The 72,089-nt window shown below is 39.9% G+C and overlaps 2 protein-coding genes, 1 long non-coding RNA gene and 3 pseudogenes across 3 annotated transcripts; all 6 read left to right on the top strand.

Moving 5' to 3' along the window:
* Positions 1-3,232, top strand: part of LOC129354571 (protein unc-13 homolog B-like) — a 4,928-nt pseudogene extending 1,696 nt beyond the window's left edge.
* A 3,503-nt stretch (positions 3,233-6,735) lies between these two features.
* LOC129354570 (NACHT, LRR and PYD domains-containing protein 3-like) lies at positions 6,736-10,862 on the top strand. The gene is made up of 7 exons (XM_055024034.1): positions 6,736-6,810; positions 7,472-7,603; positions 7,739-7,858; positions 8,157-8,235; positions 8,395-8,620; positions 8,785-9,140; positions 10,857-10,862. Exons 2-7 carry the CDS (start codon positions 7,515-7,517, stop codon positions 10,860-10,862), a joined length of 876 nt encoding a protein of 291 aa, XP_054880009.1. The 5' UTR covers positions 6,736-6,810; positions 7,472-7,514.
* A 23,735-nt stretch (positions 10,863-34,597) lies between these two features.
* LOC129354569 (protein unc-13 homolog B-like) lies at positions 34,598-35,589 on the top strand. Its single transcript, XM_055024033.1, has 5 exons — positions 34,598-34,646; positions 34,717-34,794; positions 34,955-35,102; positions 35,229-35,285; positions 35,432-35,589. Exons 2-5 carry the CDS (start codon positions 34,723-34,725, stop codon positions 35,587-35,589), a joined length of 435 nt encoding a protein of 144 aa, XP_054880008.1. The 5' UTR covers positions 34,598-34,646; positions 34,717-34,722.
* Positions 35,590-35,627: 38 nt separating this feature from the next.
* Positions 35,628-37,187, top strand: LOC129354581 (protein unc-13 homolog B-like; annotated as a pseudogene).
* A 3,759-nt stretch (positions 37,188-40,946) lies between these two features.
* On the top strand, positions 40,947-42,077 carry LOC129354594 (uncharacterized). Its single transcript, XR_008605166.1, has 3 exons — positions 40,947-41,039; positions 41,712-41,843; positions 41,978-42,077. It is a non-coding gene; the product is annotated as an uncharacterized LOC129354594 (long non-coding RNA).
* Positions 42,078-43,282: 1,205 nt separating this feature from the next.
* On the top strand, positions 43,283-59,078 carry LOC129354556 (NLR family CARD domain-containing protein 3-like; annotated as a pseudogene).
* The last annotated feature ends 13,011 nt before the right edge of the window (positions 59,079-72,089 follow it).

The following is a 72,089-nucleotide window of genomic DNA, read 5'->3' as shown; positions in this document are numbered from 1 at the left end:
TTTTGAAATGTTGTCAAAAAGTGTGAATTACATAACAAAAACACAACCTTACCAAATATTTTTGATCTAGTTGTCAGTGAAACTATCGTAGAAGCTTATTTTAAGTCAATAATTTCTTAATATTGCTGATCAAATTTGATTATTTCACCTAAATCAAAATATTTTTGCAATATTACAAGGGACATAATAACCAGACTAAAATCTCATTTTATTTCAATAATTTTGTGCAAAATAAATGTAATGAACTTATTTTGTGTAGGACAGATTATTTCACTTATAACAAATCATTTTCCCTTAAATTAAATAATCTGCCAACTACTTTTTTTTATATCAATATTAAGGAATTATCAACTTAAAACAAGCTTCTTCTTCTGATAAGTTACTATTAAGTTATTTTTGTCTTATTTAAAATGTGCTGAGATATTTTAAATTCAAATTCAAACATACTTTATTGATCCCAAAAGAAAAGTTAAATGTTGTAATTCACATTCGTCAAATTTGCACTAGAAACTAGAGCAAAAATACTTGGTAAGAGTTTATGGTTTTGCAGTGTAATTTACATTTTCTTTTATACATTATTATAAAAATTTGTTCAAAATTTGAATCACAGCTGGATGGAAACATGGCTGCCATTTTGAAATGGATCAACTCGTAATTGTGTCAGATGATGAGATGTAAACATTTTGACAGACGTGACCAAACACAAAAAATATTTTTATCCATTATGTTTAAAATGATGACTGTGGCATATTCAGTTTAATTATTAGTCAACAAACTGAACATCATCCAATCACATATAGAGTAGATAAATAACTCACTTTATGTATGAACATGAGTTGTATCGATGCTTTTTTTCCATCCCATCAAACTTTACTAATATGATCATTAAAATTGAAACAAGGCTTCTGAAAACTAAAAGAATCATTCATTTTTCTGTTTTTCCTGAAGGGAGCACAGATCCTTTCTGCTGCTAAAGAACTGGGACACCTTTCCAAACTGAAGGTATCAGGTTGCCTTTGAGTTTGCTTTCTCCTGTGAATTGGTCTAGTCAAAGTCTTGGTTTGGGTTGTTTAGGATCACATGGCAGGAGACGCTAAAAGCCTGACGCCAGGCAGTGTGCCGTCATGGATGTGGCTCTGGATACCATCAAGGTGAGAGCGAAACGTTGACCTCTGGTCAAACAGAAAGTACAATTCATTCACATTTAAGAGTCTTTAGTTGATTAACTAAAAGTCTGATTAACTCCACTTTAAGTTTAATCATTCAGGTTGTAGAACGCTGATTCCTCTCGTTTTGTTTCCTACGCAGCAATACTTTCAGCGGGCGGGAACGGCTTGAAGAAGACTTTCCTGGAGAAGAGCGCTGAGCTTTCGTCGCTCCGCCACGCTCTGTCGCTCTACACCCAGACCACCGACACGCTCATCAAAACCTTCGTGACCACGCAGCATTCACAGGGTAGATCCAAAACGCCTCAAAGGAGATTAAATACGGGAGAGTTTCAGATTCCTCGCTGCTTTTATCTCCTGGATTTGGTTGTTTAAGTTGCTGTCTTGTTTTTATCTCCTGCTGCCTCTGTGCCAGTGCACAATGGGAAGGGTATTAGGTTAACCCCTAATGAGAAAATCCAGCCCAGCAGGGGTAGGTCTCCATGAAATCATCATCAGCCCAACTTCCCTTCATCGTTTTCTCTCTTCTGTTTTGTGAAACCTGCGTTTCCGTCGCATGACTCTATAAAACGTGGTTTTCTTTGCCTGCATTGGACCAAATGTTGTTTGTGTTAAACCAGGCTCAGCTGTGGACAAACCCATCGGAGAGGTTTCCCTGCAGATTGAGCTGTACACTCATCCCAAGAGCGGAGAGCGGAAAGTTACTCTCAAAGGTCCGTTTGGGCTCATTTTGAACCAATGAAATCAAAGCTGGAGCATTTTAGTGTCATTTCTGTTTAAATGTTTTGTGTCATTGATGCAGTGATTGCAGCCAGTGATTTGAAGTGGCAGACGTCTGGGATGTTCAGACCCTTCGTGGAAGTCACGATGATCGGGCCGCACCTCAGCGACAAGAAGCGCCGATTTCAGACCAAATCCAAGAACAACAGCTGGTCTCCCAAATACAACGAGACCTTTCACTTGTAAGTTCAAAACCAAACGTCGTGACACATTTAGGATTTGAAGCTCTTTTAATTCTGACTTCATAAACTGTTGGTTACACAAAACAAAGTCCTTGTGAAATTACTGGACAATGTCAGCTAATGCGCTAGCAGCAGAGCTAATTGTTCATTTAGTGTTTCTGCTAAACATTTAGTGAACTTCCTCAAATTTAACTTTTCCAAATAAAATCTGGATTTATTTTAAGAAATTAATTGTGTGGCAATAGTTTTAAAAGTTATTTAAAAAAGCTAAAATTAGCTCTACTATTAGCACATTAGCAGCTAATGGAAGTCCCTTCTACAGCAGATGTCAAACTTTATTCAACTGAAAGTGTAGAAAACTGAAAAGTACATTAGTGCTTTAGAATTTAACTTGAAAACTGATTTAGGGGAATCAAAATGTGTTGCACAACAAATTTGCTTGCTATTAGCAGATTAGCAGATTAGCAATAGTGTAATCTACCACTGCAGATGTGGACCTCAAATCAAAGTAAAATGTTTTGATTTAAAATGGAAAATTAGATCATCAAAAGCTAGGTGTACGAATGTTTTTAAAGTTTCAGAAAAAGCACAAAATCAGGAATTAGCTCTGCAATTAGCGCCCTAGCCCATGTGCTCCCACTCCTGTGTTTGCTCTCGCTCTGCAGCGTTCTGGGTGTTCAGGACGGGTTCGAGTGCTACGAGGTTCAAGCCTGCGTCAAGGACTACTGCTTCGGCCGCGCCGACCGGGTGGTGGGCCTGGCCGTGGTGCAGCTGAGGGACATCATGGAGAGGGGCAACTGCGCCTGCTGGTGCCCCTGGGGCAGCGCATCTCCATGGACGACACGGGCCTGACCGCCATGCGGATCCTCTCCCAGCGCTCCAACGACGACGTCGCCAAGGAGTTCGTCCGGCTCAAGTCCGAGACCCGATCAGCAGAGGAGGGAAGATGAGGCTCTGCTTGATGCAGTGGCACTGCTTTGACCTCTGACCTGTCTTGGCTGCTGTGTAAAACCTCACCAGCTTCCAGTGTTCTTCAACTTCACATTTTTTTAAGTCTCGTCCGCCTCTACTGAGGAGACAGAACCCATCCAGAACCTGTCAAAGGGCCGAATAGAACCCACCCGCCCCGAGTGTTCTTGTGCAATAAATCCAACCCACCCCTCCCAAAGTGTGGCCAAGTGGTTCAAGCCTTACACTCTGCAAGCTGTGAATGTGTGTTCATGTAAAAAGGAAAGAAATCCCTGTTTTTAATGAACACAAGTCAAATATTTCACTTCACTTAGCAAAGAAAACTACAAATCACAATTTGTTTTCTAACAGTTTGAGCAGGAAAATGCCTTGTCATGCAGAAACGATGCTAATCCTCGTTTTCACATGAAAAATATTTGAATTTAACTCATCGCTTCATTTCATCCTCTATTGGGAGTAATTTTTATTTCTCTCTGTTTTCTGCATGCCATGGCCATTTTATTTATATTTTTGTATATTTATTTCCCTTTTAAAGATTTGATCTGATTTCTGCTCCATTTTTTGACATTTTTGAGTTTTTTGGGGTTTTGTTACAAACTGAGTTGCACAGCAGGACTTGAGTTGGAATAATTACAAGTTTACATTCTCTCCTTTTTTGTTTTTTATTCTGCTCTTCATACGAGTGGCCTTAATTATAAAAATGTTTTTTTAATTTTTTTTTTTTAAATCTCTTTACCTTGTAATCGTTATAATTTGCATCTTGTTTCTCCAGATGATGTCCTTAACATTTTGTATTTTCATTTTAGTGATTTTATGTAAGCTGTAATCTGTCATGCTGAGTATCAATCCCATGTTTTTTTATTTACCATTTCTTTGTATTTTCTGTAGACAGCGATTTATTTTGAACTCTTTTTGTTTCAGCAGCTTTTTAATGGATGAAATTAAACTACAGATCCAGCCTCTTACCTTCCCTCAGTAATTCAATGTTTCTGTTGATGGAGCAAATATTTCCTTGTGCCAAGTTAAGTTTTCACTTTAGGTTTTTTTAATTATTAAACATTTTGTAACTTTTGACCATAAAATCACTGCATTTATCTGGAGTTTTCATTGGACTGTCACGTCTCTTTAAATCTGTCTCACTGTGTATGATTTCCACTCAATATTTTGTATAAAGTATTTAAGACTTGGATGGAAATGTCTTTTATTTCTTACACTACAGACTAAAAACGTAATTTTCACAGTGAAATCAGTGTTTTATACTGGGCAAATTTATAATAGATCTTATTGCACTTTGTGAGGAAAAAGGCACAATTCAAACTGGAAGTCTCTTCTAACCCCACCTGCATCATCCAACCGTTGCTTCCTGTTCATCACCATTGATTAATCAACGCTGGTCCAAGACGCGTCACGTCCAATCACTGTCCAAGTCCCAGCTGATAAATGGCACACCGTCCATGGCGTCTTCTGCTTTCCAGCAGAGCTCAACCCTCCTCCACCCCTTCACCTCCACTCGCTCGGCTCTCCGGCTGCATCCTTTCTTCACCTCCATCACCAATGTCTGTCTCGGGGATGACGTTCCTTTCAGCATATGGAATGCTCATCCAAGCTCATCGCAAAGATTGTGATGATCCATGTCCTCAGCCGGGGCCCAAGCGCCAAAGACTTAAATTTTGTATGTCAATAAACTCTTCTAATGGTTTCCATTTTCTCCGTCTAAGTCTCTCCAGATTGAATTAATGTTCAGATGAAATCAACTCAGATTTTTCCATTGTGAACTAACCATAAAAGTTTATCTTGATATGTGTGAAGTGCACAATTCTAGTCCAAGTTCAGGGAGCAAAAACAATCTTTAATACATCTGCAGACAGAGGGAAAAATATACTCTGCATTAGGCGAAAATCTAAATCTGCTCTAACAAACTCAGAGTTACATAGTTGCTTTATTCACCTCTCAGCTAACAGAGGAGAAGATTAAGTTCCCAGACGACCCGCCTGGGAAACTTCAGCAGACGCATCTTGTTCAGTTAGTTTGTACACCCTCTGCAGCTGCACCGAAAAACATCTTGACTATGATACAATTACATTTATGTGATACATAAAAGAAGACTGTATGATGCAAATAAAACATTTTCTCTTTAAAGCAAATCTACTTCACATATGTTGGAATGTCATTGTTCCAGAAATGGTGAATTTCATATGTGCATCTTTTATTTCACCAGTTTTTCTTTCCACTCCACTTTTTATTAAAATGTAATACTGTCCTCTGGGAAAAGCCATCTTGTTCAAGAATAAATTTTTGTGGCAGATATTCACCATGATTGATTACTCCATAATGTGGCAATAGTTACCTTTTTTATTGGTTTTGTGTAACCATGCAATTTATTATCTTACAGAATAAAATTTGTCCAATTAGCAAACTGAAAAGTGAGTTAAAACTTCTTTTAGTGTTGTAGTTCAGTCTCCATCCAGCAGAGCGTCCCACTGGTCATTCTGAGGAGCCATTGATACGAGTTTGCAGTGGTATCTCTGAAGAGGAATGAGGTCAAAACCATAAATATGGTCCAGTTTGGGTCTCCATTTGTGGATTGTTTGGAAAATTGAGTTAATCAATTTACTGGATTGAACTGGAGATTGATAAAACAAGTGGAGTTGCATTTTTTTTCCATAAAAGTGATTGGAAATTCAAACGTGCAAAGAGTTTGACTGGAAGTAAAACCAGATTTATAGAACACACTGTGTCAAATAAAGTGTTACCTTTCAAAATGTTCATTTCCAGGATTCCGACCACAGATGGATGTTGGAGGAATGTGTTGAATGGTCGGTCATCACACACGTCTTCTGGTTCTGACCACAAATAAAGACTTTCTGGGAGGAAATGAAACAGGAGACTGAGGACATTCTGAGGACAGATCTCCCCATGGAGCCTCTTCTGTTTCTGCTGGACATAAACACCAAGGATTTACTCACTAAACATCAATGTTACATATTGTTGCACCTTCTGCTGCTGGTAGCAAGAAAGACAATTAGACTAAACTGGATTAAACCCAGTTCACCAACTGTTGCTGAATGGAGGAAAAACTGAAACATGACAACATGATGGAGCGTCTGACTGAACAACTAGACATGAAAAAGATAAATATGTAGTTTGGAAAATAAATACTGAATTTGAAAATTCAATGTTTAGTTTGTAAATAAATATTTATTTTGAAACCAAATATTTAGCTAAAGTTTTATTTCCCAAAATTTTGTTTTCAATCCAAGTAAATATTTAGATTGTGAATTAAATATTTAGTTTATAATGAACGTTTGGATGACATGATGAAAATATTGTTTGAAAAATGCATTTTCACAACTTTTCTTTATGACATGATGAATAAACTAAAATACTGTTAGTATTTTCTGTTACTATCAATCATCACTACAGTAATGATCAAAAGTAAGTACACCTTCATTTTATCAGAACTTCTCTTCTTCCTCATGAAGATTTTATCAACCTGCCTCTGATTTCACCTCAGAGCTTCTACTTCCTGGTTCTGCTGCTCTGAAGAAAAAACTACAAGTCAGGTGAGCTGTGACGTCATCAGTTATACAACATCCGTCACATTTACTTTCAGTTTGAATTTACCTGTTCAGGTGTGGCTCCAGTCAGTTTGTAGAGTCTCAGTTTGTTGTTTAAATTTTCTTCTTTAACTCTTTGGATATTTTGAACAAACTGTAAGTTTGATTTGTTTATTCTTGAACTTTTTCATCACTTTAACTTTTTCCTGATTGTTTCTATTCTCTGATGTTTGGAGAAAAGTTTCACTTCTGATTTCAGCTCAAACTTTAATATCTGCAGTTTGAAGGCTAATCTACAGGATTATTAGATTATTGATGAACTGGAATCAATCAACATGATGAACAGCTGATGTTTCACTGTTTTCCTCTCCAAACTGATTCATGTTTTTATTTCCTGGTACTGAACTCTGGTCTCCACCATTAATGTCAGCAACAGTTTCCTGTTGCTTCCTTTCAAAATAAAATATTATTAAAATATTATTATTGATTCAGTCAAATTATTAAATACTTAACATTTAATGGAGCAAATAATCCACTTGTATTAATTACTAATTGTGAACTATAAGACTTGTTCAGGTTGAATCAGTGAATGTAAATGTTGCTCCATGTCGCATTCTAGTGGACTGATAGTAGAAGTGCAGCAGCTGATGGCAGCTTCCTCTGCCTCTCTGCTGTCTGACTGCATTCACCTGACACTGATATGAAGCAGAGAAGAAGAGCCAATCAGAGGAGGAGCAGCTGATCTTTTTCCAGCACTAATGATGTAAAGGATGATCAGAGTTGATGTGCAGATGAATGATGTGTGTTTCCTCTGCAGGTGAAGCTAGAAAGTGTGTGTGAGCTGATGTGGATTCAGCAGCATGGATCAGTGTGAGGACAGAGAGGAGGGAGTCCCTCCCTCTAAAACCACTCTGTGTGGGGAAGATGAGAGCCAGGGCAAAGGTCAGAGGTGAGGTCACCATCTCTAACTGTCCACAGCCCTTTTCACACAGCGTTCACTATATCAGGCCAGAACAGACGTGGTGATGAAGCTGCTGCTGCTCTCTCTTTGCTGATTAAGTTTTAATCATCATGTTTCTGTCAGGATCCATCAGAAACTCAAACCAGAACCAGAACCAGAACCCAGCTGTGTGTCCTTTAAGAGCGACAGGTCAAAGGATGAGTTGATTTTCTTTAAATCTCCTGGATCTCCACCATCAGAGAGGTGAGCTGTTTCTAACTGCTGTAACTGTGGAAACTGAACCAGTATGAATATCCCAGTTTTTATTTATTCTGCTAACAGTGTGGAGTGTTTAAAGTGCATTATCAACTTTTTACATAATCTGAGTGATTCTAGTGTTACTGTGATCCATTTTCCTTTTCTTACTCCTTTTTATTGTGCTGATGTCATGCTCTGTTTTTCTGATTCAAGTATTTTTAGTGTGAACTCCTGGTGATTTCCTCTGTGAATACTACTGGATGAATATTTCCTGACTTCCTAATTGTTCCTGGTTCCTCCACAGAGTGGACCAGCAGAGCTCAGAGGTTCCCAGTGGTCCATCTGTCCACCAGCATCAAACACAGCTGGACTCCATATTTATGGTCTGTAAATATACAACTACTTTTCTGTGGGTTCTGTTCACATTTATCTCCATGCTGCAATTTGTAGTCCAAAGGACTGTCAGTCTGTCCAACATCCATCTGGTGTTTGGCTCCATGATTTAAACTCTGATGTTTCCTTCATCTATTATTCTGTTCCAGTTGCTGGAGGACAACATTGTCACTTTTGTGAAGGAAGAACTGAAGAAGATCCAGAAAGTTCTGAGTGCAGATGATCCAGAATGGTCTGAGAGTCAGAGAGATGATGAGGTGTTGGAAGGTGATGATGAAGAGCAGAGGAGGAGCAGCAGAGAGGCAGTGATGAAGATCACACTGAACTTCCTGAGGATGATGAAGCAGGAAAAGCTAGCTGACCATCTGCAGAGCAGTAAGAGGATTTTTTACAAAGATTTAACCTGATAGATAAATCATAAATTTATTGATGTCTGAAAAGATGGAATAACATTCATCACACTGGATAACCACATGACCTGGACTCCAGTCATCTCCATCTTTGTTTCATTATTGATTTTACTTTTTGTGTTAATTTAGAACATGTTGCTACAGTTTGTCAACATCAACTTAAATCTGGTCTGAAGAAGAAGTTCCAGTCTGTGTTTGAGGGGATTGCTAAAGCAGGAAGTCCAACCCTTCTGAACCAGATCTACACAGAGCTCTACATCACAGAGGGAGGGACTGGAGAGGTCAATGATGAACATGAGGTCAGACAGATTGAAATAGCATCCAGGAAACCACACAGACCAGAAACAACAGTCAGACAAGAAGACATCTTTAAAGTCCCACCTGGAAGAGATCAACCAATCAGAACAGTGATGACAAAGGGAGTGGCTGGCATTGGGAAAACAGTCCTAACACAGAAGTTCACTCTGGACTGGGCTGAAGACAAAGCCCACCAGAACATCCAGTTCATTTTCCATTCACCTTCAGAGAGCTAAATGTGCTGAAAGAGAAAAAGTTCAGCTTGGTGAACTTGTTCATCATTTCTTTAGTGAAACCAAAGAAATCTGCAGCTTTGAACACTTCCAGGTTCTGTTCATCTTTGATGGCTTGGATGAGAGTCGACTTCCACTGGACTTCCACAACAAGGAGATCCTGACTGATGCTACAGAGTCCACCTCAGTGGATGTTCTGCTGACAAACCTCATCAGGGGGAAACTGCTTCCCTCTGCTCTCCTCTGGATAACCACACGACCTGCAGCAGCCAATCAGATCCCTCCTCAGTGTGTTGGCATGGTGACAGAGGTCAGAGGGTTCAATGACCCTCAGAAGGAGGAGTACTTCAGGAAGAGATTCAGAGATGAGGAGCAGGCCAGCAGGATCATCTCCCACATGAAGACATCACGAAGCCTCCACATCATGTGCCCACATCCCAGTCTTCTGCTGGATCACTGCTACAGTTCTGGAGGATGTGTTGGAGACCAGAGAGGAGGAGAGCTGCCCAGAACCCTGACTGAGATGTACATCCACTTCCTGGTGGTTCAGACCAAAGTGAAGAAGGTCAAGTATGATGGAGGAGCTGAAACAGATCCACACTGGAGTCCAGAGAGCAGGAAGATGATCAAGTCTCTGGGAAAACTGGCTTTTGATCAGCTGCAGAAAGGAAACCTGATCTTCTATGAATCAGACCTGACAGAGAGTGGCATCGATATCAGAGCAGCCTCAGTGTACTCAGGAGTGTTCACACAGATCTTTAAAGAGGAGAGAGGTCTGTACCAGGACAAGGTGTTCTGCTTCGTCCATCTGAGTGTTCAGGAGTTTCTGGCTGCTCTTCATGTTCATCTGACCTTCATCAAATCTGGTGTAAACCTGATGAAAGAAACATCAACATCTAAGAAATCTTCACTATTTAATAAACGTAAAATAATTTCTCTCCACCAGAGAGCTGTTGACCAGGCCTTACAGAGTCCAAATGGACACCTGGACTTGTTCCTTCGCTTCCTCCTGGGACTTTCACTGCAGACCAATCAGAGACTCCTACAAGGTCTGGTGACACAGATAGGACGTAGCTCACATACCAATCAGGAAACAGTTCAGTACATCAAGAAGAAGATCAGTGAGAATGTGTCTGCAGAGAATAGCATCAATCTGTTCCACTGTCTGAATGAACTGAATGATCGTTCTCTAGTGGAGGAGATCCAACAGTCTCTGAGTTCAGGAAGTCTCTCCACAGATAAACTGTCTCCTGCTCAGTGGTCAGCTCTGATCTTCATCTTAGTGTCATCAGGAAAAGATCTGGATGTGTTTGACCTGAAGAAATACTCTGCTTCAGAGGAGGTTCTTCTGAGGCTGCTGCCAGTGGTTAAAGCCTCCAACAAAGCTCTGTAAGGACACACATTGTTAATACAGTTATCTTTGATAGAAATATACTAATGATGAGGTAAACATATATGTTAATTTTCAGCTTATATATTGTTGCATTGTCTCCTCAAAGTTTCTCACTGGGGGTGATGTGTGAAGGAGACACAGACTCCCTTCAGCAGCTGACATAGTGATACATATTAAAGCAGCAAAACTCGTCCTCTTTATGTTAAAATTTAAATTGTATTAATTTTGTTAATTGTGGAGTTTTATCATTCTCTTTCCAGACTTCTTGTTTCCTGTAGTTATAAACTTTAAGGATGGAGGACTAACTATAAAATGAACCATTTCGCAACAAAAGGCATCATAAACATGTGTAAAATAAGATTGATCCTTCTCTGTCCAAGAAAAACCTTGAAAAATATAAATTTTTGTAGAATTGTATAATAACATATTTTCCTCCCTGTCTCCTCAGACTGAGTGGCTGTAACCTCTCAGAGAGAAGCTGTGAAGCTCTGTCCTCAGTTCTCAGCTCCCAGTCCTCCAGTCTCAGAGAACTGGACCTAAATAACAACAAGCTGCAGGATTCAGGAGTGAAGCTTCTCTCTGCTGGACTGAAGAGTCCAAACTGCAACCTGGAAACTCTCAGGTAACTCTGGGCCATCCGTCCATCCATCAGTTCAGATCTTGGTCTCTACCTCCATCTTCTCATTTTCTCATCATGTGATGAATTGTGTGTCTGCAGCTTATCAGGCTGTTTGGTCTCAGAGGAAGGCTGTGCTTCTCTGGCCTCAGCTCTGACCTCCAACCTCTCCCATCTGAAAGAGTTGGACCTGAGCTACAATCATCCAGGAGACTCAGGAGTGAAGCTGCTGTCGGCTGGACTGAAGGATCCACACTGGAGACTGGAAGCTCTCAGGTATGGAGGAACCTGCTGCAGGAGCAGAGAAGGTCTGATAAAGGAGGAAGAGGGAGAAATGTCTTTAGTCAGTCTGCTGGGAAACATTTAGTTTGAAGCTGAATAGTTAACTTGTTGCTCAAAGGAACAGTTTTTGTCAGTCACTGCTCAGTTTTCCATCTCTGAATCCAACCAGTTAAAAATGAAAAGATATAATCTGAGATTCTCTCTGCTTTTGTTGAAGCTGGTGTTTTCCCTCAAACCAGCTCTGATGCTGATATTCAGACTAGATTTTCAATGGACTCTTTCTGTTAAAACTGACACTGGATTAATGTAGTAATATTTCTCTTGCCAGCCTCCTTATTGCCTGTAGTTCAGTTCTTCAAGGTCAGAGTCCCATCTATAGAATAAAATTTTGAAAAATATGACCTATTCTTCAATAAGTCCAAGAATATTGTTGACTGGAAAGTAACACAAACAATTGATGATTTCTTAAACATTAGGGTTTTTGTAAAAAAGAAACGACTTCCTTCTGCATGGATATAAACTATAAAATTAAACAGTTCATAACAAATGGAAATATCATGTAAAATAAAATTGTTCTTTCAAATCAACAAAAAACATTGTTGACTGGAAACAGAAGGCTTGTATGAATAACATATTTTCCTCCCTGTCTCCTCAGACTGAGTGGCTGTAACCTCTCAGAGAGAAGCTGTGAAGCTCTGTCCTCAGTTCTCAGCTCCCAGTCCTCCAGTCTCAGAGAACTGGACCTGAGTAACAACAACCTGCAGGATTCAGGAGTGAAGCTTCTCTCTGCTGGACTGAAGAGTCCAAACTGCAACCTGGAAACTCTCAGGTAACTCTGGGCCATCCGTCCGTCCGTCCGTCCGTCCGTCCGTCCGTCCGTCCATCCATCCATCCATCCATCCATCCATCCATCCATCCATCCATTCAGACCTTGGTTTCTACCTCAATGTTCTCATTTTCTCATCATGTGATGAATTGTGTGTCTGCAGCTTATCAGGCTGTTTGGTCTCAGAGGAAGGTTGTGCTTCTCTGGCCTCAGCTCTGACCTCCAACCCCTCCCATCTGAAAGAGTTGGACCTGAGCTACAATCATCCAGGAGACTCAGGAGTGAAGCTGCTGTCGGCTGGACTGAAGGATCCACACTGGAGACTGGAAGCTCTCAGGTATGGAGGAACCTGCTGCAGGAGCAGAGAAGGTCTGATAGAGGAGGAAGAGGGAGAAATGTCTTTAGTCAGTCTGCTGGGAAACATTTAGTTTGAAGCTGGTATACAGTCATATCATTTATAAATGAATGATAACATTTTGAACCCCATTTTATCTCTTATTACAGTTTAATAACTCAAATTATCTCTGGTCATTTTGGTTGTGTAACTTTTCAAACAGCAGCTCATTTAAACTATAAGAATCTTTCACATGGTTCTGAATGAACCTGGGAAACCAACCCATCTACTGAACCACAATAACATGGTATTCAGAGCAGCAGGGGGCCAAATATAGCTCCATGTGGAACCAAGAGGTTGGAGAGAGAAAATCAGTTGAAACTGTTTCCTATCAGAGTTCAGTTTGTCTCTCTGTCTTCACAAACCAGGAGCATCATGGGCTGGGCGGGGCTTCCACTGATGATCTACTGAGGAAATACAAGAAGCTGATTGGCTAATTTAAAAATAAGTTAAAAATATGCAGATTAATGATGTCATATAAAAGATATGATATGTAATTGTAGAGACACAGCTGGGAAACAATTTGGACTTTAAAAGAATATTTCATGGAGATCTAGACCAATCAGCCCAAATGAGGAAAGATCAGAAAATGGTCAGATGGATGTGGAAAAGTTCTCAAAAAGTGAAACAAAGATTCACAACTTTCAGGACTTAATGAAACCAAAAATACACAAAAACATGAAGCAAACTGTTTGAGGCAGAGTTTAGCAGTTTTATTTGTATGGTAGTTTGTCCTCAACTAGGTGGCGCTAGAGTCAGGAGGAGCAGCCTGGAGAAAAGGCTGATCCTCCCTGATCTGTTTCCAAGCAGTCAGAGTGTAGAAGTTGAGAGCTGGAGAAGTTTCCTCCTGTTGCTGCAGCAGCAGAGATGTTCTGCTTCATGGACTAAATCAGGTTGGAAAGAGGAGAGATCTTTACTGAGCTGCTGGATAAAAGCTGCTGAAACATTTCAACTCTTTCTGGAAACTAATGAGACAGAAAAACAATGGATGTTTTTACCATCCAGACCTTGGAACCAGTTCAGCTCAATAATTCAGTTGTATCTGTGGAAGATGAACAGATTTGATGTGAAATGATGAAATTCTTCATTTCTATCTGATGTTCCAGCAGATCTGTAGAAAATGGAGCTGCAGCTCTCAGACATTTCATGTTTTCTATCAATGAATCCACTGATTAAAGCAGGAATCTCATCTCCATGTTCTCCTCCAGAGGTTCCCAAGGTTTGTTCCTGGAAGCTGCTGCTGGTTCCTCCAATCCAGGCTCCGCCCCCTTTAGAGGAAATCTGTCCATATATGGCGCTAAGAGTCACCTTGATGCTGCAAAGCTTTGTTCAGGGTTGAGATGTCAGGATGTTGGTGTCAGTCTGTTCCAGGCTTTAGTTGTTCTCCTCATGAGGAGCTGAAGTCTCTGACAGGAACGTGGAGCTGAACAGGAGAAGAACTTGAAGCTTCTTCTTGGCCTCTGATTGCAACAGCAGGACAATCCAACATTTTAGTCTGACTTCATCTGGAAATATTTCTTTGACCCTCAATCAGTGTGAAGGCAGGCCAGCTCCTCATCAGAGCTGAGATCTTCTCTGTCCTCCATGCTGGAAATGTAGAAGTCCAGCAGCTCCTGGTCAGTGACATCAGAGTGTGACATCATCAGTAGAGTGATGATGTCATTTCCTATCAGAGCAGCTTGGAAATCTGAGAGGAAAGATGCAAACAAAGACTCTCTGGACTGTTGGATCTGCTGGTTCTGGTTCCAGATGCTCCTTGGACACTTTCACAAGCCATTACTGCAGCTGCTGGATTCAGGATGCTGCTTCTTCTTCTTGGGCTCAATGTAAATGTGTGCAGCGCCACCTGTGGTGCTGGTTGGTAGAGGAAGTGCTGAAAGGTTGGAGGTGTTTGTCAGAGGTGTGTGATGATGGAAGCCTCTCCCTGGTTTGTGAGTCTGAGCTCAGAGATCAAATCTTTGATTCTTGTTGAATCTTTGTTGAATGTGATGCAGCTTCTCCTTTTGAATGTTTGTATTTCTGGATATTACAGTGAGGCCACAGCAGGTTTTCAGCAGCAGGGCTGTTTAGTGTTTCATTCCTTCATCTGTGTGTGGGAGTGTGGATGGATCAGGTATCCAGGTGTTGATCAGAGTTTAGATTGATTGTATTTTAATGCTGATTATTAAATCAGGTGGAGCTTCCAGAAATGTTTCCTTAGTTTCCTGATGTCCTTTTAGGCTTCAGTGAGTTTCTTCAGGTTGTTACTGAGGGATTTCCTTTCTCCTCTCTGTTGGAGCTTTTCCTGTGTTTGGAGAAATGAGTTGTGCTGCAGCAGCACCAACTGTCCTTCCTACATCCACTGCAGTTTGCAATCCAGATGTTGGACTGTTCCTGTCTCAGTGGAGGACAATGTGTGTCTGAGAGACATGTAATGTCCATGTTTGCTGCTGAAAGAGACTGATGGTCTGACCCCCCTCCTCCTTTCAGGGTGGAGCCTGCTGGAGGCCGATTCTTGACTCCAGGTCTGAGGAAATGTAAGTGTGTTTTTCATCTGATTCATGACAACAAAGCAGCTCACATTCAACCATCTTCAAACTGTCACATCACTCATTCAGGAGTCAAAGTGTCAATAAATGATCAATAACTGCAGCTGGATTGTGTTTGTTCTCCATCAGATTCCTGTCAACTCACCATCGACACAAACACAGTGAACAGAAATCTCAAACTGTCTGAAGACAACAGGAAGGTGACAAATGTGGAGGAGCTTCAGTCATATCCTGATCATCCAGACAGATTTGATAACTGGTATCAGCTGCTGTGTAGAACTGGTCTGACTGGTCGCTGTTACTGGGAGGTTGAGTGGAGAGGAAGAGTTGAGATATCAGTGAGTTACAGAAGAATCAGGAGGAAAGGATTCAGTGAAGACTGTTGGTTTGGACATAATGATCATTCCTGGAGTCTGAGATGCTCTGATCGTCATGTTTACTCTGTCATTCACAATGACATAAAAACTCGTCTCTCCTCCTCTCTGACTCTAACAGAGTAGCAGTGTATGTGGACTGTCCTGCTGGCATTCTGTCCTTCTACAGAGTCTCCTCTGACTCACTGATCCTCCTCCACACCTTCAACACCACATTCACTGAACCTCTGATTCCTGGATTTGGGTTCTTGTGGTCCAGTTCTGGTTCTTCAGTGTTTCTGAGCTGATTTGAGTCTAAAGAGTTTAAAGTTTTTCCTCCTGTCAGAGAAACTCTTTCACTGTTGAACAGATAGTTCAGTCTCTACAATCTATTTCTTGTTGAAACGATTCTGATTGAGTCCTTGGAAACTTTTTCTTCTTCTAGTCCTTTCAAGATGGAAGCTGGGATTATTCCAGGATTATTCCAGGATAATTCCAGGATTATTCTGGGCTTATTCCAGGATCCACATGTTTTTCAGTTTGTTTTCTTGTCATAGCTTCACTCTATCAAGAGATGCTGGTATACTGGTGGTGAAGCAGCAGGCAGAAAACCCAGGATATAGTTAAATGATGGTTTTAATAGTAAAAATAGTCCAAGTGGAAACACAAAAACAGGCAGCATGGCTGAGCTGAAGCCAGAGCTCAACGCCGGTAGCAACTGTTCATCCTGGTGGACAGAAGAACAGGCTTGACAAAATGACGTGAAGAACGATGAGGACCCGATGAGGAACAAAGGACAACCGTGGGATTAAATACACAGATGGTAATCACAGAAACGAGAAACACCTGGGAACAACAAAAACAACAACGCAGAACATCACAGAAAAATAAGGACCGCTCATTTTGAAGGCTGCCTACGTTCAATAACATGAAAAAACTGCATGTTTTATATGAATTCAATTAGTACTTAATACTCTTTACACAAAGTGAAAGTACAAATGTAATGTGTTTAAAATTTCACAATAAAATAATCTCATTAATCCTACATGATTAATTTTCCATTTTTATTCAACAATTAATAATTTCACCTCCAAAAACCTAATTTTTAGTTTATTCGTTGACAATTTTTTTATTATTATTCCCCAATAATTAAATCAAATTTACTGACAAAGATCCATAAGTTAAAACCTGAATCTCTAACAGGGAACATTTAATGTCCATATCTGGTTTAAAAGGCTCAAAATTAGCAGCCATGTTTAAAAATGTTGGTCATCCTGAAACCCAAGTGGCTGATGGGAAACCTGAGGGGTTAGCATGCTAATCTTTATCCCTGTATCTACACTTTAATTATATTTACAGTGAAATGCTGAATTTAAATACTTCATCATGTATATTTACATAAGTCTACTCTGAGTCTAGTCAAAGTTTTTATAATGAATCAGTGATTTATGATGGGTTCAGAGCCAATCCAAGCTAAAATTATTTAATTGTTCATAACATAAATATCATGTTTTATTATAATTTGGCAAACCAAGAGATTATTCATGTGTTTTATTTACTGTCACAAAGCTTGACCTCATGACCTCGTGTGTTTTCTCCTGTAGAGGAAGTGCTGCTGCTTCTGTTTTAGCTCAAACCTGAAACAATCGACCTCCTGATAAACACAAAGTTCTGCAGAGTGTGTGTGAACACACCACTGGGGGTGTGTGTTTGACCGCTGCCTTCTTGTCTTGATCACATGCAAATCAGCTGTTATGAAATGTATTTCCTGCTCCATTTCAGAAACACTTTCCCACTCAGAAGTAATAAAATACACACATTTTGAAGCGATGTTCATTTATATTTGTCAAACTGGCAGATTAAGCAAATATCAGAGTGTTTGGTTATTGATCTCTGTTAAAAAGGGAGAGGTTTTGGGTTTTTATAACTTTAGAGCAAAGATAAACTCTGAAGGACTTTCCAGGATGTGATTACATGATCCTTACAAAAACATTTTATTCTTAGACCAAAAATAAACAATTCCTCTTCATTTCAGGTGAATAACTGCAAGGTGAAAGTCCTGATACACAAAGAGTGAGTCAAGATTCCAAGATTTTACTATAAAACAGTTTTTTATCAAGACAGATAATTTAGAGGATTTTCTTTCCAGGCTGAGAGAAGAAAAATGGATGAACATTCAGGTTGGAAACATCATCAAACTGGAGAGCAACCAGTTTGTTCCAGAACTTTCTGATCTCAGATCTGGAAACAAACTTTAACTGAGACGTTACTGAAGCTTGATGTTCAGTTGGTCCAAATCTAAAGCTGGATGACTTCAGGGTTTGTTTGTTTCTGCTCACCTGGAGCACCAGCCGGGTGGAGTCAGTCTGAGTTCCTTCATCATCTAAAGAGAACATTGAAGATCCTCCTGGAACAAATGGAGCTTTGGAAAGAAATCAGCAGGAAGTGAAAGAAAAATGGATCTTCATCACTTGTGAAGTGGACGACATCAGAGTTGGATTCAGTGGAGTCACATGAAGAACAGAAAACTGAGGCTAGAATAATAAACATCATGCTAAATATCAGCTGCAGCTAATCTGTCAGAAGAAGCTTCAGGTTGAATCTAAAGGAGGCTGAAGATCTCAAAGTGGATGAGAGGAACCTGATGAGCTCTACAGTCCACTAGATCCAGATCAGAACCCTGGAGAACATCTACGCTGGAAGCAGAACCACAAGCTAGAAAATATCCAGGTTTCTATCCAACCTGAACACAGGAAGTCCTTTCTTCTTCTGCTGCAGCTGAGAAGGTCCTGCTGCAGAACTGGAGCCACACAGTTCCTCCACAGCAGAACAGAGGAGGTTCTGGAGGAGACCAGGGTTCACATCTGGACTCAGAGTTCTCCTGAGCTTCAGCAGAGCTGCTGGCTTTGGTTCTGATCCGCCTCTGTTCTGGTGTCTGATCTCCAGAGAGGATCTGAACCAACCCATCAGAACTCAGTGGAGGTGGTGGAGGATGAGGATGGGGCGCGGCGAGGAGGTGGAGGAAGAGCGCCGTGATCCATCTCTCTGCTGTGGAGACCTGAGGGAATCTGACAGAGAAACAGCAGCCTTGAAATTGAACACAAAACTCAAACTGTCTGAAGACAACAGGAAGGTGACATGTGTGGAGCAGCTTCAGTCATATCCTGATCATCCAGACAGATTTGATTCTCCTCAGCTGCTGTGTAGAACTGGTCTGACTGGTCGCTGTTACTGGGAGGTTGAGTGGAGAGGAGATGTTAATATATCAGTGAGTTACAGAAGAATCAGGAGGAAAGGAGGCAATATAGACGGTTGGTTTGGAGGGAATGATCATTCCTGGAATCTGAGATGCTCTGACCGTTATGGTTACTCTGTCAGACACAATAACATAGAAACTCGTCTCTCCTCCTCCTCTGACTCTAACAGAGTAGCAGTGTATGTGGACTGTACACATGGTAAGGTAAGATAATTTAATGATATAGCACATTTTTAGCAACAGTAATTTAAAGTGCTTTCCATGAATTAGATGGAAATGCAAACAAAATAAACCAAAGAAAAGACATACAAGAGTATTATTAGTTCCCCATGTTTAAGAATGAGCTGTCTGTAATTTATAAACTAGTTTTTTCTGGGTTGCTAGATAAGTATGTATCCTCTGGAGTTTATAATTTTATTTTGAATTTGTAAAAGTAATGATTACTCCACAGTTTCTAAACATAATAATAAAAACTAAATGTTCCTGTTGTGGAAGTAGTTTTTTCTGGATGTTAAGTTTGTTCTAATTCCTTTTCTGGTTTAATAGTGAGTACTTAACACATTTTAAAAAGTAATAAGGTAAAAAGAGGAATATACATATTAGGGAAGTATGCACATAGTAAAATTCAGACAATTCAGATATGAGCGAAAGGTGGTGGCATGATGGAGTCTATCTGTTTGCTGTGTCTGTGTATTGCATTTTATGGCCATGAACCATGTAGCTCAATCTCCCGTCAATAGTCTGATATTAGATTAGGATAACCTTATCTAAGAGCATGTCCTTGGGTGCGTTCTGCTCCATTAATTTATTATTTCTTCCAGAAGCCCCCGTTCCCCATATCTGCATGTGGGTCAGAAGCTTAACCAGAGACATGACAGGATTCCATGCTTTGGAAAACTTCGATGATGACTGTAGCTCTGCCACTAAAAAAAAACAACTCATGTTTTGTTCCTCATGCAACAGGAACAAAACAAAGCTGCAATGAAACGTTCAAGCTTGCACAATAATGAATCAACAAAACTGGTGGAACTAATTTGGTTAGACAAACCTTTAAACAGGACTCTATTAAAAATGTACATTTCCAGGATTCCAACCACAGATAGATATTGGAGGAATTTGGCATGGTCTGTCATCACACATGTCTTCTGGGATTGACCACAAATAAAGGCCTGGGAGAAAATTGAATTTGATTAAACCATCTTCACAAACTGTTACTGAATGGAGGGAAAAATTAAAACATGTTAACATAATAAAGTCTCACTGAACAACTAGAAATTAAAATACACAAATTTAGCTTTGAAAATATTTAATTTAAAAATCAAATGTTATTTTGGAGAACAACATTGTAGTTTGCCAAATAAATATTTACTTTGAAGTTAGATATTTGTTTCAAAAGTTATGCAAATATCCAGTTTATATCCATTTTAAAAGATTTTCTGACATGCTAAATAACCTGAAATATTGCAAAAAATGTTTTTACAATCATCACTAGTTATGATCAAAAGTAAGTACATCCTCATTTTTATCAGAACGTCTCTCTTTCATTAATAATTTATAAACCTGCCTCTGATTTTACTGTAGCCTTCCACTTCCTGGTTCTCCTGCTGCAAAAGAAGAAACTACAAACCAGAAGAGTTGTGACACGATCAGTTAAGCAACCTCTATCACATTTGCTTTCAGTTTTAATTACACTGTTAAGGTGTGGCTCCGATCATGTTGTTGGATCTTTATTTGTTTTTCAAATGTTCTTCAACTTTTTGGATCGTTTGAATAAACTGTAAGTTTGCTTTGTTTCCTACTTGAACTTTGTCTTCAGGAATTTTCCTGTATGTTTCTGCTCTCTAATATTTGGAGACCAGGTTCACTGCTTATTTCTGCTCAATGTTTCATCTTTCTGCTGTTTGAAGATCAGTATTATATTACTGATGAACTGGAATCAAACAGGACTGAAAGGATGATGTTTCATCGATTTCCGCTCTTTACAAAGTGCTTCATGTTTTTCTTGCCTATAACCAAACTATTCTCCACCATCAAGGTCAGACAAAGTAAAATATCTATCTATATAATCTTTGATGTAGCATATAATCAAATCACTATAAATGATTACAAATTTTTTTATTTGTAGTGATTAAAAATTAACTAACTAAAATCCTTCCTGTTGTTCAGGTTGAATCAGTGAATGTAAATGTTGCTCCATGTCTCCATCTAGTGGACTGATAGTAGAAGTGCAGCAGCTGATGGCAGCTTCCTCTGCCTCTCTGCTGTCTGACTGCATTCACCTGACACTGATATGAAGCAGAGAAGAAGAGCCAATCAGAGGAGGAGCAGCTGATCTTTTTCCAGCACTAATGATGTAAAGGATGATCAGAGTTGATGTGCAGATGAATGATGTGTGTTTCCTCTGCAGGTGAAGCTAGAAAGTGTGTGTGAGCTGATGTGGATTCAGCAGCATGGATCAGTGTGAGGACAGAGAGGAGGGAGTCCCTCCCTCTAAAACCACTCTGTGTGGGGAAGATGAGAGCCAGAGCAAAGGTCAGAGGTGAGGTCACCATCTCTAACTGTCCACAGCCCTTTTCACACAGCGTTCACTATATCAGGCCAGAACAGACGTGGTGATGAAGCTGCTGCTGCTCCTCTTTGCTAATTAAGTTTTAATCATCATGTTTCTGTCAGGATCCATCAGAGACTGAAACCAGAACCAGAACCAGAACCCAGCTGTGTGCCCTTGAAGAGCGACAGGTCAAAGGATGAGAACATTGACTTTAAGTCTTCTGGGTCTCCACCATCAGAGAAGTGAGCTGTTTTTAATTCCTGTCAGTGTGGAAACTGAACCAGTATGAACTTAGATGTTCCCAGTTTTATTTAGTCTGTTGACAGTGTGGACTGTTTAAAGTGCAATATCAACTTTTTTACATAATCTGAGTGAATCTAGTGTTATTGTAATCCATTTTCCTCTTTCTTACTCCTTTGTATTGTGCTGATGTGATGCTCTGTTTTACTGATTCAAGTATTTTTACTGTGAAACTCCTGGTGATTTCCTCTGTGAAAACTGCTGGATGAATATTTCCAGACTTCCTAATTGTTCCTGGTTCCTCCACAGAGTGGACCAGCAGAGCTCAGAGGTTCCCAGTGGTTCATCTGTCCAGCAGCATCAAACACAGCTGGACTCCATATTTACAATATACAACTACTTTTCTGTGGGTTCTGTTCACAGTTATCTCCATGCTGCAATTTGTAGTCCAGAGGACTGTCAGTCTGTTCAACATCCATCTGGTGTTTGGCTCCATGATTTAAACTCTGATGTTTCCTTCATCTATTATTATGTTCCAGTTGTTGGAGGAAAACATTGTCACTTTTGTGAAGAAAGAACTGAAGAAGATCCAGAAGGTTCTGATTCCAGATGATCCAGAACGGTCTGAGAGTCAGAGTGAGGATGAGGTGTTGGAAGGTGATGATGAAGAGCAGAGGAGGAGCAGCAGAGAGGCAGTGATGAAGATCACACTGAACATCCTGAGGAGGATGAAGCAGGAGGAGCTGGCTGACCATCTGCAGAGCAGTAAGAGGATTTTTAAAAAGATTTAACCTAATAGATAAATCATAAATTTATTGATGTCTAAAAAGATGGAATAACATTCAATCCAGTCATCTCCATCTTTGTTTCATTATTCATTTTACTTTTTGTGTTAATTTAGGACATCTTGCTGCAGTTTGTCAACATCAACTTAAATCTGGTCTGAAGAAGAAGTTCCAGTCTGTGTTTGAGGGGATTGCTAAAGCAGGAAGTCCAACCCTTCTGAACCAGATCTACACAGAGCTCTACATCACAGAGGGAGGGACTGGAGAGGTCAATGATGAACATGAGGTCAGACAGATTGAAACAGCATCCAGGAAACCAGACAGACCAGAAACAACAATCAGACAAGAAGACATCTTTAAAGTCCCACCTGGAAGAGATCAACCAATCAGAACAGTGATGACAAAGGGAGTGGCTGGCATTGGGAAAACAGTCCTAACACAGAAGTTCACTCTGGACTGGGCTGAAGACAAAGCCCACCAGAACATCCAGTTCATATTTCCATTCACCTTCAGAGAGCTGAATGTGCTGAAAGAGAAAAAGTTCAGCTTGGTGGAACTTGTTCATCATTTCTTTAGTGAAACCAAAGAAATCTGCAGCTTTGAACACTTACAGGTTCTGTTCATCTTTGATGGCTTGGATGAGAGTCGACTTCCACTGGACTTCCACAACAAGGAGATCCTGACTGATGCTACAGAGTCCACCTCAGTGGATGTTCTGCTGACAAACCTCATCAGGGGGAAACTGCTTCCCTCTGCTCTCCTCTGGATAACCACACGACCTGCAGCAGCCAATCAGATCCCTCCTCAGTGTGTTGGCATGGTGACAGAGGTCAGAGGGTTCAATGACCCTCAGAAGGAGGAGTACTTCAGGAAGAGATTCAGAGATGAGGAGCAGGCCAGCAGGATCATCTCCCACATGAAGACATCACGAAGCCTCCACATCATGTGCCACATCCCAGTCTTCTGCTGGATCACTGCTACAGTTCTGGAGGATGTGTTGGAGACCAGAGAGGGAGGAGAGCTGCCCAGAACCCTGACTGAGATGTACATCCACTTCCTGGTGGTTCAGACCAAAGTGAATAAGGTCAAGTATGATGGAGGAGCTGAAACAGATCCACACTGGAGTCCAGAGAGCAGGAAGATGATCAAGTCTCTGGGAAAACTGGCTTTTGATCAGCTGCAGAAAGGAAACCTGATCTTCTATGAATCAGACCTGACAGAGTGTGGCATCGATATCAGAGCAGCCTCAGTGTACTCAGGAGTGTTCACACAGATCTTTAAAGAGGAGAGAGGTCTGTACCAGGACAAGGTGTTCTGCTTCGTCCATCTGAGTGTTCAGGAGTTTCTGGCTGCTCTTCATGTTCATCTGACCTTCATCAACTCTGGAGTCAACCTGATGGAAAACTCATTTACACTTCAGACAGCCAACTTATTTCAGAAACCTAAACTAAAGTCTCTCCATCAGAGAGCTGTTGACCAGGCCTTACAGAGTCCAAATGGACACCTGGACTTGTTCCTCCGCTTCCTCCTGGGACTTTCACTGCAGACTAATCAGAGACTCCTACAAGGTCTGCTGACACAGACAGGAAGTAGCTCACAGACCAATCAGGAAACAGTTCAGTACATCAAGGAGAAGATCAGTGAGAATGTGTCTGGAGAGAAAAGCATCAATCTGTTCCATTGTCTGAATGAACTGAATGATCGTTCTCTAGTGGAGGAGATCCAACAGTCTCTGAGTTCAGGAAGTCTCTCCACAGATAAACTGTCTCCTGCTCAGTGGTCAGCTCTGGGTTTCATCTTAGTGTCATCAGGAAAAGATCTGGATGTGTTTGACCTGAAGAAATACTCTGCTTCAGAGGAGGTTCTTCTCAGGCTGCTGCCAGTGGTTAAAGCCTCCAACAAAGCTCTGTAAGGACACACATTGTTAATGCAGTTATTTTTGATAAAAATTTGTCAATGATGATATAAATATTAAGTGTTGCTTCATCAGTTTGTCTCCTCAATGTTGGCTACTAGCAGATGATGAGTAAAAGAGAGATCAGAGCTCATAGGTGACTATTCATAATGCTACATGTTCAAGCAGCAGAAATTATTTTTCCTACTGAAGCCAACACTGGATTAATGCAGCTCATTATAGAAATTAATGTTTCTCTTGCCAGCCTCTGATGGCTGCTGTATTGCAGTCTTTTAAGACTTTAGGTCCAACTATAGAATAAAGCTGTTCACAACACAGGTGAACTGCCATGTATTGTGCCAGGCTTAAAGATGTGCAAAATGAATATCTTTCAGGATTAACACATATTAAACAAACACAGGAAAGACAAGAGAGTTAGATTCTTTCTTACTCATGAGGAGAACAGACAGTCATGTGCTTCAGTTACAATCTTCTGCTGCTCTGAAAACACATTTGCCTGCTCCTCTCTTTTTATTGTTTTCAGGATCCCTAATCACAAAGAAACGCTGTAACTCTAAAGGGAGGGGAAAACACTTCATCATATAGCGACAGCACCAATGACAATCACTAACTAAAACACAAGGTATCTTGCATTAGATAGTCTCGTTCCAGACACAGGGTTAAACAGAGCAAGTTGTACATCTTCACAGTCAGTTTTATAGTAATCTAGCCAGTCAAAGAGGCCTTGCTTCCCGCTGAGAGATAACCCTACAGAAACCTGATGTCACTGATTTCTTTCAGTGAGGCCTTCTGAGAATCAGAGTAATTCAACAATACAGAAACATTCTTAATATTAAGATGAAACTAAACAATAAAAGCAAATAAGAAAAGACACATTATAAAGATACATGAGAATAACAAATATTTAACAAATAACATCACAATTTATCCAACTATATCATTGACTGGAACATAAAACATAAAATTTTGAAGACCTATTTCATATTTTCCTCCCTGTCTCCTCAGACTGAGTGGCTGTAACCTCTCAGAGAGAAGCTGTGAAGCTCTGTCCTCAGTTCTCAGCTCTCAGTCCTCCAGTCTCAGAGAACTGGACCTGAGTAACAACAACCTGCAGGATTCAGGAGTGAAGCTTCTCTCTGCTGGACTGAAGAGTCCAAACTGCAACCTGGAAACTCTCAGGTAACTCTGGGCCATCCATCCATCCATCCATCCATCCATCCATCCATCCATCCATCCATCCATCCATCCATCCATCCATCCATCCATCAGTTCATACCTTGGTTTCTACCTCCATGTTGTCATTTTCTCATCATGTGATGAATTGTGTGTCTGCAGCTTATCAGGCTGTTTGGTCTCAGAGGAAGGCTGTGCTTCTCTGGCCTCAGCTCTGACCTCCAACCCCTCCCATCTGAAAGAGTTGGACCTGAGCTACAATCATCCAGGAGACTCAGGAGTGAAGCTGCTGTCGGCTGGACTGAAGGATCCACACTGGAGACTGGAAGCTCTCAGGTATGGAGGAACCTGCTGCAGGAGCAGAGAAGGTCTGATAGAGGAGGAAGAGGGACAAATGTCTTTAGTCAGTCTGCTGGGAAACATTTAATGTGAAGATTAATAGTTAGCTTGTTGCTCACAGTGATAGCTTTTTTTCAGTTGCGAGTCTTTTTTCCATCTCTGAATCCACATTGTTTCAAACCGGAAAGATAACATCTTAGATTCTCTCTGCTTTGCTTGAAGTTGGTGTTTTTCCTCAAACCAGCTCTGATGCTGTTCTTCAGCCTGGATTTTCACTGGACTCGTTCTGTTGAAACTGACATGGATTAATTTAGTTCATGATGGATTGTAATAGTTCTCTTGCCTCCTTGTTGTCTGTTGTTTAATTCTTCAAGACAAGAGGGCCATCTGCAAAATTATCCACTTCTCAATAAAAGTCTACATAAAAATATATTAAGTAAAAAGTCCTTTTAATCTTTCCAAGAACATTGTTGACTGTAAATAAAATAAATATTTGTGATTGGCTTAGTAACATATTTTCCTCCCTGTCTCCTCAGACTGAGTGTCTGTAACCTCTCAGAGAGAAGCTGTGAAGCTCTGTCCTCAGTTCTCAGCTCCCAGTCCTCCAGTCTCAGAGAACTGGACCTGAGTAACAACAAGCTGCAGGATTCAGGAGTGAAGCTTCTCTCTGCTGGACTGAAGAGTCCAAACTGCAACCTGGAAACTCTCAGGTAACTCTGGGCCATCCATCCATCCATCCATCCATCCATCCATCCATCCATCCATCCATCCATCCATCAGTTCAGACCTTGGTTTCTACCTCAATGTTCTCATTTTCTCATCATGTGATGAATTGTGTGTCTGCAGCTTATCAGTCTCTTTGGTCTCAGAGGAAGGCTGTGCTTCTCTGGCCTCAGCTCTGACCTCCAACCCCTCCCATCTGAAAGAGTTGGACCTGAGCTACAATCATCCAGGAGACTCAGGAGTGAAGCTGCTGTCGGCTGGACTGAAGGATCCACACTGGAGACTGGAAACTCTCAGGTATGGAGGAACCTGCTGCAGGAGCAGAGAAGGTCTGATAGAGGAGGAAGAGGGAGAAATGTCTTTAGTCAGTCTGCTGGAAAACATTTAGTTTGAAGATTAATAGTGAGCTTGTTGCTCACAGTGATAGCTTTTTTTCAGTTGCGAGTCTTTTTTCCATCTCTGAATCCACATTGTTTCAAACCGGAAAGATAACATCTTAGATTCTCTCTGCTTTGCTTGAAGTTGGTGTTTTCCCTCAAACCAGCTCTGATACTGATGCTCTTCTTTAGCCTAAATTTTCACTGGACTCTTTCTGTTAAAACTGACATGGATTAATTTAGTTCATGATGGATTGTAATAGTTCTCTTGCCTCCTTGTTGTCTGTTGTTTAATTCTTTAGTTCCATCTGCAAAATTATCCACTTCTCAATAAAAGTCTACATAAAATATGTTGAGTAAAAAGTCCTTTCTTGACTGGAAATAAAGAAATAAATATTTCTGATTGGCTTAATACCATATTTTCCTCCCTGTCTCCTCAGACTGAGTGACTGTAACCTCTCAGAGAGAAGCTGTGAAGCTCTGTCCTCAGTTCTCAGCTCCCAGTCCTCCAGTCTCAGAGAACTGGACCTGAGTAACAACAACCTGCAGGATTCAGGAGTGAAGCTTCTCTCTGCTGGACTGAAGAGTCCAAACTGCAACCTGGAAACTCTCAGGTAACTCTGGGCCATCCATCCATTCATCCATCCATCCATCCATCCATCCATCCATCCATCCACCCATCCATCCATCCATCCATCCATCCATCCATCCATCCATCCATCCATCCATCCATCCATCCATCCATCCATCCATCCATCCATCCATCCATCCATCCATCCATCCATCCATCCATCCATCCATCCATCCATCCGTTCAGACCTTGGTTTCTACCTCAATGTTCTCATTTTCTCATCATGTGATGAATTGTGTGTCTGCAGCTTATCAGGGCTGTTGGTCTCAGAGGAAGGCTGTGCTTCTCTGGCCTCAGCTCTGACCTCCAACCCCTCCCATCTGAAGAGTTGGACTGAGCTACAATCATCCAGGAGACTCAGGAGTGAAGCTGCTGTCGGCTGGACTGAAGATCCACACTGGAGACTGGAAGCTCTCAGGTATGGAGGAACCTGCTGCAGGAGCAGAGAAGGTCTGATATAGGAGGGAAGAGGGAGAAATGTCTTTAATCAGACTGCTGGGAAACATTTAGTTTGAAGCTGAATGTTTAGTTTTAGTTTACAACCATGTGAATAATAAATGAATGGTAACATTTTGAACCCCCTTTTTTATGACAGTTTAATAATTCAATTTTTGTCTGTGATTTTGGTTTTGTAACTTTACAAACAGCAGCTCATTTAAACTATAAGAATCTTTCACATGGTTCTGAATGAACCTGGGAAAACCAACCATCTACTGAACCACAATAACATGGTATTCAGATCAGCAGGGGGCCAAATATAGCTCCATGTGGAACCAAGGGTTGGAGAGGAAAATCAGTTGAAACTGTTTCCTATCAGAGTCAGTTTGTCTCTCTGTCTTCACAAACCAGGAGCATCATGGGCTGGGCGGGGCTTCCATGATGGATCTACTGAGGAAATACAAGAAGCTGATTGGCTGATGGACAGGAAGTTAAAATATGAAGATTAATAACATCATGAATTAGATATTATTGGTACTGAAGCAAATGTAGATTTTAGAATCAGTAGAAATATTTCAGTGACAGTAAGATGAGCAACATCTAGAAAAGATTCTCTATGTTCAGAGAAACTAGTAGAAAAACTGATCTAGATTATGTAGCAATAAACACAATAATTGATGAGCTTAAATTATGTAGAGATGATAATTATGAAAGTTAGATTGGAATCAGTTAATCCACATCAAATATTTAGATAATCCCAATGCAGATACAATGGGATGAAAACAGAAGACATGTAAATGAACAAACAGTAAAATAATACTTAGAGGAAACAAACTGATGATATTGAATGATGGAAGAGAAACAAGAACAGATGTTGATCAGGAAATGGATCAGTCCTTGATTTAACACTATAGTGTCCAGGAAGAATTCAGATGATTATGAAATGAGATTATTAGACTAATAATCTGGAGGCAGAGATTATTACCCAGTTTTCTGGAATATTCTCCTGACTAAGAACGGTTCACAAGGAAAATTAAAGAGTGGAGGGTCTTTAATGGAGCTAAAATATATTAATGAAATATTCAGATTCTTCCTCAAAACTGTCACATTATTCATCAAAGAGTCTGAGGAGTTCAGCATTTAGATTCCATGATGATCCACTGATGTCAGAAAGACTTTAAAACCATGTTGGATGGAGCTTCAGACCAATCAGCACCAAGAACAAAGATGAGAAGAAAATGAGCTTCATGTTGGTCAGATGGATGTTTAAAGGAGGCGACGTCTGGAAATAATCAAACATATAAATGGAATCAGGAAAAAATTAAATCCTTGTTTTTCCAGAAGGAGGAAAAAATCCAGGAATGATGAGGAAAAAGTAGAAATGAGAGCAGAAACTGGTTCAGATCCAAAGTTCTGATAAATTTACTGAGAAAGATAAAAAGTCAAGATCAGCTCATCCAGAACTTCTGCAGTGGAGGGAGGATTACTTTCACAAGCCATTACTGCAGCTGCTGGATTCAGGATGCTGCTTCTTCTTCTTGGGTCATTGTAAATGTGTGCAGCGCCACCTGGTGGTGCTGGTTGGTCGAGGAAGTGCTGAAAGGTTGGAGGTGTTGTCAGAGGTGTGTGATGATGGAAGCCTCCCTGGTTTGTGAGTCTGAGCTCAGAGATCAAATCTTGATTCTTGTTGAATCTTTGTTGAATGTGATGCAGCTTCTCCTTTTAATGTTTGTATTCTGGAATATTACAGTGAGGCCACAGCAGGTTTTCAGCAGCAGGGCTGTTTAGTGTTTCATTCCTTCATCTGTGTGTGGGAGTGTGGATGGATCAGGTATCCAGGTGTTGATCAGAGTTTAGATTGATTGTATTTTAATGCTGATTATTGAATCAGGTGGAGCTTCCAGAAATGTTTCCTTAGTTTCCTGATGTCCTTTTAGGCTTCAGTGAGTTTCTTCAGGTTGTTACTGAGGGATTCCTTTCTCCTCTCTGTTGGAGCTTTTCCTGTTTGGAGAAATGAGTTGTGCTGCAGCAGCACCAACTGTCCTTCCTACATCCACTGCAGTTTGCAATCCAGATGTTGGACTGTTCCTGTCTCAGTGGAGGACAATGTGTCTGAGAGGACATGTAAATGTCCATGTTTGCTGCTGAAAGAGACTGATGGTCTGACCCCCCTCCTCCTTTCAGGGTGGAGCCTGCTGGAGGCCGATTCTTGACTCCAGGTCTGAGGAAATGTAAGTGTGTTTCATCTGATTCATGACAACAAAGCAGCTCACATTCAACCATCTTCAAACTGTCAATCACTCATTCAGGAGTCAAAGTGTCAATAAATGATCAATAACTGCAGCTGGATTGTGTTTGTTCTCCATCAGATTCCTGTCAACTCACATCGACACAAACACAGTGAACAGAAAACTCAAACTGTCTGAAGACAACAGGAAGGTGACATGTGTGGAGGAGCTTCAGTCATATCCTGATCATCAGACAGATTGATCTTCCTCAGCTGCTGTGTAGAACTGGTCTGACTGGTCGCTGTTACTGGGAGGTTGAGTGGAGAGGATTAGTTTATATATCAGTGAGTTACAGAAGAATCAGGAGGAAAGGAAACAGTATAGACTGTTTGTTTGGATGTAATGATCATTCCTGGAGTCTGAGATGCTCTGATCGTCATGGTTTCTCTGTCTGTCACAATAACATAGAAAACTCGTCTCCTCTCCTCTGTCTCTAACAGAGTAGCAGTGTATGTGGACTGTCCTGCTGGCATTCTGTCCTTCTACAGAGTCTCCTCTGACTCACTGATCCTCCTCCACACCTTCAAACCACATTCATGAACCTCTGATTCCTGGATTTGGGTTCTTGTGGGTTCAGTTCTGGTTCCTCTTCAGTGTTTCTGAGCTGATTTGAGTCTAAAGAGTCTAAAGTTTTTCCTCCTGTCAGAGAAACTCTCTCACTGTTGAACAGATAGTTCAGTCTCTACAATCTATTTCTTCGTGAAACGATTCTGATTGAGTCCTTGGAAACTTTTCTTCTTCCAGTCCTTTAAAGATGGAAGCTGGGATTATTCCAGGATTATTCCAGGATTATTCCAGGATCCACATGTTTTTCAGTTGTTTTCTGTCATAGCTTCACTCTATCAAGAGATGCTGGTATACTGGTGGTGAAGCAGCAGGCAGAAAACCCAGGATATAGTTAAATGATGGTTTTATTAGTAAAAAATAGTCCAAGTGGAAACACAAAAACAGGCAGCATGGCTGAGCTGAAGCCAGGGCTCAACGCCTGTAGCAACTGTTCATCCTGGTGGACAGAAGAACAGGCTTGACAAAATGACGTAAAGAACGATGAGGATCCGATGAGGAACAAAGGACAACCGTGGGATTAAATACACAGATGGTAATCACAGAAACGAGAAACACCTGGGAACAATCAAGGGGAAACAGGACAACGCAGAGACTGGAAGCATCACAGAAAAATAAGGACCGCTCATTTGAAGGCTGCCTACGTTCAATAACATGAAAAACTGCATGTTTTATATGAATTCAATTAGTATTAATACTCTTTACACAAAGTGAAAGTACAAATGTAATGTGTTTAAAATTTCACAATAAAATAATCTCATTAATCCTACATGATTAATTTTCCATTTTTATTCAACAATTAATCATTTCACCTCCAAAAACCTAATTTTTAGTTTATTCCTTGACAATTTTTTTTTTATTCTTCCCCAATAATTAAATCAAATTTACTGACAAAGATCCATAAGTTAAAACCTGAATCTCTAACAGGGAACATTAATGTCCATATCTGGTTTAAAAGGCTCAAAATTAGCAGCCATGTTTAAAAAGTTGGTCATCCTGAAACCCAAGTGGCTGATGGGAAACCTGAGGGTTAGCATGCTAATCTTTATCCCTGTATCTACACTTTAATTACTTTTTCAGTGAAATGCTGAATTTAAATACTTCATCATGTATATTTACATAAGTCTACTCTGAGTCTAGTCAAAGTTTTATAATGAATCAGTGATTTATGATGTGTTCAGAGCCAATCCAAGCTAAAATTATTTCATTGTTCATAACATAAATATCATGTTTTATTATAATTTAGCAAACCAAGAGATTATTCATGTGTTTTATTTACTGTCACAAAGCTTGACCTCATGACCTCGTGTGTTTTCTCCTGTAGAGGAAGTGCTGCTGCTTCTGTTTTAGCTCAAACCTGAAACAATCGACCTCCTGATGAACACAAAGTTCCGCAGAGTGTGTGTGAACACACCACTGGGTGTGTGTGTGTTGACCGCTGCCTTCTTGTCTTGATCACATGCAAATCAGCTGTTATGAAATGTATTTCCTGCTCCATTTCAGAAACACTTTCCCACTCAGAAGTATAAAATACACACATTTTGAAGCGATGTTCATTTATATTTGTCAAACTGGCAGATTAAGCAAAGATCAGAGTGTTTGGTTATTGATCTCTGTTAAAAAGGGAGAGGTTTCGGGTTTTCATAACTTTAGAGCAAAGATAAACTATGAAGGATTTTCCAGGATGTGATTACATGATCCTTACAAAACATTTTATTCTCAGACCAAAAATAAACAATTCCTCTTCATTTCAGGTGATAACTGCAAGGTGAAAGTCCTGATACACAAAGAGTGAGTCAAGATTCCAAGATTTTACTAATAAAACAGTTTTTTATCAAGCCAGATAATTTAGAGGATTTTCTTTCCAGGCTGAGAGAAGAAAAATGGATGAACATTCAGGTTGGAAACATCATCAAACTGGAGAGCAACCAGTTTGTTCCAGAACTTTCTGATCTCAGATCTGGAAACAAACTTTAACTGAGACGTTACTGAAGCTTGATGTTCAGTTGGTCCAAATCTAAAGCTGGTCTGCAGAGATGACTTCAGGGTTTGTTTGTTTCTGCTCACCTGGAGCACCAGCCGGGTGGAGTCAGTCTGAGTTCCTTCATCATCTAAAGAGAACATTGAAGATCCTCCTGGAAAAATGGAGCTTTGGAAAGAAATCAGCAGGAAGTGAAAGAAAAATGGATCTTCATCACTTGTGAAGTGAACGACATCAGAGTTGGATTCAGTGGAGTCACATGAAGAACAGAAAACTGAGGCCAGAATAATAAACATCATGCTAAATATCAGCTGCAGCTAATCTGTCAGAAGAAGCTTCAGGTTGAATCTAAAGGAGGCTGAAGATCTCAAAGTGGATGAGAGGAAACCTGATGAGCTCTACAGTCCACTAGATCCAGATCAGAACCCTGGAGAACATCTACGCTAGAAGCAGAACCACAAGGTAGAAAATATCCAGGTTTCTATCCAACCTGAACACAGGAAGTCCTTTCTTCTTCTGCTGCAGCTGAGAAGGTCCTGCTGCAGAACTGGAGCCACACAGTTCCTCCACAGCAGAACAGAGGAGGTTCGGAGGAGACCAGGGTCCACATCTGGACTCAGAGTTCTCCTGGGCTTCAGCAGAGCTGCTGGCTTTGGTTCTGATCCGCCTCTGTTCTGGTGTCTGATCTCCAGAGAGGATCTGAACCAACCCATCAGAACTCAGTGGAGGTGGTGGAGGATGAGGATGGGGCGCGGCGAGGAGGTGGAGGAAGAGCGCCGTGATCCATCTCTCTGCTGTGGAGACCTGAGGGAATCTGACAGGAAACAGCAGCCTTGAAATTACAACAACATATTATTTAATAGTGTTGTTGTAACACTATTGCTGTTATTACAATATCAATGACGATAATGTTTCTCCAACATTGATTATTTCACCTAAATCAAGATATTTTTGCAATGTTATAAGGGAAATAATAACCAGACTAAAATCTCATTTTATATTAATAATTTTGGGCAAAATAAATGTAATGAACTTATTTTGTGTAGCCCTTGCTTGGGTTGCTAAGTAAAGAACAGATTATTTCACAATAATCTGTTCGTCCCTTAAATTAAATAATCTGCCAGCTACTTTTTTTAATCAATATTAAGGAATTATCGACTTAAAACAAGCTTCTTCATCTGATAAGTTACTATTAAGTTACTTTTGTCTTATTTAAAATGTGCTGAAATATTTAAATTCTAATTCAAAACATACTTTATTTATCCCAAAAAGAAAAGTTAAATGTAATTCACATTCGTCAAATTTGCACTAGAAACTAGAGCAAAAATACTTGGTAAGAGTTTATGGTTTTGCAGTGTAATTTGCATTTTCTTTTATACATTATTATAAAAATTTGCTCAAAATTTGAATCACAGCTGGATGGAGACATGGCTGCCATTTTGAAATGGATCAACTCGTAATTGTGTCAGATGATGAGATGTAAACATTTGACAGACGTGACCAAACACAAAAAATATTTTTATCCAATATGTTTTAAAATGATGACTGTGGCATATTCAGTTTAATTATTAGTCAACAAACTGAACATCATCCAATCACATATAGAGCAGATAAATAACTCACTTTATGTATGAACATGAGTTGTATCGATGCTTTTTTTCCATTTCCATCAAACTTTACTAATATGATACTTAAAATTGAAACAAGGCTTCTGAAAACTAAAAGAATCATTCATTTTTCTGTTTTTCCTGAAGGGAGCACAGATCCTTTCTGCTGCTAAAGAACTGGGACACCTTTCCAAACTGAAGGTATCAGGTTGCCTTTGAGTTTGCTTTCTCCTGAATTGGTCTAGTCAAAGTCTTGGTTTGGGTTGTTTAGGATCACATGGCAGGAGACGCTAAAAGCCTGACGCCCAGGCAGTGTGCCGTCATGGATGTGGCTCTGGATACCATCAAGGTGAGAGCGAAACGTTGACCTCTGGTCAAACAGAAAAGTACAATTCATTCACATTTTAAGAGTCTTTTGGTTAATTAACTAAAAGTCTGATTAACGCCACTTTAAGTTTAATCATTCAGGTTGTAGAACGCTGATTCCTCTCGTTTTGTTTCCTACGCAGCAATACTTTCATGCGGGCGGGAACGGCTTGAAGAAGACTTTCCTGGAGAAGAGCGCTGAGCTTTCGTCGCTCCGCCACGCTCTGTCGCTCTACACCCAGACCACCGACACGCTCATCAAAACCTTCGTGACCACGCAGCATTCACAGGGTAGATCCAAAACGCCTCAAAGAAGATTAAATACGGGAGAGTTTCAGATTCCTCGCTGCTTCTATCTCCTGGATTTGGTTGTTTAAGTTGCTGTCTTGTTTTTATCTCCTGCTGCCTCTGTGCCAGTGCACAATGGGAAGGGTATTAGGTTAACCCCTAATGAGAAAATCCAGCCCAGCAGGGGTAGGTCTCCATGAAATCATCATCAGCCCAACTTCCCTTCATCGTTTTCTCTCTTCTGTTTTGTGAAACCTGCGTTTCTGTCGCATGACTCTATAAAACGTGGTTTTCTTTGCCTGCATTGGACCAAATGTTGTTCTGTAAACCAGGCTCAGGTGTGGACAAACCCATCGGAGAGGTTTCCCTGCAGATTGAGCTGTACACTCATCCCAAGAGCGGAGAGCGGAAAGTTACTCTCAAAGGTCCGTTTGGGCTCATTTTGAAGCAAAAATCAAAGCTGGAGCATTTCAGTGTCATTTCTGTTTAAATGTTTGTGTCATTGATGCAGTGATTGCTGCCAGTGATTTGAAGTGGCAGACGTCTGGGATGTTCAGACCCTTCGTGGAAGTCACGATGATCGGGCCGCACCTCAGCGACAAGAAGCGCCGATTTCAGACCAAATCCAAGAACAACAGCTGGTCTCCCAAATACAACGAGACCTTTCACTTGTAAGTTCAAAACCAAACGTCGTGACACATTTAGGATTTGAAGCTCTTTTAATTCTGACTTCATAAACTGTTGGTTACACAAAACAAAGTCCTTGTGAATTACTGGACAATGTCAGCTAATGCGCTAGCAGCACAGCTAATTGTTCATTTAGTGTTTCTGCTAAACATTTAGTGAACTTCCTCAAATTTAACTTTTCCAAATAAAATCTGGATTTATTTTAAGAAATTAATTGTGTGGCAATAGTTTTAAAAGTTATAAAAAAAGCTAAAATTAGCTCTACTATTAGCACATTAGCAGCTTAATGGAAGTCCCTTCTACTACAGATGTCAAACTTTATTCAACTGAAAGTGTAGAAAACAGCAAAAGTACATTAGTGCTTTAGAATTTATCTTGAAAACTGATTTAGGGGAATCAAAATGTGTTGCACAACAAATTTGTTCTGCTATTAGCACATTAGCAGATTAGCAATAGTGTAATCTACCACTGCAGGTTTGGACCTCAAATCAAAGTAAAATGTTTTGATTTAAAATGGAAAATTAGATCATCAAAAGCTAGGTGTACGAATGTTTTTAAAGTTTCAGAAAAAGCACAAAATCAGGAATTAGCTCTGCAATTAGCGCCCTAGCCCATGTGCTCCCACTCCTGTGTTCTGCTCTCGCTCTGCAGCGTTCTGGGTGTTCAGGACGGGTTCGAGTGCTACGAGGTTCAAGCCTGCGTCAAGGACTACTGCTTCGGCCGCGCCGACCGGGTGGTGGGCCTGGCCGTGGTGCAGCTGAGGGACATCATGGAGAGGGGCAACTGCGCCTGCTGGTGCCCCCTGGGCAGCGCATCTCCATGGACGACACGGGCCTGACCGCCATGCGGATCCTCTCCCAGCGCTCCAACGACGACGTCGCCAAGGAGTTCGTCCGGCTCAAGTCCGAGACCCGATCAGCAGAGGAGGGAAGATGAGGCTCTGCTTGATGCAGTGGCACTGCTTTGACCTCTGACCTGTCTTGGCTGCTGTGTAAAACCTCACCAGCTTCCAGTGTTCTTCAACTTCACATTTTTTTAAGTCTCGTCCGCCTCTACTGAGGAGACAGAACCCATCCAGAACCTGTCAAAGGGCCGAATAAGAACCCACCCGCCCCGAGTGTTCTTGTGCAATAAATCCAACCCACCCCTCCCAAAGTGTGGCCAAGTGGTTCAAGCCTTACACTCTGCAAGCTGTGAATGTGTGTTCATGTAAAAGGAAAGAAATCCCTGTTTTTAATGAACACAAGTCAAATATTTCACTTCACTTAGCAAAGAAAAACTACAAATCACAATTTGTTTTCTAACAGTTTGAGCAGGAAAATGCCTTGTCATGCAGAAACGATGCTAATCCTCGTTTTCACATGAAAAATGTTTGAATTTAACTCATCGCTTCATTTCATCCTCTATTGGGTAATTTTTATTTCTCTGTTTTCTGCATGTCATGGCCATTTTATTTATATTTTTGTATATTTATTTCCCTTTTAAAGATTTGATCTGATTTCTGATCCATTTTTTGACATTTTTGAGTTTTTTGGGGTTTTGTTACAAACTGAGTTGCACAGCAGGACTTGAGTTGGAATAATTACAAGTTTACATTTCTCTCCTTTTTTGTTTTTTATTCTGCTCTTCATACGAGTGGCCTTAATTATAAAAATTATGTTTATTTTTAATCTCTTTATCTTGTAATTGTTATAATTTGCATCTTGTTTCTCCAGACTGATGTCCTTAACATTTTGTATTTTTTATTTTAGTGATTTTATGTAAGATGTAATCTGTCATGCTGAGTATCAATCCCATGTTTTTTATTTACCATTTCTTTGTATTTTCTGTAGACAGCGATTTATTTTGAACTCTTTTTGTTTCAGCAGCTTTTTAATGGATGAAATTCAACTACAGATCCAGCCTCTTACCTTCCCTCAGTAATTCAATGTTTCTGTTGATGGGAGCAAATATTTCCTTGTGCCAAGTTAAGTTTTCACTTTAGGTTTTTTTTAATTATTGCACATTTTTGTAACTTTTGACCATAAAATCACTGCATTTATCTGGAGTTTTCATTGGACTGTCACGTCTCTTTAAACCTGTCTCACTGTGTATGATTTCCACTCAATATTTTGTATAAAGTATTTAAGACTTGTATGGAAATGTTTTTTATTTCTTACACTACAGACTAAAATAGTAATTTTTACAGTGAAATCAGTGTATTTATACTGGGCAAATTTATAATAGATCTTATTGCACTTTGTGAGGAAAAAGGTGCAAATTCAAACTGGAAGTCTCTTCTAACCCCACCTGCATCATCCAACCGTTGCTTCCTGTTCATCACCATTGATTAATCAACGCTGGTCCAAGACGCGTCACGTCCAATCACTGTCCAAGTCCCAGCTGATAAATAGCACCGTCCATGGCGTCTTCTGCTTTCCAGCAGAGCTCAACCCTCCTCCACCCCTTCACCTCCACTCACTCGGCTCTCCGGCTGCATCCTTCCTTCACCTCCATCACCAATGTCTGGTCTCGGGGGATGACGTTCCTTTCAGCATATGGAATGCTCATCCGAGCTCATCGCAAAGATTGTGATGATCGATGTCCTCAGCCGGGGCCCAAGCGCCAAAGACTTAAATTTTGTATGTCAATAAACTCTTCTAATGGTTTCCATTTTCTCTGTCTAAGTCTCTCCAGATTGAATTAATGTTCAGATGAAATCAACTCAGATTTTTCCATTGTGAACTAACCATAAACGTTCATCTGAATATGTGTGAAGTGCACAAGTCTAGTCCAAGTTCAGGGAGCAAAAACAATCTTTAATACATCTGCAGACAGAGGGAAAAATATACTCTGCATTAGGCGAAAATCTAAATCTGCTCTAACGAACTCAGAGTTACATAGTTGCTTTATTCACCTCTCAGCTAACAGAGGAGAAGATTAAGTTCCCAGACGACCCGCCTGGGAAACTTCAGCAGACGCATCTTGTTCAGTTAGTTTGTACACCCTCTGCAGCTGCACCGAAAAACATCTTGACTATGATACAATTACATTTATGTGATACATAAAAGAACACTGTATGATGCAAATAAAACATTTTCTCTTTAAAGAAAAATCTACTTCACATATGTTGGAATATCATTGTTCCAGAAATGGTGAATTTCATATGTGCATCTTTATTTCATCAGTTTTTCTTTCCACTCCACTTTTTATTAAAATGTAATACTGTCTTCTGGGAAAAGCCATCTTGTTCAAGAATGAATTTTTGTGGCAGATATTCACCATGATTGATTACTCCATAATGTGGCAATAGTTAACCTTTTTTATTGGTTTTGTGTAACCATGCAATTTATTATCTTACAGAATAAAATTTGTTCAATTAGCTAACTGAAAAGTGAGTTTAAAACTTCTTTTAGTGTTGTAGTTCAGTCTCCATCCAGCAGAGCGTCCCACTGGTCACGCTGAGGAGCCATTGATACGAGTTTGCAGTGGTATCTCTGAAGAGGAAAGAGGTTAAAACCATAAATATGGTCCAGTTTGGGGACTCCATTTTTGGATTGTTCGGAAAATTGAGAACATAAATATACTGGATTGAACTGGAGATTGATAAAACAAGAAGTGGAGTTTTCTAATTTGCATTTTTGTACAATAAAAGGATTGGAAATCAAACGTGCAAAGAGTTTGACTGGAAAGTAAAAACCAGATTTAATAGAACACACTGTGTCAAATAAAGTGTTACTCCTTTCAAAACGTTCATTTCCAGGATTCCAACCACAGATGGATGTTGGAGGAATGTGTTGAATGGTCGGTCATCACACACGTCTTCTGGTTCTGACCACAAATAAAGACTTTCTGGGAGGAAATGAAACAGGAGACTGAGGACATTCTGAGGACAGATCTCCCCATGGAGCCTCTTCTGTTTCTGCTGGACATAAACACCAAGGATTTACTCATTAAACATCAATGTTACATATTGTTGCACCTTCTGCTGCTGGTAGCAAGAAAGACAATTAGACTAAACTGGATTAAACCCAGTTCACCAACTGTTGCTGAATGGAGAAAAACTGAAACATGACAACATGATGGAGCGTCTGACTGAACATCTAGACATGAAAAAGATAATTAAATATGTAGTTTTGAGATAAAAAAATACTTACAAAAACAAATCTTTAGTTTTGAAAATAAATATTCAGTTAGAGAAAAATCGTTTAAATATCTGACATTTATGAATTTAGGAATATCATGGTAAAAAATATCACAGAAAAATCAACATGGTTTTTCTCTATGACTTGCTAAATGAACAAAAACATTATTAATTATTTTTTTTCCATCAATCATCTCTACAGTCATAGTCAAAAGTAGGCAGATCATCTTTATTTCCTGATCTGCTGCTGCAGTTTTGATGTAATGTGATCTGTGTAGCTGGAATCTTCCTGATACTGGAAAAGAGCAAAAGTCAACATTCCAGGTCCATTGTTCCTGAACCAGAAGCTGCTCTGAGATCAGTTTTATTGTGTTGCACTAAAATCTGAAAATATGAGTTTGTTTCAAAATCCAAATGATGTCAACAGGTAAACGTTCCTCTGACTCTGTTTGGAAAATTATTATCTTAGTTCATTTACTTTTATTTGAATGGTTATGTTTTCATATCATTCCGTGTGTTTTCTTTCCCTTTCCTTTATTGTATATTCTAAACTGTCTTTTAGGGTTTTCTCTTAAGGGTTGGAAATGTCTCACACATTTCTGTATTAACGAGCCACAATGATCTTTGTCTATATCATGAGAGTAGTCATTATTGTGTCCCAATGATGGGACATCAACAAAAGACTTCCAGAACATCCTGTAGGATAGAGTATTGGTCAATTGTTTGCATGTCTGAGTGAGAAAGCCAACCTCTTTGTGTGTTCACATAATAATAAAAGGCAGTTGGGGACTGAGAACCCATGGAGTTGATCTCAGACAGCGTTTGGCAGCGATTCTCTTCGTTGAGCTCTTCTACCCTTTTCTACGAAAAAGTAATTTGTGTCTTTGGTTGATTCTTGCAGGTTGGGGAACTAAATAAACCCAACAGACTCCCAGTCAGTCTGACAAGTCAGACCAGTTTGGGCTCATTTCTCCTCTTTACACTTTCAGATCAAACACACCTGTTCAGGTCTGTCTGGTTTTACGGTGTGGTTCTGTTGGGTTTAGAAGCAACAGAATCACAGTAAAGAGGTTCACTCTTTACTAGAGTAAAGAGTTAATCTTCATCAACTCTTTGGATCTTCTTAAATCGTAAGTTTGATCATTTGCCTACTTGAACTTTCTCTTCAGAAACAGATTGTTTCTGCTCTCTGATGTTTGGGGAACAGGTTCACTTCTGTTTTCACCTCAAATATTATCTCTCTGCTACTTGAAGGCTAATCTACAGTATTATTAGATTATTGATTAACTGGAATCAAACAACATGATGAACAGCTGATGTTTCCTGTTTTCTTCTATGAAGAAACTGCTTCATGTTTTTGTTTCCTGGCATCAAGCTCTGGTCCAGCATTAAAATCAAAGCCAAGAGTTGTTTGTTTCTTCCTTTCAAGATAAAATATTATTACAAAATCTTATTATTGAAAGGTCTTAACTTCTGTCTGATTATTAAAAAGTAAATATTTGATGCAGCAGTGAATCACTGTAGAGTGTAATTGTGCAATACAATACTTCCTGTTGTTCAGGTTGAATCAGTGAATGTAAATGTTGCTCCATGTCTCCATCTAGTGGACTGATAGTAGAAGTGCAGCAGCTGATGGCAGCTTCCTCTGCCTCTCTGCTGTCTGACTGCATTCACCTGACACTGATATGAAGCAGAGAAGAAGAGCCAATCAGAGGAGGAGCAGCTGATCTTTTTCCAGCACTAATGATGTAAAGGATGATCAGAGTTGATGTGCAGATGAATGATGTGTGTTTCCTCTGCAGGTGAAGCTAGAAAGTGTGTGTGAGCTGATGTGGATTCAGCAGCATGGATCAGTGTGAGGACAGAGAGGAGGGAGTCCCTCCCTCTAAAACCACTCTGTGTGGGGAAGATGAGAGCCAGAGCAAAGGTCAGAGGTGAGGTCACCATCTCTAACTGTCCACAGCCCTTTTCACACAGCGTTCACTATATCAGGCCAGAACAGACGTGGTGATGAAGCTGCTGCCTCTCCTCTTTGCTGATTCAGTTTTAATCATCATGTTTCTGTCAGGATCCATCAGAGACTCAAACCAGAACCAGAACCAGAACCCAGCTGTGTGTCCTTTAAGAGCAACAGGTCAAAGGATGAGATCATTGACTTTAAATCTCCTGGATCTCCACCATCACAGAGGTGAGATGTTTCTAAAAGCTGTAACTGTTTTATTTTTTAATTTATTTAAGTTACACATGAAATAGGGCGATCCCTGGTATGTCATTTCCTTTAACCTTAGCTTTGCATGTGTGTACTCTATGTGTGTGTATTTATGTATATACAAACATACAAATAGCTCAGAGATGGAGGAAAACACAGAATTATTTATTCTCAACAGGATTTCCAGGATACTTTATAAAAACTCTCATTATAACACCCAGTAGAGGACCGCACATTGACACACACCCACATATTACAATCAATCAATTTTATTTCTAAAGCACCTTCATATTGAAAGCAGCTCAAAGTGCTCAGTCCTCCTTATTATCCACATCATCTCAGATCTAATCATCAGAACATGATTGATGTCCCACATTATCCTGAAGACCTGTGTGGACAGAGCCTTCACTTCCACTGTCTCCAAGCTCTGGGACATTGTCTCCACCAGCATTAGATCTGCTGACAGTTTCTACTGTTTAAAGTGCAACATCAACTTTTTACGTTTACTGACTGATTCTGGTTTTACTGGAATTCACAGGCATGTGAATTATATCTGCAGTTTTTAGATGTGCCACAGGTACAAAACACTAAAATGAAATGGCTAAATTACCTCCTTGTGTAGATCAGTTCTCCAGAGCCTTGCTCATGACCTCATTATTCCATTCAGATGTGGTGCAGCAGAGGCACATCTAAAAGTTGCAGGACATCGGCCCTTAAGGACTGGAGTTTGAGACTCCTGCTGTAATTCATCTTCCTGTTTCTAACTCCTTTGTATTGTGTTCATGTCATGCTCTGTTTTTCTGATTCAAGTATTTTAGTGTGAAACTCTTGGTGATTTCCTCCGTGAAAACTGCTGGATGAATATTTCCTGACTTCCTAATTGTTCCTGGATCCTCCACAGAGTGGACCAGCAGAGCTCAGAGGTTCCCAGTGGTTCATCTATCCAGCAGCATCAAACACAGCTAGACTTCATATTTATGGTCTGTACATGAACAACTACTCTTCTTCTATTCACAGTCATCTCCATGCTCCACTTTGTAGACCAGAGGACTTTCAGTGTGTCCAACATCCATGTGGTGTTTGGCTCCATGATTTAAACTCTGATGTTTCCTTCATCTATTATTCTGTTCCAGTTGCTGGAGGAAAACATTGTCACTTTTTGTGAAGAAAGAACTGAAGAGGATTAAAAAGGTTCTGAGTCCAGATTACCCAGAATGCTCAGGGAGTCAGAGAGATGATGAGGTGTTGGAAGGTGAGGAAGAAGAGCAGAGGAGGAGCAGCAGAGAGGCAGTGATGAAGATCACACTGAACTTCCTGAGGATGATGAAGCAGGAAAAGCTGGTTGATCGTCTGCAGAGCAGTAAGAGGATTTCTACAAAGATTTAACCTGATGGATAAATCGCACATTTATTGATGTCTGAACAGATGAAGTAACATTCATTCCAGTCATCTTCATCTTTGTTTCATTATTGATTTTACTTTTTATGTTTATTTAGATCATCTTGCTGCAGTTTGTCAACATCAACTTAAATCTGGTTTGAAGAAGAAGTTCCAGTCTGTGTTTGAGGGGATTGCTAAAGCAGGAAGTTCAACCCTTCTGAACCAGATCTACACAGAGCTCTACATCACAGAGGGAGGGACTGGAGAGGTCAATGATGAACATGAGGTCAGACAGATTGAAACAGCATCCAGGAAACCACACAGACCAGAAACAACAATCAGACAAGAAGACATCTTTAAAGTCCCACCTGGAAGAGATCAACCAATCAGAACCGTGATGACAAAGGGAGTGGCTGGCATTGGGAAAACAGTCCTAACACAGAAGTTCACTCTGGACTGGGCTGAAGACAAAGCCCACCAGAACATCCAGTTCATATTTCCATTCACCTTCAGAGAGCTGAATGTGCTGAAAGAGAAAAAGTTCAGCTTGGTGGAACTTGTTCATCATTTCTTTAGTGAAACCAAAGAAATCTGCAGCTTTGAACACTTCCAGGTTCTGTTCATCTTTGATGGCTTGGATGAGAGTCGACTTCCACTGGACTTCCACAACAAGGAGATCCTGACTGATGCTACAGAGTCCACCTCAGTGGATGTTCTGCTGACAAACCTCATCAGGGGGAAACTGCTTCCCTCTGCTCTCCTCTGGATAACCACACGACCTGCAGCAGCCAATCAGATCCTCCTCAGTGTGTTGGCATGGTGACAGAGGTCAGAGGGTTCAATGGCCCTCAGAAGGAGGAGTACTTCAGGAAGAGATTCAGAGATGAGGAGCAGGCCAGCAGGATCATCTCCCACATGAAGACATCACGAAGCCTCCACATCATGTGCCACATCCCAGTCTTCTGCTGGATCACTGCTACAGTTCTGGAGGATGTGTTGGAGACCAGAGAGGGAGGAGAGCTGCCCAGAACCCTGACTGAGATGTACATCCACTTCCTGGTGGTTCAGACCAAAGTAAAGAAGGTCAAGTATGATGGAGGAGCTGAAACAGATCCACACTGGAGTCCAAAGAGCAGGAAGATGATAAAGTCTCTGGGAAAACTGGCTTTTGATCAGCTGCAGAAAGGAAACCTGATCTTCTATGAATCAGACCTGACAGAGTGTGGCATCGATATCAGAGCAGCCTCAGTGTACTCAGGAGTGTTCACACAGATCTTTAAAGAGGAGAGAGGTCTGTACCAGGACAAGGTGTTCTGCTTCGTCCATCTGAGTGTTCAAGAGTTTCTGGCTGCTCTTCATGTTCATCTGACCTTCATCAACTCTGGGGTCAACTTGATGAAAGAAACACAAACATCTAAGAAATCTTCATTATTTAATAAACTTAAACTAAATTCTCTCCATCAGAGAGCTGTTAACCAGGCCTTACAGAGTCCAAATGGACACCTGGACTTGTTCCTCCGGTTCCTCCTGGGACTTTTACTGCAGACCAATCAGAGACTCCTACAAGGTCTGCTGACAAAGACAGAAAGTAGCTCACAGACCAATCAGGAAACAGTTCAATACATCAAGAAGAAGATCAGTGAGAATGTGTCTGCAGAGAAAAGCATCAATCTGTTCCACTGTCTGAATGAACTGAATGATCGTTCTCTAGTGGAGGAGATCCAACAGTCTCTGAGTTCAGGAAGTCTCTCCACAGATAAACTGTCTCCTGCTCAGTGGTCAGCTCTGAATTTCATCTTAGTGTCATCAGGAAAGATCTGGATGTGTTTGACCTGAAGAAATACTCTGCTTCAGAGGAGGTTCTTCTGAGGCTGCTGCCAGTGGTTAAAGCCTCCAACAAAACTCTGTAAGGACACATTGTTAATGAAGTTATTTTAGATACAAATCTGTCAGTGATGAGATAGATACTGAGTGGTGCTTCATCAGATTCTTTACTCATACATTGTCTCCTCAATGTTGGCTACTAGCAGATGATGAGTAAAAGAAAGACCAGCTCTCATAGGTGACTATTCATAATGCTACTTGTTCAAACAGCAGAAATTATTTTTCCTACTGAAGCCAACACTGGATTAAGGCAGCTCATTACAGAAATTAATGTTTCTCTTGCCAGCCTCCTTGAAGGCTGCTGGATTTCAGTCTTTTAAGACTTTAGGCACAACTAGAGAATAAAGCTGTTCACAACACATGTGAACTGCCATGTATTGTGCCAGGCTTAAAGATGTGGAAAATATGATATTCTTTTCAATCTGTGCAAAATGAATATTTGTTCAATAGGTGTTAATCTCTCAGGATTAACACCTATTAAACAAACACAGGAAAGACAAGAGTGTTAGATTCTTTCTTACTCACGAGGAGAACAGACAGTGATGTGCTTTCAGTTACAATCTTCTGCTGCTCTGAAAATACATTTGCCTGCTCCTCTCTTTTTATTGTTTTCAGGATCCCTAATCACAAAGAAACAGTGTAACTCTAAAGGGAGGGGAAAACACTTCATCATATAGCGACAGCGCCAATGACAATCACTAACTATAACACAAGGTATCTTGCACTAGATAGTCTCGATCCAGACACAGAGTTCAACAGAGCAAGTTGTACATCTTCACAGTCAGTTTTATAGTAATCTAGACGGTCAAAGACGCCTTGCTTCCCACTGAGAGATAACCCTACAGAAACCTGATGTCACTGATTTCTTTCAGTGAGGCCTTCTGAGAATCAGAGTAATTCAACAATACAGAAACATTCTTAATGCTAAGATGAAACTAAACAATAAAAGCATATAAGAAAAGATACATTATAAAGATACATGAGAATAACAAATATTTGACAAATAACATGACAATTTATCCAACACTATCATTGACTGGAACATAAAACATAAAATTTTGAAGAATTGTTTAATAACATATTTTTCCTCCCTGTCTCCTCAGACTGAGTGGCTGTAACCTCTCAGATAGAAGCTGTGAAGCTCTGTCCTCAGTTCTCAGCTCCCAGTCCTCCAGTCTCAGAGAACTGGACCTGAGTAACAACAAGCTGCAGGATTCAGGAGTGAAGCTTCTCTCTGCTGGACTGAAGAGTCCAAACTGCAACCTGGAAACTCTCAGGTAACTCTGGGCCATCCATCCATCCATCTGTAGCCCAATTACACCGTTTTAACATGGGTAAGGGCCCCTGAGTTCATTAAACTCATCAAGTTACAAATAATGACTATCAGTACACTCTCGTGTTTTAAACCTATGTTGAGTTTAGAGTAATGATATACCAGTATTTCTTTCCCTTCACACCAAATAGTAGTTTAAAACAGAAATAATACACTCTAACTATAGTTCTTAATAAATCAAACGTACACCTGTATGAGAATTAAACATGTATTAAACACCTTAACAAATGCACAAACTGTGAAATATCTCACTCTTTTAAGTTCACACAATAATTGTGGGCCCACACTTTTAAGTTCACCTAAGCCGGCAATACTTAACTAAAATATAGTCCCAACAAAACAAAAAGAAACCCCGTTGCAGGCCTGATGTGAAGCGTGGAACTTGGCACTCCTCTCCGAGTGAAAACCCGAGCCCTTTCGACACCTCACCCGTCCTCAGTGCTAACCAGCCACCAAGATGTCCTCCTCTCCCCAACCAGTCTGGCAGTCCACAGGATCCAGGAACAGAGACGTCCAACGTAGCCCAGTCCTCCAACCACTCCACCACTCTTTCCACATGCGTAGCTCGCTGCTCCAGGCGCTACTCCGTAAAGCTCCCACTACGGAAACTTTAGCTGGATTGTCCGTTAGCCGGGTTAGCTTACAGACCTCGACGGCTATTCACCGAGTTAGCAAATAGCAAATGCGACAGCGAGCATTACACAGTGTTCAGTGAGCTCCGGTCTGGAACAGTCACAGCAGCGGTAAACAGAGCGTAGGGTTGATATACTTTTTCCCGACTGTCGAGCTGAAAGCCGAATTATGTACAAACCCGTTTACTAAACTCTGCTACTTTTTTCCTCTTTTTCGCGCTTCATGCCTTCACTCTCTCTTCCATATCATTCCTGTCTCTCCTTTTTCTCCACCCACTTCCTCTTACAACATGAGCCTTTCAAAATAAAACAGAAAAGATTACTTTTTTGAAGAACCTGAAATACAGTTTCTGGCTAACACTGATTAATAACATTTTTAACATATTTAAGCAAACATGCTTGATACATTCTAAACTATCACTCCTTTGAACTTAACTCATTACAAACACTCTTAGTTTGGACTGGGTTACACATCCATCCATCATCAGTTCAGACTTGGTCTCTACCTCAATGTTCTCATTTTCTCATCATGTGTTGAATCAATCAATCAATCAATCAATCAATCAATCAATCAATCAAATTTTATTTGTATAGCACATTTCAGCTACAAGGCATTTCAAAGTGCTTTACATCATAACACAAACACAAAGGCATGCAACATAGAATAAAATACCAAGGTTTTTTTTTTTTCCTTCCCTTTCTTCCCCCCTTCCCTTTGACACGGAATTTAAGCGCCTGTTACCGCCGGACTCCGCCGTCCGTTTAACCACGGGTATTCGCCGGGCCCCGTTGCCCACAACAGGAAAAAAAAAAAAAAAAAATTACATACATATCCACAAAATCAAATCCATACATATTACATTTCAAATGCAACTCTAAACAGGTGCGTTTTTACTTGAGATTTGAAGGAAGTCGGGGTTTCTGCTGTTTTACAGTTTTCTGGAAGTTTGTTCCAAATTTTTTGGTCCATAGATGCTGAAAGCTGCTTCTCCTCTTTTGGTTCTGGTTCTGGGGATGCAGAGCAGACCAGAACCAGAACCTGAGAGTCTGGCAGGTTGATACAACAACAGCAGATCTTTGATGTATTGTGGTGCTAAACCATTCATTGATTTATAAACTAACTACAGTATTTTAAAATCTATTCTTTGAGCTACAGGGAGCCAGTGGAGGGACTTTAAAACTGGTGTTATGTGCTCTATTTTCCTGGTTCTAGTGAGAACAGGAGCAGCAGCATTCTGGATCAGTTGCAGCTGTTTGATTGATTTGTTGGACAGGCCTGTGAAGATGCTGTTGCAATAATCAATGCGACTAAAGATAAACGCATGGATGAGTTTCTCTAGATCTGGCTGAGACATTAGTCCTCTAATCCTGGAGATGTTCTTCAGGTGATAGAAGGCCGATTTTGTTACTGTCTTTATGTGGCTCTGGAGGTTCAAGTCCGAGTCCATTACTACTCCCAGGTTTCGGCCTGATCGCTAGTTTTTAGTTGTAATAACTGAAGCTGTGCATTGACTCTAGATCGTTCCTCTTTAGGTCCAAAAATAATGACTTCAGTTTTATTTTTGTTCAGTTGGAGAAAGTTTTGGAACATCCACACATTTATCTGTTCTAAACATTTATTCAGTGATTGAATGGGTTCAGAGTCACCTGGTGACATCGTAATGTAGAGCTGTGTGTCATCCGCATAGTTGTGGTAGCTAATATTATTTCCTGTTATGACCTGAGCTAGTGGGAGAATATAAATATTAAATAGGAGGGGTCCTAGGATTGAACCTTGGGGTACCCCACATGTGACCTGTGACGTCTTTGATGAGAAGTTTTCAATTGAAACAAAGAAATCCCTGTTCTTTATGTAGGATTCAAACCAGTCGAGCACCGAACCAGAGAGTCCAACCCAACTCTCAAGTCGATTCAGTAATATGTCATGGTATACAGTGTCAAAAGCTGCACTGAGATCCAACAGAACCAGCACTGTGGTTCTCCCACAGTCCGTATTTATATGAATATCATTGAATACTTTGACAAGGCCAGTCTCCGTGCTGTGGTGAGCACGAAAACCAGACTGGAAAGTGTCAAAGCAGTTGGTCATCATTAGGAAACTATTTAATTGTTTACACACAGTTTTTTCAATAACTTTGCTGATGAATGGGAGGTTTGAGGTCAGAGGTCGGCCTGTAATTCTGCAATAGTGATTTGTCCAGGTTGTTCTTTTTTAACAGTGGTTTGATGACTGCTGTTTTCAAAGCCTGGGGGAAAACACCTGATGTAAGCGATGAGTTTACGATTTGGATCAGATCAGTAGCAATAACAGGCAGGACTTTCTTAAAGAAATGTGTGGGAAGGACATCCAGACAGCAGGAGCTTGACAGGAAGTTTGTGTGTCTGCAGATTATCAGGCTGTTTGGTCTCAGAGGAAGGCTGTGCTTCTCTGGCCTCAGCTCTGACCTCCAACCCCTCCCATCTGAAAGAGTTGGACCTGAGCTACAATCATCCAGGAGACTCAGGTGAAGCTGCTGTCGGCTGGACTGAAGGATCCACACTGGAGACTGGAAGCTCTCAGGTATGGAGGAACCTGCTGCAGGAGCAGAGAAGGTCTGATAGAGGAGGAAGAGGGAGAAATGTCTTTATTCAGTCTGCTGGGAAACATTTAGTTTGAAGCTGAATAGTTAACTTGTTGCTCAAAGGAACAGTTTTTGTCAGTCACTGCTCAGTTTTCCATCTCTGAATCCAACCAGTTAAAAATGAAAAGATATAATCTGAGATTCTGTCTGCTTTTGTTGAAGCTGGTGTTTTCCCTCAAACCAGCTCTGATGCTGATATTCAGACTAGATTTTCAATGGACTCTTTCTGTTAAAACTGACACTGGATTAATGTAGTAATATTTCTCTTGCCAGCCTCCTTATTGCCTGTAGTTCAGTTCTTCAAGGTCAGAGTCCCAACTATAGAATAAAGTTTTGAAAAATATGACCTATTCTTCAGTAAATCCAAGAAGAATATTGTTGACTGGAAAGTAACACAAACATTTGATGATTTCTTAAACATTGGGGGTTTCTGTAAAAAAGAAACGACTTCCTTCTGCATGGATATAAACTATAAAATTAAACAGTTCATAACAAATGGAAATATGTAAAATAAAATTGTTCTCTCAAATAAACAAAAAACATTGTTGACTGGAAACAGAAGGCTTGTATTAATAACATATTGTCCTCCCTGTCTCCTCAGACTGAGTGGCTGTAACCTCTCAGAGAGAAGCTGTGAAGCTCTGTCCTCAGTTCTCAGCTCCCAGTCCTCCAGTCTCAGAGAACTGGACCTGAGTAACAACAACCTGCAGGATTCAGGAGTGAAGCTTCTCTCTGCTGGACTGAAGAGTCCAAACTGCAACCTGGAAACTCTCAGGTAACTCTGGGCCGTCCGTCCGTCCGTCCGTCCGTCCGTCCGTCCGTCCGTCCGTCCGTCCGTCCGTCCGTCCGTCCGTCCGTTCACACCTTGGTCTCTACCTCCATGTTGTCATTTTCTCATCATGTGATGAATTGTGTGTCTGCAGCTTATCAGGCTGTTTGGTCTCAGAGGAAGGCTGTGCTTCTCTGGCCTCAGCTCTGACCTCCAACCCCTCCCATCTGAAAGAGTTGGACCTGAGCTACAATCATCCAGGAGACTCAGGAGTGAAGCTGCTGTCGGCTGGACTGAAGGATCCACACTGGAGACTGGAAGCTCTCAGGTATGGAGGAACCTGCTGCAGGAGCAGAGAAGGTCTGATAGAGGAGGAAGAGGGAGAAATGTCTTTAGTCAGTCTGCTGGGAAACATTTAGTTTGAAGCTGGTATACAGTCATATCATTTATAAATGAATGATAACATTTTGAACCCATTTTGTTTCTTATTACAGTTTAATAACTCAAATTATCTCTGGTCATTTTGGTTGTGTAACTTTTCAAACAGCAGCTCATTTAAACTATAAGAATCTTCCACATGGTTCTGAATGAACCTGGGAAACCAACCCATCTACTGAACCACAATAACATGGTATTCAGAGCAGCAGGGGGCCAAATATAGCTCCATGTGGAACCAAGAGGTTGGAGAGAGAAAATCAGTTGAAACTGTTTCCTATCAGAGTTCAGTTTGTCTCTCTGTCTTCACAAACCAGGAGCATCATGGGCTGGGCGGGGCTTCCACTGATGATCTACTGAGGAAATACAAGAAGCTGATTGGCTGATTTAAAAATAAGTTAAAAATATGCAGATTAATGATATCATATAAAAGATATGATATGTAATTGTAGAGACACAGCTGGGAAACAATTTGGACTTTAAAAAATATTTCATGGAGATCTAGACCAATCAGCCCAAATGAGGAAAGATCAGAAAATGGTCAGATGGATGTGGAAAAGTTCTCAAAAAGTGAAACAAAGATTCACAACTTTCAGGACTTAATGAAACCAAAAATACACAAAAACATGAAGCAAACTGTTTGAGGCAGAGTTTAGCAGTTTTATTTGTATGGTAGTTTGTCCTAAACTAGGTGGCGCTAGAGTCAGGAGGAGCAGCCTGGAGAAAAGGCTGATCCTCCCTGATCTGTTTCCAAGCAGTCAGAGTGTAGAAGTTGAGAGCTGGAGAAGTTTCCTCCTGTTGCTGCAGCAGCAGAGATGTTCTGCTTCATGGACTAAATCAGGTTGGAAAGAGGAGAGATCTTTACTGAGCTGCTGGATAAAAGCTGCTGAAACATTTAAACTCTTTCTGGAAACTAATGAGACAGAAAAACAATGGATGTTTTTACCATCCAGACCTTTGGAACCAGTTCAGCTCAATAATTCAGTTGTATCTGTGGAAGATGAACAGATTTGATGTGAAATGATGAAATTCTTCATTTCTATCTGATGTTCCAGCAGATCAGTAGAAAATGGAGCTGCAGCTCTCAGACATTTCATGTTTTCTATCAATGAATCCACTGATTAAAGCAGGAATCTCATCTCCATGTTCTCCTCCAGAGGTTCCCAAGGTTTGTTCCTGGAAGCTGCTGCTGGTTCCTCCAATCCAGGCTCCGCCCCCTTTAGAGGAAATCTGTCCATATATGGCGCTAAGAGTCTCCTTGATGCTGCAAAGCTTTGTTCAGGGATGAGATGTCAGGATTTTGGTGTCAGTCTGTTCCAGGCTTTAGTTGTTCTCCTCATGAGGAGCTGAAGTCTCTGACAGGAACGTGGAGCTGAACAGGATAAGAACTTGAAGCTTCTTCTTGGCCTCTGATTGCAACAGCAGGACAATCCAACATTTTAGTCTGACTGGAAATATTTCTTTGACCCTCAATCAGTGTTAAGGCAGGCCAGCTCCTCATCAGAGCTGAGATCTTCTCTGTCCTCCATGCTGGAAATGTAGAAGTCCAGCAGCTCCTGATTAGTGACATCAGAGCGTGACATCATCAGTAGAGTGATGATGTCATTTCCTCTCAGAGCAACTTGGAAATCTGAGAGGAAAGATGCAAACAAAGACTCTCTGGACTGTTGGATCTGCTGGTTCTGGTTCCAGATGCTCCTTGGACACTTTCACAAGCCATTACTGCAGCTGCTGGATTCAGGATGCTGCTTCTTCTTCTTGGGCTCATTGTAAATGTGTGCAGCGCCACCTGGTGGTGCTGGTTGGTAGAGGAAGTGCTGAAAGGTTGGAGGTGTTTGTCAGAGGTGTGTGATGATGGAAGCCTCTCCCTGGTTTGTGAGTCTGAGCTCAGAGATTAAATCTTTGATTCTTGTTGAATCTTTGTTGAATGTGATGCAGCTTCTCCTTTTTAATGTTTGTATTTCTGGATATTACAGTGAGGCCACAGCAGGTTTTCAGCAGCAGGGCTGTTTAGTGTTTCATTCCTTCATCTGTGTGTGGGAGTGTGGATGGATCAGGTATCCAGGTGTTGATCAGAGTTTAGATTGATTGTATTTTAATGCTGATTATTAAATCAAGTGGAGCTTCCAGAAATGTTTCCTTAGTTTCCTGATGTCCTTTTAGGCTTCAGTGAGTTTCTTCAGGTTGTTACTGAGGGATTTCCTTTCTCCTCTCTGTTGGAGCTTTTCCTGTGTTTGGAGAAATGAGTTGTGCTGCAGCAGCACCAACTGTCCTTCCTACATCCACTGCAGTTTGCAATCCAGATGTTGGACTGTTCCTGTCTCAGTGGAGGACAAAAACTACACTTGGCTGCAGCATGCGGAAAGGGGCGGGGACGGACCATTGTCAGTCTCAGACCTTATATGGAAATGGGACTATTGTGTTCCGGAAATGAAGGGGGCGCTAGTGACACCATTTCCTGTATCAGCCGTGTTTCAATATTATAATAATAATAACGCATTTTATTTGACAACGCTTTTAAAAACACCCAATAACACTTTTAACATTTAAAATTAATTACATATTAACTACAAATTAAACAGTAAGGAAATGACATACCACGTGTTACGTCACGTGGTATGTCTGTCACGTGGTATGTCCCTTTTTTATTTTAAAATCTTTATTAAATCTTTGTTTTGGATGTTAAAATTATATTAGTAACAAACAATCTAAAATAAGCAATAATAAGGAATCATTATGGAGATGTATTTATCTATCCTTACACCCTAACTTTCCCAAACAAAAGTCATAAAACATAAATTAACATTTTAGAGACAAATGTACACTATATTAAAAACACATTTATCAATCCATCAATGATTTTACTCTCAGGTTATCCGTGCAGTGGGTGATGAGAGCTGCTGCAGGGACCCTGGACAGATCGCCAGTCCATCACAGAAAACAGATATAAACAAATACCTGCTGGTGTTGAAGTTCAAACAATAGATTTTGATGTTGTGAATGGTACTTTTAAAATAAATAAGTTAAAATCTAAAATAGAATATCCTTTGCCTTATTTAATAAGGACTAGATGGAAAAGAGGCCGATAGTCAAAATTGTTGACTAACAGTAAAATGTTTAGTCAATTTTGGCCAACTTGGTCCATCCATTCACAAAACACTTTTGTTCTGTTTATTTGGCAAATATTTTTCTTATTCACATTGTGAATATAATTTACAAACAAATTAAATGACTTTTGAACTTCTAACAAGCTCAACTGTTATCATTGTTTACCATAATGTCTTAATCAGTAAACTGATCCGTGTCCCACTATTCCGTTTAGAAATTCAATATCAATTCTACCAATTGCAATTGATTCATAAACTGCGCCCCAAAGACCTTAAATATGCCATTGTTGCAAAACCCAAAGTGATTCATTTAAAAATTTAAATGTAGCTTCAACCTGGAAAGACTCACAGAAAGTAGGTTTTAGAAAGTTCATTTGATAAGAAATGATCTTCGGACCCCGGCAGTAGACACTGTGCTGGTAACAGTCAGAGAGAATGATTCGCTGTTGGGTTTCTTTTCCTCTATGAAAACCTTTTTGAATAAATTCACTGGATACATAAATTAAATCTGTGTAAATTGTAACCGTCTTCATCTCTGATCACGGCGCCGGTCTCATCTCCTCCATCCTTCACAAACTCCGGCTTGATGTGCAACTGCTCCTCACCTGAGCCTCCATCACCTCCACCTGGTCTCCACCTTCACTCAGCTCACCTTTAGTCTTATGTTTGTATTATGACTTTGTAACTAAACAATGTTTCTGTATGTTCTTGCTTTATTATAAAACAACAGTTGATTCTGACTGTTAAAACAAACAACTTAGCCGTATGTCAGGTTTGTAAAGAACATTTGTAATGATTCCAGTCATTGTTTAAAAAGTATAGGAAACATTGCATTTACACATTTAAAATATTGCAAGTTATTAACTTAGCATGTATTTCAAATTTTTAAAACAAGGTGATCCAATTGCTAAACAACACTGTTACAATATATTTACAACTACTTTATTGGTTCTACTCTCTCCAACAAAATGCAGCCACAATGTAACATAATTTCTGTACAAACTAAATAATGTAAATCAACTGAGCTACAACAAAAGGAACATTCAAAAATGTACATAATATTGAAATAACACATTATGAAAACAAATGACTGAACAAGTCAAAAGGCAAATGTGCTTCAGCATAGATGATTTAAAATGACATTTCACAAAAAACACAATGTGTGACAACTGAAATGTGTGAAAGACTATAGAAAACAACTAATACTGTCCTAGCATTCAGTACTGGCATTCAGGGCAGTGTCCAGATGTGCCATCAGAGTAGTAACGAGGGAACTCTCCTCATCTTCCATGTCCAGTGAAGCCCACACAGTCTTTATGTTGCCGGTTGCAGGAAGAACATCTTACAACCGCAAAAGGAATCCTGTTTTCTGCCTTGAATGATTCTGAAAATGTCACCCAGCTGATCTCACCTGTTGATGAAAAACTGATTTTATGTAGTTGAAATCTAATTTCACATGTTTTAGGCGAAAAAAGTCAAAGGTCTTTACCATCTAGCCAAGCAAAGTGAGTCTTCTTCCTGAAAACTGGGTCAGACACAATGGCTTCTAAGCACTTGCAGGTCAATGCCAAGGTGAGGGAAGATGTGCCTCCCTGTGCCAGAATCACCTCCTGGAGAACAGCTTCCAGTGCAATCAAAGGCATCTGAAAATAATAATAATAAAAAAAACATGTGCAATGCAAGACTCATACTGGAAGAATGGCTATGACATGATTATGAATGAATCTTAAAAAAAAATGAATAAAATTAAAAAAACATCTATATACATTGCAGATATGTTTAAACAAGATGTGATTCATTCTCACTCAGAACAGAGTGAAGATTCAGCCTAATAGCTACTAAGATAAAAGAAAAAGGTTATTACACCAGGAAATATACAAATGATTGGAAGAACAAAAGGCATGTTTGAATTAATCACTGTACATTCTTTAACATTGTTGTAACTGTTTTGTAGGATTTAACAATTAATGGCTTCCAGATAACAAATATATGTTCTGCACAAAATGAACAGCCAAAGGCAGAGATTAACTAATCAGATTTACTCAATTACTCTGTAACTTTGATAAAAATAAAAATAAAAAATAATTAGGACCATTTTTCCAAATGTTATACTCTTGAGTTAATTTTGTTGATATGCAACATAATGCGAGTAACTTAACTGAATGAAGAACACATTTTAATCCATAAAAAAATTTAAACACGATACACTGATAAATGTTGTTTATGTTAGGTTTCTTCTAACCTTAATTTGTTGTCTTGTATTAAAATACCTAACAGTGCACATAACTTCATTTTTATTAATGTCTGCTGAAATAAATGGGTAATATTACATTGCACATTATAATCAGTAAAACAGTACTTAATAATAGCCATTTCACAAAATACTTTGTTACTTTTAAATGTGTAGTTTGCTGCACAGTTACTAAAAATACATTGAAGTAGTGCTGCTCGTCATTACAGTATCATCTCTGGGTTCCACTTATGATGGCAGCTGTTAGCTTATAAAAAAAGCTGTTAGTTTATAAAAAATATTAGACTTTCAAGAAATTTAACATTGGTGTACAAAAACATATTTAAAAAATATTAACCTTTAAAAATGAAATAAAAACACTAGAAAACTGATAAGAATGTAAAAAATAAACATTCATAAGTGTAGTTTTACATACAGTTATGTTGAGCCATAGCAGTTCTTGCTATGTGGTTCTGTACCTTTAAGACTCCTCCGCACTGTATGAGCAAAGGGGACAGCGGTATTTGTCTTCAGACAGTACGGGAAGAATTTTCTGTCCGATCCCAATGTTGCAAATTGATAAGTGCATCTGTATAACGAAAAAAAAAATTGGGGCATAAAATACATTTCTCAAGTATACATTTTTCTACTTTTCGATTTTTATCTAATGGTGCCCTGCACGGAAATAATTAGCTATGCTACATGCTAAAATTTGCCTTCCCCTGTACGAACTACGAATTTCACTCGTTTGCAGCTGTCAATTATATTTTCAACCTAATCTAGAAAAAGCGCTTTGATGTACTATGTGAAAAAAGTTTTAATAAGGTAGAAAATACCTTTTGCTGACTTTGTGCTTGTTCCATTATGAATAGCGTTCCGAACGTCAATGGCGAAACCTCTTAAACTTCTTCCAATCGACCTCTTCACCCCGCTTCTTTAAGGTATTAGTGATTGTGAAAATAGCGCCCCCTTCATTTCCGGAATGCAATAGTCCCGTTTCCATATAAGGTCTGAGACTGACAGTGGTCCGTCCCCGCCCCTTTCTGCAGGCTGCAGTCAAGACCCTCTCGAGGACAATGTGTGTCTGAGAGACATGTAATGTCCATGTTTGCTGCTGAAAGAGACTGATGGTCTGACCCCCCTCCTCCTTTCAGGGTGGAGCCTGCTGGAGGCCGATTCTTGACTCCAGGTCTGAGGAAATGTAAGTGTGTTTTTCATCTGATTCATGACAACAAAGCAGCTCACATTCAACCATCTTCAAACTGTCACATCACTCATTCAGGAGTCAAAGCGTCAATAAATGATCAATAACTGCAGCTGGATTGTGTTTGTTCTCCATCAGATTCCTGTCAACTCACCATCGACACAAACACAGTGAGCAGAAAACTCAAACTGTCTGAAGACAACAGGAAGGTGACACGTGTGGAGGAGCTTCAGTCATATCTTGATCATCCAGACAGATTTGATTCTCCTCAGCTGCTGTGTAGAACTGGTCTGACTGGTCGCTGTTACTGGGAGGTCGAGTGGAGAGGAGAAGTTGATATATCAGTGAGTTACAGAAGAATTAGGAGGAAAGAAGACAGTAGAGACTGTTGGTTTGGATGTAATGATCATTCCTGGAGTCTGATCTGCTCTAATCGTCATGGTTACTCTGTCTGTCACAATAACATAGAAACTCGTCTCTCCTCCTCCTCTGACTCTAACAGAGTAGCAGTGTATGTGGACTGTCCTGCTGGCATTCTGTCCTTCTACAGAGTCTCCTCTGACTCACTGATCCTCCTCCACACCTTCAACACCACATTCACTGAACCTCTGATTCCTGGATTTGGGTTCTTGTGGTCCAGTTCTGGTTCTTCAGTGTTTCTGAGCTGATTTGAGTCTAAAGAGTCTAAAGTTTTTCCTCCTGTCAGAGAAACTCTCTCACTGTTGAACAGATAGTTCAGTTTCTACAATCTATTTCTTGTTGAAACGATTGTGATTGAGTCCTTGGAAACTTTTTCTTCTTCTAGTCCTTTTAAGATGGAAGATGGGATTATTCCAGGATTATTCCAGGATTATTCCAGGATTATTCCAGGATTATTCCAGGATCCACATGTTTTTCAGTTTGTTTTCTTGTCATAGCTTCACTCTATCAAGAGATGCTGGTATACTGGTGGTGAAGCAGCAGGCAGAAAACCCAGGATACAGTTAAATGATGGTTTTAATAGTAAAAATAGTCCAAGTGGAAACACAAAAACAGGCAGCATGGCTGAGATGAAGCCAGGGCTCAACGCTGGTAGCAACTGTTCATCCTGGTGGACAGAAGAACAGGCTTGACAAAATGACGTGAAGAACGATGAGGATCCGATGAGGAACAAAGGACAACCGTGGGATTAAATACACAGATGGTAATCACAGAAACGAGAAACACCTGGGAACAATCAAGGGGAAACAGGACAACGCAGAGACTGGAAGCATCACAGAAAAATAAGGACCGCTCATTTTGAAGGCTGCCTACGTTCAATAACATGAAAAACTGCATGTTTTATATGAATTCAATTAGTACTTAATACTCTTTACACAAAGTGAAAGTACAAATGTAATGTGTTTTTTTCTAAATTCCTTCATTGTATGAAAAGATGGTTAGCTCTCTTTATACAGGAGAAAACTATTTTTAAGAGAGTTGCCACTGATCAATTAATCGTTATTGATTCTAAGACCAATCATCTTTAGATTAATTCAATCAATCTGTAAAAGTGTTGAATAAATTAGTGGTTTTCACTGGCTATACCCAGTAATTATTCATTAAATATAACAAATTCTAAAAACACCAGTCTCTTAATGTTATTCCTTTAAAAATAAGTTTTGTTTCTAAAATGATCAAATTAAAATAAGTTACTTGTTGATTTTATAAGGATATTTTGTAAAATTGTAACAGTTTCAAATTTCACAATAAAATAATCTAATTAATCCTACATGATTAATTTTTCATTTTTATTCAACAATTAATCATTTCACCTCCAAAACCCTAATTTTTAGTTTATTCCTTGACTATTTTTTTTATTATTCCCCAATAATTAAATCAAATTTACTGACAAAGATCCATAAGTTAAAACCTGAATCTCTAACAGGGAACATTTAATGTCCATATCTGGTTTAAAAGGCTCAAAATTAGCAGCCATGTTTAAAAATGTTGGTCATCCTGAAACCCAAGTGGCTGATGGGAAACCTGAGGGGTTAGCATGCTAATCTTTATCCCTGTATCTACACTTTGATTACTTTTTCAGTGAAATGCTGAATTTAAATACTTCATCATGTATATTTACATAAGTCTACTCTGAGTCTAGTCAAAGTTTTTATAATGAATCAGTGATTTATGATGGGTTCAGAGCCAATCCAAGCTAAAATTATTTCATTGTTCATAACATAAATATCATGTTTTATTATAATTTGGCAAACCAAGAGATTATTCATGTGTTTTATTTACTGTCACAAAGCTTGACCTCATGACCTCGTGTGTTTTCTCCTGTAGAGGAAGTGCTGCTGCTTCTGTTTTAGCTCAAACCTGAAACAATCGACCTCCTGATGAACACAAAGTTCTGCAGAGTGTGTGTGAACACACCACTGGGTGTGTGTGTGTTGACCGCTGCCTTCCTGTCTTGATCACATGCAAATTAGCTGTTATGAAATGTATTTCCTGCTCCATTTCAGAAACACTTTCCCACTCAGAAGTAATAAAACACACATTTTGAAGCGATGTTCATTTATATTTGTCAAACTGGCAGATTAAGCAAAGATCAGAGTGTTTGGTTATTGATCTCTGTTAAAAAGGGAGAGGTTTCGGGTTTTCATAACTTTAGAGCAAAGATAAACTCTGAAGGACTTTCCAGGATGTGATTACATGATCCTTACAAAAACATTTTATTCTTACACCAAAAATAAACCATCATCCATCAGAGAGGTTCTATTAAAATAATTTATTGTATATGCAGGTCAGATAATAATCAGGTCTGGATTCACTGGGAAAATTAGCTCAGATTCCTAAAAACATGTGGTTTAATCACAGTTAGTTCATGATTTAATAAAGGGGTGTGAATATTTGCTCAATCTTATGAGTGTGTTAAGTTGTGTCATCTTTTGATTTTTTGCACCTTTTTTGTACTAGGCCAGGGGTGTCAAACTCAAATACACAGTGGGACAAAACTTTAAATTGAACAAAGTCGTGGGCCAAGGTTGAACAAATGAATCTTTTAATATGGACCCAAACAAGTTCTAATATAACAATAAATATTGAATAAGCAAAGCTTATCTAAATTAAAAGAGCAGGTGTGCAAAATTGAGTTGCTAATAATAATAAAACATATTATTATATTAAATAAAATATAATAAATAAAATACATTTAATATATGAAATAAAATATTAAACATATTAAATAAAATTTAAATAAAAATTTTATGCCTCCTTTCTGACCTAAATGTCAAAATTAGGTTCGTACACAGGCTAATAAATTTGAAAATAAATCATTAAATAAACTATGAATAAACCATTCAGGCCTTTGCGTAACAAGAAAAGGTGCATAGTAAACTTATTTATTGCTCTTTTTGCGCCACACTGATCTACTCTGATGCGGCCAAGCCAAATACCTGTCATTAATGACATTGAGTTCATCAATGTCGGGCCTCGTGGTTTGAGCTGACGAAACGATTCATTATCGAAAAAAAGGTGTTCGTCAGTCAGACGTCTCCTGTGAGATGTTTTAGTCATTTTTATTGAGGAGAAAAGTTGCTCACATAGGTAAGTGCTGGTGCGCAAGAAGACGGATCACCACCTTCATAATACACCAATGTCCGCTACCATAAGTGCTACTGACACAGAGGAGAATGCGTCTCTGCCTCTCAGTGGCGGAGCTAGACTTTTTTTCAAGGGGTGGCCAAAGGGTGAGCAAGGCTTTATCAGAGGGGTCCATATACAAATGGACCGTTCCATGGAACGAAAGGAAAAAATATTTGTTTCCTTTCGTTTAAAATTAATTAATATAACTAGTTAGGTTATAATTCAAAGCTTTCATATGACATAGCATACTTACATTTCAGTCATTATAAAACTTAATGGTTTTTTACATATTCTTACCACAGATTTCTATCAAGAGTTGGGAGAAATAAAACATTAGAGGGCAGCATGTCACTAAAACATGTTAAAAGAATCTGTCTAAAACACGATCTACCAGCACTAGCATGGCTAATATAATAAACGAGGCACTATGCAGCGGTGCACAACCATTTTGTTTCTTTTTAGAAATGTATGACAAGTGCCGCCTCTCATTAGGAAGGTAACAGCGGTTACTGCTGAGCGGTAAAATGTAAATACCTGCAAAACTCCTGGACGGTGTAACTCTAAAGCCGTTGATGTGTTTTGGATCAAGCAGGAACCAACATGTCAGTTTAACCAATGGACAGCGTCGGGCATCGGGCTGCCTTCAGGGACAGTCGGAAATTACAGTTTTCCTGGCAAATCTTTGCCGATCTCATAAGTATTATATTTTAAAATGACCATTTCCAGTGGGGTGGCAGTAGGGGTGGCAAGGGCTCTGTTGGGGGTGGTAAGTGCCACCCCGGCCACCCCTCTGGCTCCGCCACTGCTGCCTCTGTCCTGATTGACACGCCAAAAAACAGCAGAGCATTATGGATTCGTAGTATAACCGGTGAATGTGGCGTCACCGCATTGCCACCGTATAATACCGGTGGGCCGGCTCTAATATTGATTTGAAATTGCCTCGCGGGCCAAATATAATTACACTGCGGGCCAGAGTTTGACACCTATGTACTAGGCGCACATGAGTGGTGGCAGCTGGTCTTTGGGCCGGGTCAGGATCTGGTAAAGCATTTTGGACATCCTGAAAAAGTTTGGGATGTTTGACCGATTGTATGACAGGAAACCGGCTCAGCTCACTTACAATGTTTGGAGGTTTGTCTTTGAGTGGCTGGACAGGAGCTATTTCAGCTGGATTCATCGTGTTTCCTTGTTCAGCAGTTATGACCTGGGTTGGTTTGAGTTGAATTTGAGGTTTGGTTATTCTGCAGTCCTTCGTCCCTTTCTTTAATTAGATTAATCTTGTTTCTATTTTTACTTTAATTTCTTGTTATACTTGCTATTTTATGTTTCTTAGGTCCAGTTACAATGTGGTATCTTGGTTTTTTTTTTCTAGTTTCCCTGTTGTGTTCTCTTCTTTGCCCCCTGTGCCATTTTCTCTCTCTCTTTCCTCCAACCTGTTAATCAGCCCAGGTCTTTTGTTCCAGCATTCACCCTCACAGTATTTATTCTCTTCTCCTGCTCACACTTATTGCTGTTCCCTTCTCTTAAATCCCATCATATCCTGGTTACTTGCCTTTTGATATTCTGCTTATTTTGCTCCTGGTTCCTGTTTTTGGTCTGCTCTGGCTCCTTGTGATTTCTGTGTGTTTTCAGGTTTCAAAACATTCAATATGATCCAGACTCCCAGCTTCTGTTTGCATTTGTCCTCTCTGCTCTTGATCTGACTGTGACTTTAAATTCAGGTTGATGATTGAAATAAAATTTCAACCTGGATCAGCAGAACCTCCTCAGCTGATCCTGGTTTTAACCAGAGACTGTCCTCACTCTGCTCACCACACTAACATCATGATCAATGATTATATAGGAGCTTCAGGAATAATCTGCATTAGAACAATGTGTGGTTTCAGCTGCAGTAGTGTGGTGATGTTAAGGATTACAGTTTAGTTTAGTTTTTCTGATTATTTCCTGTTTGTATTTATATTTTGACCAGTTACTGCAGCAGGAATCAACCAGCTGCTCTTTTCTCTGGACTCTTTTCTCCTCATGACTCCATCATGAAACATTTTCATCAGAACTTCTGTCCTTCCTCATTATAAACCTTTCTCTGATTTCACTACAGACCTTCTGCTGCTCTGAAAGAACAAACTAAAACACATGTGAGTTGTGATCTCATCAGTCATGCAATATCCTTCACATTTACTTTCAGTTTGAAAGTCGGTCTTTTGTTCCGATGTTCTTCAACCCTTTGGATTATTTGAAGAAACTGTTAGTTTGCTTTTTCCCCTACTTGAACTTTGATTTCAAGAACTTTCCTTTTTGTTTCTGCTCTTTGATGTTTGAAAAGCAAGTTCATTTTGCATTTCAGCTCAAAGTTTAATCTCTCTTCCTTATGAAGGTTAATCTACAGCATTATTAGATTAGTCATTAACTGCAATCAAACAAAATTAACAGCTGATGTTTCTTTGTTCTGTCTCTGAACTAATGACATCACCTTCATATTTAGTGGATTCCAATTTTTGAGTGCTGTTTCACAAAACAAGAATAGCAGATTAAGACAGAATTTTTCAGATATCCTGGTTTAATCAAGCCTTGATTTGGTTTCACAAAAGTAATAGCACATAATTACTATGGCAATTTATACTAAGCAACCATCAGAAACCAATGCTTGTTAGTGATTCCACCTACTTATGTACATGTTTTGGTCTTTTTTTCACCCTGCATTAAAACGCAGCTAATTCATTCTGGTATTCAGTCATGTAGTATTAGTATTTTTAACATTATGATTGTAGAAAATACTATTATCAAGCTTAAAATAATTTGTGTCACTAAAGACACTAAAGACAAGTGTGAGGTTGCAAAAAATCTGCACATGCAAAAAACACACTGACAGCATAAAAAAGGACATGTGATACAGGAGGTGAGGGAAGTTGTGATGCTGGTAAGGGGTTCAAGTGAGCAACGCAACTAGCTGGTGCATTGCAACAGTCTAGGTTGCCTTACTGTGGGAGGAAGAGAAAGGGCGGCCAGCAAAGGTGGTGGGTTGAATAAGTGTGTGTTTATAGTTATTCTCAAGTATGTATGTGATCAGGCAGACTCCATTAATTTTTCCATCTTCCTTAAGTTCTCACTGTTACATTTCAATGGCGACTCCAGACAGCAGAACTTATGATCAGTCCTGTCAAGCTGAGCTTGCAGCTTCTCCAACGTCTGTTCCATTAATCGAGCGAGTTTCAGGAACTGCAACTGAGCTGTGGCTCTGAGCAAGAATCACTTCCAGTTTGTGGTTCTGCTCACACAGCATCTGAGTCTGAGTGTTCACAGCAAGACATATCTTGTTACGAGACTTCAGCATCTCAATGGGCAGAACAGCTGCCAATGTTTTCTGAATTTCCCGATATGCGAGGTTTACGTCAAATCCAAACAGCAGAAATTGTGTCAACAAAAATTCCATTATATATTCATCTCCAACATCCTCAACCCACAATGTGGACATGCAAAGATTCTTCCACTTCTCCCAGGAATTCATCACGTGTCCAGATGCAAATGCCCCATTGAGGAAAGAGGGCTGTCATTTCCTACTTTTTGTCATCAAGACCAGATCCATAGTTTGCCATTTGGAAGATGTGCAAAGAAAGATAGCACAGGACACTGAGCAAAAAGCACAGCAGATGAGGGAAGTAGCTGGAGAATAAAAAGCATCCACCTTCACTGAGAACAGGAAGAGAAAAAAAGTCCACTATCAGGTCAACACTTTATATTCATTTCCAATGTTAATTTATAAGTTTAAAGTTATTTATTTGAGCAAATGGTTGGCATAATTATGATGGTTTTTAGTTAAGAATGGTTTGAAAATATATATTTTGAGCTAATTACACATTCAATCTATTCACAATTATTTACTATTGTAGCAGCAATTCATTTTATTGAGTATGATTTAATTCAGCACAACATCCACCAAAAATAAAAAAAATTAGAGGCCTCATATTGACAGTTCCCTCAGCCAATCACATTCAACTTAACACATGTACAGACTGTCTCTGTCAAAAGATGTTAGTCTTTCTGTGTTAGGTATGGCGTATGCTATTTAACTATTGTGGCAACGGTGAACAGGTGATTGATCTCATTAAGTCTTGAAGAAATCTGTTCAAGTACACCTCTTGAGTTTGATTTAGTCTTTGTGAAACGGATAAAGCCAGGATGAACTGATGGAGATGATAGGTATTTGTGAATCTAAATAGAAGAACAAACAGACAACGTAAGTGAATTTTATGAAAGCTTTTGCAAAAGGAGAGAACCCAGCAAACTGCTGCTTCAAGCCGTTCACTGAGCGCTCTGAAGACCCTTTGTTAGGGATTTCTCTTTTATCACAAAGTAGAAAAGGAATGTGGAGGGAGGCAGATAGGAGAATCCCGAAGATACAAGTGGCTGCAGCTCCAAAGTCTAACAAGTATGAGAGCTTTTCTCAGGGATGTGAATAATAAATCTATTATAGCTACCAATGTAAGAATGATAACAAAACATAATCATTCTAACATTCCCCCTGTTTATGATTCTTACGTAATAACTATGCAAAAAAATAGTATAAAAAGAAAAAGAATGGATTACACATGTTATACAAGAGTTGTAGAATGCATAATATATAATATAAGAAGGATAGAAAAAGAGAAATATAAAAGATACATTAAAAACCAAATGCATATAATGTTGTGTTAATGATATAATAATGTTGAATGTAAGAATGAGAACACAGAAAAAAACAACAACCCAAAAACAAACAAACAGCAGAAAATCAAGTGCAGTTATCATCACTAACACCATTTGTTTTCACATTTTCAGTGTAGGAGTCATCAAGCAAATGATTCAATCTGTTTATTAATTCACAAGACATCATCTCATGTACTCGTTTTCCAGTCATCTTCTTTCTTCTGGAGCAACATGTAGTCCTCATCTGTGTCAGAGGTTACCCTGACCATCTGATAGCTGAGCAGAGCAGTGTTAAATGTCTTTAACAGCATGCTTTGAAAACATGAAATGATGCACGTTGTGAACAGACAGAATAGGATCAGTCCAGTCAAGATGGGTGTTCCAATCTTAAACAAAAGCTGCCACCAGAGTCTGGAGGTCAGCCAAGAAAGAAAGTCAAAAGTTTGTGAGCCCTGAGTTGCACTGTCCACATAGTTCTTAAGCTCTTCCAAATCATGCAGGACATCATGAATAGTTCCACCAGTTCCTCTTTCATCTCATGCTGAACCTATGATCTTGCAGACGCTTCCTTGAGAGGTTTTGAGAAAAGCCAACACAACACAGTTTTCAAAAGCATGTAAGCTCCATCTCCACACAGGAAGTACCAATCAGCCATCACCCGTTGACCATTGTCTCCTGGCACTAAGGCGCTGCAACGAGCTTTCTTCTGTCGTCCTCTCGTCTGCTGAGTGATGTCGAATGAACCTCCTTTCCTGAAGCAAATCGTGACAGTCTGGATTGTCGTTCCAGATGCTGCATCCTGAGGTTGGCTCCTGACCTCTGCAGGCGATGCAGTCGAAGTATTCCAGTGTTGTTTCGCAGAAGGTGTAAACTGTGTTACACAGGTTCCATGGGAGCATTCCTAGTGTTGTAGTTCCATTGTTGTAAATGCAGCTCCTGAGAGACCCTGGTTTGGCTCCTGCCAAGGAAATTGTTTCTGGTATTCTCATCACAGTCTGTGGAAATGGAAGAACATCAGCAGCAAGTGAACAGTTCATAGCTCCAAAAAGTCCTTTAGCAGCAGCTCCTGTCCAAAGTGAAAAAGAATAGTCCTTTTTGCACCATCTGCAGCCCTTTGGTATGGGGATGTTGTACCGTGGGTGTGTGCTCAGGCCATAGAGACACATCTGTTTGTCATCAGTGATGTTACCTGGTCGAAGGCCTGAGTTGTGTGTGGGTAGGCCAGCTGTGCACACACATAGCAGTTCACCTCGTTCACCTCATGAGCAGTCCTGTTCATTAGTTGCCACCACAGGTTAGTGCTGTAGTCATGTGGATGAGACTGGGGGAAGAGTGTTTGTGCTTCTCTCCTTATCTTGTGGAGGCTGAGGCAGCTTCCACTCCAGAACAAAAAACATGCTGCAGTCACAGCGCAGCAGAGATTCCACCTGGCCTGTGAGAATCCCATTGCTGCTCAGATTACAGAGATGTTAGAAGTTACCCAGGACTCTATAGAACAGGGGGTTGATGATTTCTTCATCACCGTTGAGACGAGTGACCCTAAAAAGCCAAACCCCTGTGAAGGTGGACTCCCACCTGCTCCCACCTAGGCTTCCAACACTCTCTGCAACTTATAGTGACTGAGATGAATCCAGCTGGGTCGTTCAGCAATCTTTACAGCAGTTGGAGTCGTTATCAGCACTTAGAATGGTCCCTCCCACCGCGGGCTGGCCCAGCTCTTCCTCTTTATGACTTTGATGAACACCCAGTCTCCTGGCTTGGTGGGAGTGGTTTCCTGCGGGAGAGGAGAGTCAGAGGGCAGTAAATTTGCATTTGACACCTCCTTCTGTTTCAGAGTCCTGATCATGTAATCTGCCAGTTTTGCTCCTCATCTGCATGTTGCAAATCTGGAGAAAATATTGGTAATCTGTATGGTCTGCCATGAATTATTTCAAATGGTGTTAATCCTTCTTGTGTGGGTGTAATTCTCATGTACAACTTTACCAAATCTAAACATTTTAACCGGTGTTACATACATTTTCTTTAATCTACTTTTCAGTCTAGTTTGTGGAGTTGGAATAATAGTTTTACATATAGCTTTAGCTACTGTCAAAGCATCTGGATGCTTTGCTAGAACTATTTCAACCCATTTAGAAAAAGCATCAATAATTACCAAACAATATTTGTTTGCATTGTTTGGAATAGATAAGAAGGCTTTGGGAAACTTCCTCTTTTTTGGCCTTATGTCCCCTTGTGTCTAACACAAACTGGACATGCAGAACAAAAATTTTTTAGGTAAGAATTTAGTCCATATGTTGTGAAATATTGTTGTATTATCCCCACTATTCCCCCTGTTGACACATGGCATCGCCCATGTGCCACAATTGCGGCTGCTTTAGATAAAGACTTTGGGAGAACTGGTTTGTTATTGACTTGAAAAATTTCCTCATCATTAATTTTAGTTATCTGCAATTTTTTCTGCCTGCGGAAAACGGCATTTGGCATGTCTGCTAAAATAGTTTTATCTATTATTAGTTCTTCTTTTAATATTTAATCTGCTAACCTTTATTATTATTCCTTTATGAATTTAATGATCATTAATTAATCAACCTTGGATTAAAGGTTTTAAGCGTTATCTAGAAAAATTATGTTCATTCACAAACATCAATTTGGAGTAACTAGTTAGATAAAATATCACAATTTAATTTAACCTTGCATTTCAGACCAGTTGACAATGTAATTGTTATGATTTAAATAATAATTTGATCAGTTACTCAGTTCTTTAGAGCAATCTGTTCCCAAAATCATTTCCATCAACGTAATGCGACACAAACAAAAACATAAAAATTAATCAGATTTTCAGCCACAAATTTATAGTCTGCTTTCATTGTTTTCCTTTGCTCAAATGGTTATACAATTTTTTGAAGCTTCAAGAATTTTCTTTTAAGTAATGTATAGATTTTAAAAGCTATCTCAGATGTGTTGGAAACCAGCCACAACTGAATTTCCTGCTGCTGAAACACTTCACCAATTTCAATAAAATGTAGATTCATAACTGTTCAAATTAATATTATTTCATTTATTTCTTATTTATTTATTTTTTAACATTCAGAGATATTTAATTTTAAATCCAATCTAGCATGTATTATCAAGATAGTCCTAAAAGAAAAAAAGAAAAAGAAAACTTTTGTAAATAATTATTAGCTTAGAATCTTTGATCATTTTTAGCTGGTGTAATTTAGTGGCATAATTTCCGTTAGTTCTTTGCTGATCTTTTAGCGAATGCAATTTTCCCTTCACGGTTTCCCAACCTGTGGCTCATGGACCCTAAGAGGATCCTTAGCAGTGGTCCTGCTGTTCAGGACTCAGAGTTAAAAGGGACAAACTGAGAGAATTTGTCTATCATTGAACATAAAAGCCGTTAAGACTTTATTTTCTGGCTAGATAATATGTGAACAGGGTTATAAAGCAAGCAAGTCTTCATTGCAGTAGCAGTTTATACCAGTTGTGTATGTGTATAACACTTATCTTGGATGAGCTCACTTCTCCCTCCTCCTCCTGCTGCTGGCGTCGCTGCAGCCTGGTCCTCTCCTCCTCTCTCTCTGCAGTTTCCTGTCAGTCCAACTGGTTCTGTATTGGATCTTTGAGTTGCCCAGACTGTCCCTCACTCAATGTCCATGCTGTCCACAAATGAAACAAGGGTCAAACAGTTCAGTTTGTTGTCTCTGAAGCACATTATCCTTCCTTCCTTCTAGGCTGATGTCAGGGAGTAAACCAGTGGAGGTTGTAAGAGTTCACTTGCACCCAAACACAGGAATGTAGTTTCAGTCCAAATGTCCAGCAGGACTCCATGCAGTAGTTGCTCAATGACAGTTCCTGGTGTCAGAAAATTAGGATCAGCAGATCTCTTCTTTCTCTTTCTGATCTTCTTTGTCTTCTTGATCACTGTCATTAGCTGGTGAGGGGGGAGGGACATCATCTCGGCCATGGGAAGACAGGTTTGAGTTGAGGTCAGAGGTCAGACGCACCGCAGCGAGGCTCAGACAGAGGAAAAAGAAAGAAGCAAATAGGAGTCAATTAGAGTTGGTCTTTCTTTTTGTTTTTGTTTTTTTATTTATTTCTAAATATATATATATATATATATATATATATATATATATATATATATATATATATATATATATATATATATATATATATATATATATATATATGTATGTAGCCGGGGCATTATGTCCATTATGCACTCTTCCGGTTGCCCATATAAGGAAGACGCTGTTTTATCGCAGCTGATTCATTACGGAGGCAAGCAATCGGCATTTACATTTAAAAGCGGGTAGATCGCTGAGAGGGTGAGAGTCAAGGCTGATTTCTCTGCAGGTATGGTTAACATGAAGTGTGCGCTGGGTTGAGAATTATTTCTGATGGCTCCAATTTATTGTTGCAGGAAACCTCCTCTTGGAGAGGATATACAGAGCTCTGCTAGCTTTTAGCGAAGGTAAAGGCAGTTCATTATTATGTGGTTATTTAAAATATCTGTTTAATTTTATTTTCTGTTGTGTGCAGGTTGGCCTGCTACTGTTTCGGTTTTAGTTTGTTTTGGTTATTTATGGATTAAACTTTTTATTCTTTTGGGAGTTTTTATTGTTCAGCCCTCCAGCTCGCTTGTAGATAACCTGTGCTGTCCCTGGTTCCAAGCTGTTTTATCTAGATTGAGGAGACTAGTGGAAGGGGAGTTTCTTGTTTTGTGTTATTCACCAGGAGTCTTTCTTTGTTGTGTGAGTGTGTTTTTGTTTGGAACACCTAGGTGTATTCAGTTACATTTGTTTTTTTAAATTATTATTTCTCCCCCCAAGCAGTCTGATTTTATTTAATCAAAGTAACTGGTCATCAGCGGTAAGGTTTCCAGGGCCAGCATAGATTTAGGATTTTAAAGTGATTGATATTGTACAATGAAAATGAATTGACTATTTATGCCTAGTATTATTGTGATTAAATAAACTGTGGTCAATTTGCATCAGTGCCTCTGATCATTTTCTTTACAAACTTATGTGTGATCTGGTAAAAAGACAACACCAGAGGATTTAAGGTTCTTCACACATAACTAAGGTGGTAACCGAGGTCACTATATATTTATATATATATATATATATATATATATATATATATATATATATATATATCTCAATGCTGCATTCACATTCTCAATGAGACTTTCTGATGGTACTTCACTCAGCCGTTGTAATTGGCGCCGAGGAGGCCTGGTTGTCATTCGGGTCATGATTCTCTCTCTCAGGTCAGCAGCTGTCTTGTTCAGCTCTGTTTCGCTCATTGGGGCCGTGTATCCCCTCACTGGGTGGGGACTTGTAGTTAAGTCCCCACAGTCCTGACATCCGGGTTCCTCCCTTTTGCCATAGCATTTTGTTGTATCTCGTCAATCTCAAGTTGTGATAGCAGTTGCCGTTTGCGGATGTTGGAACACTGAGCTACTAGTTGTTTAGCGCTTAGTGTTGACTGGGGATGTCGAAGTAACCATTCCTTCCCCAGTCTTTGCATGTAACCTCTCTCACTAGGGTTACTTGAGTGGTAGCATTCCAACAGATCCACATTTTCATCTCTCGCCCATTTCCGTCTTGTTCCAGTAGCCCATTTGTCATCAAGGTGCTCTGGTTCCCCAACACCTGACGCAGACCTTGTTTGGCCGGGCGACGTCTGAGCCGGCATGTTATGCAACTTAGTATCTCTCATGGTATGAGGTAGGCAGTAGCTTGAAGGGTCTTGCCTAAGGACCCAGACTGGATTTGAACCCTGCCCTCTCGGTGATATACTGATGCCTTATGTATTGAGCTATCCAGTCAGCTATGAATGACCAGTACCCAGAAAGTACAGCCAGATGCCCATACCTGAAGCACTTGAAACTGCCAAACAGAGGCTCCAAGCCTTGGCCAGCCGCCTAAAGAGATACACAAGGGAGAATGAATCCAGAAGGATTAACCGGCTCTTCTCCACTCAACCAGCTAAGGTGTACTCTCAATGGCAGGGTAATAACAACAGAGCAGACCCACCAAGGCTGGAGACTGAACAATACTGGAAAGGCATATGGGA

The sequence above is a fragment of the Poeciliopsis prolifica genome, unplaced genomic scaffold (genome assembly GCF_027474105.1).
Source record: "Poeciliopsis prolifica strain line A6 unplaced genomic scaffold, Auburn_PproV2 SCAFFOLD112, whole genome shotgun sequence".
Lineage (NCBI taxonomy): Eukaryota > Metazoa > Chordata > Actinopteri > Cyprinodontiformes > Poeciliidae > Poeciliopsis > Poeciliopsis prolifica.
Note: the sequence above shows the minus strand (reverse complement) of the source record. Positions and strands in the feature narration are given on the sequence as shown.

Bases quoted from the DNA above. Each gene is read 5' to 3' on its own strand.
- LOC129354570 (XM_055024034.1), top strand. From the start codon at position 7,515: ATGGATCAGTGTGAGGACAGAGAGGAGGGAGTCCCTCCCTCTAAAACC. The intron at 7,859-8,156 runs GTGAGCTGTTTC...GTTCCTCCACAG, and splicing joins GGATCTCCACCATCAGAGAG to AGTGGACCAGCAGAGCTCAG. The intron at 8,236-8,394 runs GTCTGTAAATAT...ATTCTGTTCCAG, and splicing joins AGCTGGACTCCATATTTATG to TTGCTGGAGGACAACATTGT.
- LOC129354569 (XM_055024033.1), top strand. From the start codon at position 34,723: ATGGCAGGAGACGCTAAAAGCCTGACGCCCAGGCAGTGTGCCGTCATG. The intron at 34,795-34,954 runs GTGAGAGCGAAA...TTTCCTACGCAG, and splicing joins TGGCTCTGGATACCATCAAG to CAATACTTTCATGCGGGCGG. The intron at 35,103-35,228 runs GTAGATCCAAAA...CCTCTGTGCCAG, and splicing joins GACCACGCAGCATTCACAGG to TGCACAATGGGAAGGGTATT.